Here is a 72,089-nt window from a genome sequence, read left to right as displayed (position 1 = left end):
CTATCAAATTCACCAGACGCCAAAATACCTACAAGTCACATTCGGGTAGCTTGCGGTTCGTTTCTGGACCACCTCAAGGCTATAGTCAAGGCAAAAGGTGGTCATATCGAGCAAAAGAAAATTGATTCTTAATTTTGTGTTATTTTCACACATTTTTTATTTTGAATTGAATAAAACTAATTTTCCAAACTAAATTTATAGCCGCTTCAATTTGTGACGCTTCAAGTGGCAGGTCCTGCAATCATCCAAATATAATTTTAAATAACTTTTTAAAAAATAAAAGAATGCAATATGAGTGGAATTCTTTCCTTTCTGTTTTTATTAGTAACATTTGCAAAAACTTTAACGTTCCAATAGGGTGTTTAATTTTGTGCGTTGTACCTCTTAGGATCTGAACCTACCAGGAACGCTTTCGAAGAAAAGCTGACGCGCCCTAATGTAAAGGGTGATTTTGAAGCTATTATCTTTTTAAGTAGTTGGTTTAAACAGCTGACGCACGTTTCGTGTTTTATTTCACTGTCAAACATCTTCAGTTTGGTCTATAATTTAACCATGAATCGTCTTACAAACGAACAACGCTTGCAAATCATTGAATTTTATTATAAAAATGCGTGTTCCGTTAAGAAAGTTTATCGCGCGCTTCTTCTATTTCATGACCAGTTTAATCGACCCACTGAAGCGGCTATTCGAGCTATTGTGACTAAATTTAGAACCAAATTTACATTATTGGACATCAAACCACCAACACGTTTCCGTAGAGTGCGAACTGAAGAAAATATCGCAGCTGTATCGGCCAGTGTTAATGATGACCATCAATTATCGATTCGTCGCCGTTCGCAGCAATTGGGACTCTGTTACTCAACAACGTGGAAAATTTCGCGAAAGTATTTAGGCTGGTGCAAGAATTGAAGGCGAACGACCTACCGCAACGCAGAATATTTGGTGAATGGGCTCTTGGAAAGTTAGCCGAAGATCCACTTTTTTATCGAAAAATTGTGTTCAGCGACGAAGCTCATTTTTGGATCAATGGGTACGTAAATAAGCAGAATTGTCGAGTTTGGAGTGACGATCACCCAGAAGAATTGGAAGAGCTGCCAATGTATCCAGGAAAGGTCACAGTTTGGTGCGGTTTATGGGCTGGAGGTATCATTGGACCGTACTTCTTCAAAGATGCTGCGAATCGTAACGTAACTGTGAGTGGTGAGCGCTACCGTGAAATGATATCCAACTTTTTTTTACCCAAAATGCAAGGGCTTGACTTGCATGACATGTGGTTTCAGGAAGACGGTGCCACATGCCACATAGCACGCGTAACAATAGACTTGTTGAGAGGGGAGTTCGGTGAACATTTTATTTCACGTTCGGGACCTGTCGATTGACCACCCAGATCGTGCGATATATCGCCTTTAGATTATTGTTTGTGGGGCTATGTTAAAGCTCATGTCTATTCAGACAAGCCTGCTTCAATTAACGCATTGGAAGACAACATTAAGGCATTTATATGTGAGATACCGGCCGAAACATTGGAAAGAGTATGCCAAAATTGGACTAAGCGGATGGACCATTTGAAGCGCAGTCGCGGTCAACATTTGCATGAAATAATCTTCATACATTAAATTATATGGACTGTACTAGCGATTTAAATAAAAATTTCATGCATTTTTCTGAATTTTTTCGAGTGTTTTTTTGAATAACTTTCCTATAGCTGTTAAAAATCACCCTTTATACATATGAATGCCTGTATTGAAGTAGATTAGTGTATGCTGTTACATTCAACCACAGTTGCACATTCGGTTCCATCCCAAAGTGATTGACACTAGTGACGACGACACAGCCTGTTAACAGCGACTCGCCTCTATTAATACGAAATAAGCATATTTTGAAAACAATTAAATAAATCGAAATTCTAATAAACATTTTTTTTTTTTTTGCAAAGGTACCTATAACTGCGCCAAAATTCAATATAGAACTACTTAGGAAAGTAACTTCTAAAGTATATTAGGGCATATTCTATATAGAAAAAGAACTTTGTTTTTCATTTTCTATCGATTAACCACTTAAGATAGACAATAAGAAATTTCAAGAATGCTCTTCTTCGGCCATTAAAGAAATATTGTTGATTAAAATATATTTATATGAATGTAAATGAATGAGTATAACTGATTTATATTGAATACACCTTGCAGGTAACCATTTAATCACACTGCAACCATTATCACTGTATTATTTTTGCAATAAATTTGAATTTTCTGAACTTTGTTAAAATTGAAGTATCATTGAACTTTCTAGTTTATGCAGGCAATTAAATTAAAGTACACTCACTTATATGCTTTAATCATTCTTATCCTTTAAGTTTAGATGTATCTGCGATTTATAAGAAATTGTTTAATATAAATAAATACTCAAAGGTATGTATGTATATATATATATATTAAATATATGTATTTGTGCATGTAAATCAAATTTCAGTGAGCTTACAAATCTACGCACAAAATATTTAATTTAAATTACGTCAGCAATTTCTGAAAATAAATGATGATGGTAATGGGCATATTTTGGTTTAGTTTGTGGAATTGCAATCACATAAATAAAATAAATAATAAACAGAATTGCAAAATTGCTGATACAGCTTAACAAGTTCGATTTGTTGCAATAAAACGTGAATACAACAATTTCTGGTAGAACTACATAGTTTTTCTCAGTATATTATTGAATGAAAATAATGAAATCAAGCGACCACTGCTGAATTTGTCTGCGAAGTATCGCCCATCAGTAGCAGTGTCTGTTTAAGCTTTTTTCTTATAAAGGCATGAAGATCTACGAAATTTTCAGTGATTGCTCTTAATAAAAGTCTTGCAAAAGTGACGCCTAGATGTCAAAAGTGAATAATTCCCAGACGGAACCTTTTTTATGACATTATTGAAATTTGCCGTAAAATTGTATTTTTAAAATGTAGATATCATCTCCAGGCATCGCATCATAATATTGGGTAGTCGAAAAAGTCTTTTCGTATTTCTAATCAAACTTCAACTAATTTTTTTATATTTATAATAAACTTTATTAAACCAAATATGTGCCATTTTGGTCGACCACCTTTTGCCATGTTTCTTCTAGAGACATTATTTCATCAGTGTAAAACATTTGTGGTTTCTCGGCGAAAAACTGCAACAAGTAATTTTCACAGGCTTCTCTTGAAGCCAACTTTACTCCATTCAAGGAGTTCTGCATTGACCGAAACAAATGGTAGTCCGATGGTGTAAGGTCAGGGCTATATGGTGGATGCTTCAAACCTTCCCAACCAAGCTCTCCCAGTTTTTGCCGAGTCATCAAAGATGTGTGTGGCCTAGCGTTGTCCTGATGGAAGACGACGCCCTTTCTGCTGATCAGTTCTGGCCGTTTTTTTTTCGATTGCTTGCTTCAATCTCATCAGTTGTCGACAGTAAAGTGTAGAATAAATCGTTCAAGCAAGCTTGAGGAGCTCATAGTGGATGATTCCTTTCCAATCCCACCAAACACACAGCGTAACCTTTCGAGGCGTCAATCCTGGCTTTGCGACCATTTCTTGAGCTTCACCACCCTTGCACCATGACCTTTTTCGCACATTATTGTCGTATTTGATCCACTTTTCGTCTCCTGTTACCAGAAATGGTTCGATTTCATTTCGTTTCAGCAAAGAATCGCAGATGTTAATCCGGTCCATTAAATTTTTAACACACAATTCATGTGGTACCCAAACATCGAGCTTCTTTTTGTAACCAGCCTTTTTTGAATGGTTCAAAACCATTTGATGATAAATGTTTAGTGCCTTGGCGATGTCATGGCAGCTTATGTGACGTTCCTGGTCAATCTTTTCCATAATTTCATCGACTTTTTCAACGATATCTCGACCGGAGCGAGGTGCATCTTTCACATCGAAATTTCCAGAACAGAAGCGAGCGAACCATTGTTGTGCTGCACGAACTGATATAGCATCGTCTCCGTAAACTTCACAAACTTCATTGGTGGCTTGCGTGGCATTCTTCCCTTTTTTATACAAAAGTTTCAAAATATAGCGAAATTCTTCATTATTTTCACTCATTATTGAACAGCTATAACTTTTTTCCAACTTCTCCGAATTCAATTTTTTTTGGTTAAATGAAGCTTAAAATGTCACCTTTCTAACACCATATGATAGGACACAATGTGATTGGTAGCACTGGAGATAGATGCCTTCAACGACATCTATTGACAAAATACGAAAAGAGTTTTCCAATAACAGCTGTTATTTTGAATAACCCGCTATTTCGGTAGATGTCAGTTTGAATCTGTCATTTCTTGATATTTGACAAGTAAAAACTACACCATTAATAAAAATGGAACGATACACGCTTAGACAACGCATTGAAATGATTAAAATTCACTATAAAAATCGTGAAAATTTGGCAGAGATGGTTCGTAAAACTCGAACATTTTAGGGTAATCGTGAAGCACCTTGTCAGACCGCAATACAGAAATTGGTGAAAAAATTCGAGCTGTTGGGACAAGTTAGTGATGTGAAGAATAAAACCCATGCACGTCGCCCTAGAACAGCCGAGAATATTGCTGTTGTAGCCGTAAGTGTTGAAGAAAATCCAGGTTTGTCCATTGCTGGTCGTTCTTTGGAATTAGGCATTCTACAAACGTCATTATTTTATTTATATTTTATTTTATCTTTATAATTTATAAAGATTTGAGTCTTAAGGATTATAAAGCCCAGTTAACGCAAGAACTCAAGTCAGCCGATCATCAAAAATGTCGTATCTTTGCTGATTGGGTCGTTGAAATGCGTGAAAATCATCCGGAATTCCATCGAAAAATTATCAGCAGTGATGAGGCCCATTTCCACCTCGGTGGCTTCGTCAACAAGCAAAATTATCGCATCTGGGGCTCAGAAAATCCAAGAGTTATGGTTGAAAAGTCTCTCTATCCTCAACGTGTGTCTGTTTGGTGAGGTTTATGGTCCGGCGGAGTCATTGGACCTTACTTTTTCGAAAATGAAGCTGGAGCAACAGTTACGGTGAATGGATTGCGCTATCGAGAGATGATTAACGATTTTTTATGGCCGGAATTGGATGGTATTGATCTGGATGACATTTATTTTCAACAAAACGGCGCTACGTGTCACACAAGCAACGAAACCATTGATTCTTTTGCGAAAATAACACCTCTTATTGGAAAACCCTTTACTATGTAGTATCAGTGCTTTTATTATTGACATGAGTTTAGCCTGAAAAGCACTCCAGTAGTCGAGAAGCCGAAAGCTGAGAGATGACCCCAGATTTTCGGAATATATACCTCCACCCACCCTGCCGTCGAGATTTGCGCCATGTGTGCCTATATATGATATATCATAGATGGACTCGCACTGTCTTACATTTTCGCGCTTCCACTCTTTCCTTGTATTCCAAATCCTAGGCCACCAGTTTAGGATCTCCATCCTTGGTTGACCACTTACTTATTGATACACTGCTACCTATTTTGCCTGAAGATCTACTGGAGGGAGGTTTGGCATATATGGCAATGGTTTCGAGCGCATGGTTGACGTTATACCGATTATGAGAACAGATGAGAGACTTTGGAGTTTGTCAGTATTTTAATGTTCAAACACTTCTTAAGGGCATTCGACCAAAATTAATATAGCATTGGCGCCAGCCCTAGCTGTATGGGTTAGTACGTGACTACCATTTGGAAGTAAATAGGTTCAAATTTCATCAATCATGAAATTCCAAAATGAAACATCTTTTTTTTGAATAACGGTCGCCCTCAGTAAACCTCAGAGTGCATCTCTGCCATGAAAAAACTCCGCATGAAAAACCCATTTGACATTCGAAAACTGTAGATTCCTAAATTTGTGGATCAACATCAAGACACACACCACAAATAGATGGAGGAGTTCGGCCAAACACCCAAAAAGGGTGTAAAGGACGTAGTTATATATAGTTATATATATTGGCTTAAAAGTCGCTGTAATATTCTTGGTTCCATCTCCATTTTTTTATCAATTGACCTTCTGCAGGAGTACAATGGCATCATTGCTTTGTGTAGTCTATCTGCAACTGTAAGTTCCCAATTTTGCTTCCTATCTAATACAAGGCATCGATATTCAGCCCTTTCTGTTACTCTAAGGGGTTTCCACCTAGGAGTATTTGTTGAAGAGCAAGTGTTTCATGTTTCCGGCTGAACAGTATTATTTCCGTGTTTTCAAGATTTACACCTAGTCTTCAACTGCTACACCAGAGCGACAATTTATTGAGGGATCTTCGTTGTAGATCACAACAAATTAGAAGGTGTTAATCCTCGTATTCAGTTATCTTTCCTCCAATATTTTCACGTTTCTGGAGATGACTATCGACAGCCAGGTTCCACTGAGGTGGGACGATTACGCCACCCTGAAGTGTACTGCTGAGGCAGACCTTCTCGCTATTTCAGAAACCGGCCGTTGACAGATGGAGTGGCACGGATACTTGCAAAATAACTATACAAACGTGGCCAAATTTCAACAAATCCCGAACTTACGAGTTGTTAAGAAAGCCACGAGCAAACATATTCAGAATTACATCAACAATAACCACTGTTCTTTGGGAGACTATGCCAGGAAGATGGGGTGGACGTACAACGATAAATGTAGAAGCTGCAATCAAAAAGAATGTAAAGAAACAGTCTTTCATTATTTGTGAGGGTGCCCAAATCAGGTTGCTCTACGTCATAGAATGTTGGGGGAATTCTCAACGGTGAACTTGAAAGAAATTTCAGAAAAGGAAATAGACGACATAGGCAGATTCTTAGTCAAATCAAAATGGTTCGACAAATAAAAAGCAAAGGTTCAACGAGTGGGGTAACAAAATGGCATTTTTGTGCTAATTGGGTCTGGGATGTGCCACCCAGATAACACCTTCACAATCACCGCCTCCCCTGGCCGCGAATTTCTTATCAGATGATTTTTCTAATTCTCAGCTTATCGTCCGCCCTATTGATTTTCGTTCCACAAACGAGACTAGCGCACTGTTTACTCTCATCTCCTAGATATGAGCGACATTGTAATTAATTTCGGATACATGCTATTGAAAGCACCCTCGACGTCAAAAAGGCAGCGACATAACGATGCTCATGATCCACCTTTGGGAGCAAACACCAATATGACCGAAGCCCACTTCTTATGAATATGATTAAGTGGATTACCGCTTCAGAAATAGACGCGAGTGTAGGTGCAGAGGTGAGTCTAGGTGGTAGAATAGCGGCGATAATTCCATCCGGCCCCGCCTATTTCAAGAATGAAAAGCTGTCAACGCCGAGTTTTATGTTGTCCTTCGTTAGAATATCTATTAGGTGATTTCCATTGTGAACTAAAAGCCGAGTTCTGCTGTCGCCGTTACAAATGCAACTCGAAAAGTATGTTTGCTTTAGTGAGTTTCATCGCTGTTAATTCTCCAAATGCCATCTTCTTTCATAAGATAGCTAAGGTTATAAGAGCTCATTGATAAAACTTTCCGGAACCCGCTGGTCTTGAAGTCTCTTCTTTCTTTTGACAAAAGTCTGTCCACTACGATGATTTTATTCCCCTTACATATTGTATATATAGGGTGCGTACACCATTTTTGGGTTTTTGGCCGAACTCCTCCTCCTATTTGTGGCGGGCATCTTGATGTTGTTCTACAAATTGAGTGACCTACAATTTTAAGCCGACTCCGAACGACAGATATTTTTTATGAGGAGCTTTTCCCTGGCAGAAATACACTCGGAGCTTTGCCATTGCCTGCCGAGAAGCAACCGCTATTAGAAAAAACTTTTTCTTAAGTTTGGTATCTCACCGAGATTCGAACCTACGCTCTCTCCCTGAATTTCGAATGGTAGTCATGCACCAATCCATTCAGCTGCGGTGGTTGCCCTTATGATTCACTTAAATGAACGTTTGCAGTCTTTATATCTTTCCCAAGAGCTGGACCTCCTCGCTACATTCATATCTATATATATGAATATTTATGCGAAATGGTAAATAAATAGCCAAAATAACAGAATTATATAAAATAATGGACAAGATTTCTACAATAAAAACTCCGAAAAGAAGAAATATTGCAGGAAGCTGTGAAAAAGTGTCACGGATGCGTAAAAGTTGTCACCACAAAAAAATCAACAGCCACGAGGAGAGCCACTTTCGCAACAAAAATTCGGCGGAAAATGGGAAAGGCCACGAATGAATTGCAGGAAAAACAATAAAAGTTATAGCTTTAAAGTACTGGAGTGCATCAGTAACGGCAGGAAAAACACTACTTCTCAAAATTGTATACAAGTAAATAAATATTTGTATACGAGTATATCCAAGTGCACGGGAATTGGAAAAAATAAAGAATGAATGGTATGTATGTATGTAATATATATACAAGTATGTATGTATATCAATACATATCTATAAAGAAATAAATGAGAAATGAAGGTATAAAGTGGTTTAACGCGCATATTTACGGAAGTAAGAAGTGGAAAGTTGTATGCCGTCAATACAACATTGGAAAAGCGAATTTAACAAACGAGAGAAAATAGTTCGATTTTTGAAAAATATTTTTGTACCCATTATTGTTCGTACATGTGCTGATTGAATTAACTACTATATTTATAAACATACTTATTTATACAAGGTACATACAATATAAGTATTACACACAACAGCGTAAGTATTCCGAAAGGGAACTCTTATGCGAAAGCAAAGAAGACCCAGACATAACGCTAACAGCTGATGCATCTTCTACAGATAAACCTTCATCATTGTAAAGAAGCCTGCCTTGCCCTCCTGGAGCGTCTGGCAGAGACCAGCCGGACGTAGTCCTCATCCAGGAACCCTGGGTACGGAATGGCGAAATCTGCGGTCTGAGGACATCAGGGTATAAAGTATACAAGACCAATTGTGAAGGTACTAAAAGAGCATGCATAATGGCAAAAGCACATCTTAATATATTTATGATTCAAAAGTTCAGTAACGCAGATACTACGACGGTTAGCTGGGAAGTGAGCGGAAGCAACATCTGGCTAACCTCGTTCTATTTTGCCGGAGACGACACAGGTCCACTGCCGTCGCCGCTAATAAGAAGCCTTGTGGAAGACTGCAAAGCACACAACCGCAAACTAGCCCTAGGAGGAGATGCCAATGCCCACCATACCGTATGGGGGAGCTCGGATACAAACGAACGAGGTGAGTCCCTCTTTAATTATATTATATGTAGCAAGCTTTTAGTGTGTAACAAAGGCAACGAACCTACATTTATTACGCGCAATAGACAAGAAGTTCTTGATATTACGCTAGTTTGTCAAACCCTCTACGGAAAGATGACGCAGTGGAGGGTTCTGAATGAACACTCTTACTCCGATCTTCGCTATATAGAAATAAAATTTGGGGGAAACAACTCACGGGCCCCGCCCGCCAGCAGGAACTTGAAAAAGACCAACTGGCATATATATAAACGGGAACTTAAGGAAAGACTTCCAAATTCCCAAAATATTACTATTGAAGACAAAGAATCATTGAACGAACACGTACAAATCCTTACGGAGGTCTGTAGAACTGCGCTAAACAAGGCTTGCCCCTTAATTAAGTATAAGGGGAAGAAAAAGCCGCCCTGGTGGTCAGAAGACCTGTCTACACTAAGAAACGACAGCAGAAGACAGCTTAATAGAGCGAAAGCGACACGAGAGAGTAAAGACTGGGACTGCTACTACACTAAGCTAAAAATTTACAAAAAAGAAGTTAGGAAAGCGAAAAGGTTTGGTTGGAGAACGTTCTGTGGAGAAATCGAAGGAACCAAAGAGGCCTCCAGACTGCGTAAAATCCTTTCAAAAAAACACTATACCACCGGATACCTCCAAAAACCGGACAGGAGTTGGACTACTTCGAGTGACGAAACTCTGAAGTTGCTAGTGGACACACACTTTCCCAGCAACGAATCATCTAACGTGTTAATCAACAATGGTACAGAAAGTCCAAACTCTGACATTGAAGAAATAATCACTGAAACTAGGATAACCTGGGCAGTGCACACGTTCAAACCATTTAAATCACCGGGCCCAGATGGATTATTCCCGGCCCAAATACAATATTCACTCAACTACATCATGAAGTGGCTGATGGCCATATTTAAGGCTGCTCTGAAACTGAAAAGTGTCCCATCAGTATGGAAAGAGGTAAAAGTGGTCTTTATCCCTAAAGCGGGAAAAAGTTCACACACAACACCTAAGGATCAGGCCAATTAGCCTATCCTCCTTTCTGCTAAAAACATTAGAAAGAATTTTAGAAGAGCATATTAAGGCTAACATCAGCCCTAATAAGCTCAGCATCTCACAACATGCGTACTGTAAAGGGAAATCAACAGAAACAGCACTTAACTCACTTGTTACAGAAATCGAGAAGTCAATGTATAATAAAGAATTCACACTGGTAGCCTTTCTAGATATCGAGGGCGCATTCAACAACATCCTACCGGATACCATAATAAAGGCACTGACGGATTTCGGGATCTCTGGCGCTCTGGTTGAGTTCATCAAAAACATGCTCTTGAGCAGATTTGTGATCGCAACCCTAGGGGCCTCAGAGATCAAGAAAAAAGTTAGCAGAGGAACACCTCAAGGCGGTGTGCTGTCCCCTCTCCTATGGGTGCTGGCACTAAACTCATTGCTAAAGAGCCTAGAGGAGAGAGGAGAACACGTCGTAGCATATGCGGACGATGTTGCAATGGTAGTAAGGGGGAAATTCCCCAATACACTAGAGAAGTCATGCAAGATTTACTAAACATGGTTGAAAACTGGTCAAAAGCAAATGGGCTAAGAGTCAACCCCAATAAAACTGAACTCATCCTATTTACCAGGAAGCATACAATTCCAAATATAGCTCCTCCGACCCTAGGTGGAACGGCACTGTCATTTAATGATGAGGCCCGCTACTTAGGTCTAATACTAGACCGAAAGCTAACTTGGAAGGTAAATGTCGAAGATAGAGTAAAAAGGGCGACAATAGCACTATACTCTTGTAAACAGCTAATAGGACTAAGTTGGGGTCTCTCCCCATCTATCGTATACTGGCTGTACACGGCAATTGTCAGACCTATCCTAACATACGGCATATTAGTATGGTGGCCAGCTTTAGATAAATTGTACATCAAAAGAACCATGGCACACGTACAAAGAATGGCCAGTCTGTGCATCTGCGGGGCCCTCAGAACCACACATGCTTAACATTTTACCAATAGAGCAATTCGGTAAGCAAACAGCTGCCAAAGCAACTCTCAGACTAAGAGAAATCGGCCTACTCAGAACGTACCAAAGAGGGCACTCCTCAATTTTAGAACAATTCCCCTGCATTCCCAGCACAACGGATTTCTGTAGGACCAAGGACATCAATTTCGATAAATCCTTTGTCACAGTATTTCCTTCCAAAGAGGAATGGGATAACGGGCTCATTGTCAAGATAAATGACTTAAACATCTACACAGATGGCTCAAAACTGGACAACCAAGTAGGTGGAGGGGTCTACTCCGACAAACTCGGAGTATGCCAATCATTTCGCTTACCTGATCATTGCAGTGTATTTCAGGCGGAAGTCACTGCCATAAAAGAGGGACTTAAAGAAATAAAAACGAGAGTATTATCTACAAATGAAGTCTTCATTTACTCGGACAGTCAAGCAGCAATAAAAGCGCTTGATCCAAAAATGCACTCGTCAAAAACAGTTCTAGAATGTTTTAAACTACTAGATGACGTATCTAAGTGCTACAAGGTGCACCTTATCTGGGTACCAGGCCACAGGAATATTGCAGGAAACTGTAAGGCGGATGAACTTGCACGAACCGGTACAACGCTCGATCTTGAACCGGATAAGGCGCTGATACCCATGCCCATAGCCACTTGTAAATTACTTAGATATAGACAGGGAAACCATCAAAAAGGTAAATACAATCTGGCAAAACCTCACAACATGCGAACTAAGCAGACAGACATGGCCGAACTGGAACAGCGGTCGATCGAAGATCTTGCTAAGATTCAACAGAGAATCTATAAGAAAAATGATAGGTGTTTTAACTGGTCATTGTTTAATAGGCAGCCACGCTAGAAGGTTAGGACTCCCTTACTTCGATTTCTGTAGAAGCTGTCTTAATACAGAAGAAGAGGAAACAGTCAGACACCTTTTATGTGAGTGTGAAAGCCTAGCTATGAGAAGGCTGCGCACTCTTGACATAGCATTTCTAATCGATGTAGCGGACATAGCCCATCTAAAACTAACGAAGCGCTGCTCGTTTATTAAAGCAACCGGATGGTTTGAAAAGGAACACGTAGAGTAAGGATAAGTTCCAATGGTATCACAATGGACCTGCCGAAGGTCTAAGTGTGTCTTAATCTAAAAGTTTCCAGAATGTATTTAGATAATTCAAAACACCAGTTTATTCCTCAAAAGTGATACTATCCCCCTCAAAGTACTTCCCTCACTTATGTCAGCGTTTGATCCATCCCTAGAAACATTTGAGGAACTACGTATTTATTATATTTTCAGTCTAAAGTAAAGTCTATGAAACAAACCATGCGACCATCTCAGCACTGAAAGAAAATATCGTTCGCGAGGTTAATGACATCCCGATAACGAGATGACAGATTTAAAGGAGGTATCCGACGTAACGTTAACATATTGAGGAAGAAGTTTCAATAAATTAAATCCGCATTTGTTTTCTTTGTAATAGATATGTAAGTATGTATATATGCATATAATCAAATATGTGGCTAATTCCATACGAACAAATTATTCCCGTAAATGGCAATAGAAGCCAAAAATAGAGTAAGGAAAAGTTTTCGGAAGGAATTTGATAAAACCACTTAGGCTAGGTTTATTTAGGGGCTCACTAGGCCAAAAATTAAAATCTGTCCACTGTGAGACCGTACAGGGTGAGGAGAAAGGAAAAGAAGAAGTGAAAGAACCAGACGGGTGGAAGAAAAAGCTTCTACAGAAAGGTTTGGAATCAATCTTTAGCCTCACCGCATGGACACCTAACGGACAATGTCTGGTAAGGATACTTACCAAATTCGATAGCCGCGGCTTTGTTTGTCTTAGAAGTTCTCTCGAGCGCCCCGATCTATCCGTGGCCAGACGGATCTCGCGACTTTGCATGCTTGCGCACTAGCCCAGCGCTCATTGAGTTAACACGAGGCCCATCTTTCCAATAGCAAAGCACAGGTTCTCAAGGGAATTCCAATCCTCTAATTTTGCTATGAATCCATCTCCAGGGTCCCCTGTCTACCCAACTCATCGGCCCCGCAGTTTCCCTTTATGCCGCTGTGACCGGGAACCCAAATGAGCTTAATATCGAAGTATTCCGATGAGATCGAGAGAGAAGTCAGGCATTCGCCGACTTATTTCGAACGCACAAGCAACGAACCCAAGGCATTAGTTGCAGCTTGGCTTTCGTAGTAGATTCTTACCTCTTTTACAGTAATTACAGAAGCGAGTAACCAGTCCACTGCTTCTTAATTGCGCCTACTTCCGCATGGAAAACACCACAGTGGTCCGGAAGCCTAAATTAGAGCTTCAAGGAGAGCTCTTCGCAAAATGCTCCAGCGCCCACTCTTCCCTTGGAGGAATAGGAATGGAATGAGTTCCGATCGGACCTAGCGTGGGTGTACAATAAAACCACTTAGGTCACCAATGGATTTATATCGCTGGGTGGATTTGGTAATAGCTTGTTATATCCTCCTTCAATTTATATCCACACTAGTATCCCACAGTTCGGGCTCTGAGGCTAACTTCTTTCGCTCGGAGCCCGTTCTGCCACTCCGTTCTGCAGCCATCAAATCCACGGTTAGCAAACGGGTTACTCTAACCCACAAGCGAGCTCGGCAGGCTGAGAGAAGCTGCAGATAGACTAAACTGATGTTACCTGTCATGTCCGACCGACTGTCGCAGTTCCTCCTGTCACTAAGCGGAGGGGACTGTAGGAGGCTGGTTGGACGGATGACGGGCCACTTTCTATGGGCAGAGAAATCCGCCCAGCTTGTGGAGAGGAGCATGACACGGCGGACCAATTTCTGTGCGTCTGCCCCGCCTTCGCTCGAATCAGGCTTGAGGTCTTGGCTTCTTGGCATCACAAGATCTACTCAGATTTCTTCGGAGGTCGAGTAGACTTAAAGAAGTTTAAAAAGGGAATCCGAGTGCAGTACAATGGATTTAATTGTGTCTGAGTGGTGCACTTGCTAGTCTGTCCCGATAAAAACAAAAAAAAAAAAAAAGTATCACACAGTGAGTACAATGACTCAATCGGAAGATTTATAGTTTTTACAAATGTTGTTGTACGTCTGTCATAGTTGACACTTGTGACTAAACAGCTGAAGTACACAAACAGACAAGAAATGGAATCCCTAACGGTCAAAATAAAGTTTTCCATCGCCCAAAATATTTTTTTTTATTTATTACAACTGGATTTATTTATACAACTTTATATTTAGCTTTGTGTCTCCTTGTATATAAAACAAAATTTTTGAAAATTTAAATTTGAAATTTCTTTAAAAAAATGTATATGGTGAGAAAATGGAAAAAGTAAGTAAGCAACATACAAGTTTTAGACCAATCAGTTTGACATCGTTCGTGTTGAAAAGTCTGGAACGAGTGGTGGAGAAACATATTCGAGTGGGGGTATTGCCGAGAAGTCCACTTAGTACAAATCAACACGCTTATCAGAGTGGAAAATCATGTGAATCAGCCGTACCCGATCTTGTTAGCAAGATTGAAGCAGGGTTGTAAGCTGACGAGTACACAATGGTCGTGTTCGTGGACATTGAGGGGTCTTTTGATAATGCCACTTCGGCTCGATATGTTATTCTGTCAAACGACACGGAGTTAATCAAACCATTGTAAAATGGATATATTCTATGCTCTCTGAGAGGCTGTTAACCGCTGGTGGGAGCGACGACGAACAAATCACAGTCAGGGCCAAGCAAGGATGTCCCCAAGGGGGTGTTCTTTCTCCGCTGCTGTGGTGCTTCGTCGTAGACTCCCTATTAGCGGAGATGCAGGAACTCGGCTTTCACGTCCAAGCATATGCGGACGACGTCTGTGCGCTAACATCGGATAAATCCCTAAGAAGGCTTTGCACGAAAGTGCAGAGGATTCTGGACAAACTCGATGACTGGTGCATGAGACAAGGTCTTTCCGTTAATCCGAACAAAACAACCATAGTCTTTTTTACGGAAAAACGGAAACTGGTTGGACTCAGTCTTCCAACACTGAAAGGTGTGACACATGGTCCTTCCGACGAAGTTAAATATCTAGGAGTAATCTTGGATAAGAAGCTGTCTTGGGAGACACACGTTTCACTGAAGGTGAATCGCGCATTGAGGATTTTTCAGCAATGCCGTAGAGCCTTTGGTAAAACCTGGGGAGTGAAACCTGCTGTGGTCCCATGGATATACACGGCACTTATCAGACCAATCATCACTTACGCTTCTGTGGTATGGTGGCGACGGAGCATGGTTAAGTTCACAATCCGGGAACTATACAGGCTGCAAAGAAGTGTATGCTTATGCATCACGGGTGCCATGAATACAACCTCTGGTGATGCCCTAAATGGATCTTGAGATACAACAGGAAGCAATAAAAGCAATGTGTAGACTCCATAAATATGGTTTCCGACACGAAGACGGAACTTCGGGACACAGAGAAATCTTTAAGTTGCTATCTGAGCTGTATCCACAGTTTTTGGCACCTAAAGACGACCACAGTTTCATTTGGAAGGAAATTTGATGTCAGATTTCTTTCGCACGAACAATGGTGTAATCCAAAATGCATGCAGGGGGCTTTGACGGATATTTTCTTTACCGATGGGTCCAAGAATGAAATAGGGTCTGGAGCCGGATGGTACTTAAACGATAGTAATAAGTATCACTATGCTATGGGGGGAATGGCAATTGTTTTCCGAACGGAAGTTTTTGCCACCCTGAAAGTAGCCGAATGGATAGTCGAGAGGAGATGGAGCGGGAAACAGATTGGAGTTTTCAGTGACAGTCAAGCTGCACTGAAGGCCCTGGAGAACACGAAGCTAACCTCAAAGATTGTTCAAGAATATAAGAAGAAGCTCAATTCTGTCGCAAGACAAAACAGGCTTGTACTTATATGGGTTCCGGTACACTCCGGTGTTCAAGGAAACAAAATTACCGACGAATTGGCCAACCCTGCGTCAGCGGTTCCCCCACAAGGACCAGAGCCAATAATCGGAATCAGTTCCGCAGGAATCATGAATTGCATCAGCGATTCTGTAGGCAATCTGCATAAAGATCAATGGTCCGGTCCAGAACGCTGCAGAACTGCAAAGTGTTTTGTGACAAGTCCGAACAGAAAACTGTCACACTTTCTACTAAAACTTAGAAGGAAAGACGTTCGGTTGAGGGTCGGTATCATTACAGGACACAACCCATGGGGTCAGCATATGACCACCATTGGAATTATTGAGGACCCAATGTGTCTGTCATGCTTGGAGGAGGCGGATAGCACTGAGCACTTTCTCTGTGAGTGTCCTGCGTTTGCTAGAGCACGGCAACGAGTTTTGGGTCCCGATGTCATGAGAATGAGTAATATTCGTTCTCTAAAACTGGAGGATATTTACAGATTTGCCAAAGAATCCGGAAAATTCTCACAGGACTAACTATCTCTATCTCTATCTCTGTCTCTATTCTTTCCTATCTCTTTCTCTGATACTTTTCTCCTTCCCTCCTTGACTATCTACCTCCTTTTGAGAGCTTTAAATACAATGGGCTTTTTAGTTTGAGTGTTTTAGGAGCTACCAAACCTCCTGGTGCTCCTTGGCTCGACCTTTTCAAATTTCAAGCAACATTATGATATAAAATCTATGGTTTCATGTGAATATAAATATAATTTTTTCTGGGTAATAAAAAAAAAATATATTTTTGTTGCACAGTGTAATAATATAAAATTTGAAATGAATATTTTTTGTGGATGCTCTTTAGGACAGGATACTTTGAAAACCGCCGTAAAAATCGATAGACCAGAAGCATTCCCCCCAAAAATGTGTACCCATCTCGTACTTTTAGTAACCAGAAATCGCTGAGTAACATACTAAATCATATATCTACATACATACACACGCATATAATAAATGCGTGTGTGTAAAATGGGAATACGAAGTGAATTTATTTGTACAGTATGCGCACAACAGAGCAACCAAATGACACATAGCTCCAGGCGAAGCAGTGAACGGAAAATGAAAATAGGTTGCGCGCTTCCCCACATAACGGCTTTACTTCCATACAAGCAAATGCATCCGGCCAAAGTACATATAGTGCTTTAATTGCTACTACGCCAACGGCAACAAAAATTTTTAACAATAATAATAAGAAAATATAATTTACACATTGGTGGCGTTGATCTGGAAATTTGATTACAATTCTTATATACACGTACACGCACGTACACACTCACATTTATAGACTTAATAGCAGCAATGCGACTCCTTATATGAAGAGCTTAAATTTTATTCCCGAAAATGTTACTTTTCCAATTAGCCAAAAGTTTTAGCCTGCACTCATTTGTTCAACTTTTTTGGATAACAATTTTTGCAATAAATTTTGTGGCCACACGTAGAAAATAGTGCATATAAATTCATGAATATGCAAGTGAGTGGTGGTTTGCATAACAAATACTAAGTAGATGTGAATAAACAAAAACGCAACAATTGCATGCAAAATTAATTTACAAAGTAACCGCAAAACTGCACGCAGCTACCTTTATATGTATATCCCTTATTCCCTACCTCTACACGGTGTTGGTACTGCGGGGAACACCTGCAGTCGCAGCCATCAACAGACGGCCATCAAAATTTTATATTTGTGGTTGCTCACTCATTTTCTTTCAACTCTCTTATTTCAACGCTATTGTACTTTATTTATTTATTTTGTCCTTTTCCCGTTGCTTTATTTATTTATGAAAGCCACCAGTAAGACATTACAGTCCATTCGCTCTCCACTAACTCTCCACTCATTCCATTATTTACCACCGACAAACCGGAAGTTATCCGGCTTCTCGGTAGTTTGGCCCTTTGCCAAGTTTATGATAATTAATTAAAGATGCAATTGTTGCAGCGCATCGAAGGGGAACATAGGTAGGCGGAGGGTGAGTGAGAATAAGAAATGTAAGAAAGTTTCCGTGCAAATAATAACTGGCATCCGTGCTTAACGCGGAGGCAGGGAGAGTGGGTAATACTTTGTGAGGAGCTTAATTTTCTTAATACGACAGTCGAATGCTCAGCTAATTTGAATTTGAATTGGTTCGGTGATAAGTGATAAGTTCGCAAAATAAAAAAAAGTGGCGTTGTATGGAAAGAGTTTATAATAGTAGTTTGAAGTTATAAAATTTATATGAAAGTAAGCGACTTTTCGATTGTTTTCAAATAGACTTGCGAAGTCTTATGTATGAATATTTAATCAATATACGATATTTTTTTTTGATATGGAAACAATGCCCAACACCGCCAGGAGAAAAAATTGTAAAAAATGAACACGTCTAACAACCATAATACTACAATTATTAAGAAAATTTTTCGAATTTTTTAAATTTTTTACAAAGTTTGGAAACATGTCAATTCCGAAAACGTTTTCCACCATTCATTGTTTTACTGAATTTTAGAGCATAATAAAGATAATAAAGAATGAAGAGAATCAAAATTGTATTCCATTGTTTCGCAAATATACGTTTAAATAAAATTTAAAACTTCTTCCACAAAAGAATACAGGGTCGGGCACTCGAAGTGTAACCAATTAAAAAGGCCATAAATTTAGTTTGGAAAATTACTTTTATTCACTTCAAAGTAAGAAATGTGTGAAAATAATACAAAATTAAAAATCAATTTACTTTTGCTCGATTTGACCGCCTTTTGCCTTGACTATGGTCTTGAAATGGTCCAGAAAACAGTCGAAAGCTGCCCGAATGTGACTTGTAGATATTTTGGCCAACTCAAGGACAATGGACTTTTTCAGCACCTCGAGTCTGGTGAATCATTTAGTTCGGTCCTTGTTCTCCAAAATGGCCCAAAGAGAATAATAAGTTGAATTTGACAGCCATTGTGTGGACGCTATGAAGTTCGGAACGTTGATTTTTAGCGATTCTTGATTCACTCGAGCTTTGTGAGACGATGGCGAATCCTGTTGAAACTTCTATTATCTGCATCTAAAATGCTTGTCTGCCAACGGCTTGAAAGCAACCTCCAGAATACTCTTCCGATAATATTTCGCATTCCCCTTGACGATGAAACAATTGCCTCGATGAAAACGCTTGGAGAGTGCCCATCTGTGGTTACAGTAGCCCAAACCATTACCTGTGGCGGGTGGCCAATCGATTACTCAAATTCTCGTATGAACGGTCGGTCAAATAAACCCTATCGTTTTGGGAGTTTACGAATTGGTCAATTTGAAAAATGTTGTCGTCAGAAAACAGAATGTTCGGAAATTGACTGCTTTCGGCCAATCGAAGCAACTCCTTCGGTCTCTCAAGTCTAACTTGTTGCTGCTTTGGTGTGAGATCAAGAGCTTTTTAGATCTTGTAAGGTTTGACTTTGAGATAAATTTTCAGTATGCAGCGGATGGTTGGCACTTTGCAGGGGATTTCGCTTAAGACGGTTCTTCACTTTTTGAACCATTTCACGTGACGTTGCAGTCTTTTGATGACCACCTCCATGACGTTTCGCGATGCTACCAGTATCATAGTAACGAGTAATGCTGCGATAAACAAAAATTGTATTTACTTTAAGGTGCTCTGGTGATGCCCTAAATGCCATGCTTGATTTGCTCCACCTGGATCCTAAAATTCAACAGAAAGCAATAAAAGCAATGTGTAGACTCTATAAATATGGTTTCTGATACGAAGACGGAACTTCGGGACACAGAGAAATCTTTAAGTTGCTATCTGAGCAGTATCCACTGTTTGTTGCACCTAAAGACGACCTGATACCCACAATTTCATTTGGAAGGAAATTTGATGTCCGATTCGCGTTGATTCTTAATTTTGTATTATTTTCACATATTTTCTACTTTGAGTTGAATAAAAGTAATTTTTCAAACTAAATTCATGGCCTTTTTAATTGGTTACACTTCGAGTACGGGACCGTGTACGAGGGGTGCCTTTTATACGTCGGGATTTGGCAACCCTGGTGTTGCAATCTGGTAACTGACAGCTGTATCGCAAAGTTTGACAATTTTTGGCTTTTACGTACTCAGCACGTTTTGATATACCAGCGCTATTTGTGTTGTTTACAGTAACTTAAAACAGTCAACGGTCAAAAATGGAATTAAATCGTGAACATTTTCGTGCGATTATTTTTACAACTTTCGACGTGGATCAACTCAGCAACATTGCATGGATGAACTTAATTAATTTTTTGGCGATGAAGTTCCATCAAGGACCAGTGTTTATCGATGGTATGGAGAATTCAATCGTGGTGTAGTTCACTCCAAGACGAATTTCGTGAAGGTCATCCAATATCAGTTGTTGTTCCGAAAACCATTGATGCTGTGCGCGAACTGATATTGCAAGATCGTCATGTGACCTATCGTGAGACTGAGACCATCTTAGGGATTAGTGGGACCAGCATACATTCAATATTGCATAAACATTTGACTGTCAAAAAAATTTGTTCGCGTTGGATCCCACACAATTTGTCAATCGCTCAAAAAAGGCTCGTGTCGATTGGTCGAAGGAAATGCTCAAAAATTACGATCGCGGGGCTTCGAAACACGTCTATGACATCGTGACAGGTGATGGATGAATCATGGATTTACGCGTATGAGCCCGAAAGTAAACAGCAGTCGACTGTATGGGTGTTTCAAGATGAGCCAAATCCAACAAAAGGTGTTCGCGCACGAAGCACTTCCAAGCAAATGGTCGCCTGTTTTTTCGGAAAAACTGGACATGTCGCAACCGTACCACTAGAACAACGCAGAACAGTAAATTCTGAGTGGTACACAACCATTTGTTTGCCAGTTGTCTTCCAAGAAATTAGGAAAACCAATCGCCAAAGACGGATCACTCTTCACCAGGACAATGCGAGCTCTCACACATCGGCTCAAACAACTGCATTTTTGAGCATCCAAAACATCGAATTAATGGGTCATCCGCCGTATAGTCCTGACTTGGCACCGAATGACTTCTTTTTATTCCCGTACGTAAAAAACAAACTGAGAGGTCAACGTTTTTCGACACCTGAAGAAGCGGTTGCGGCATTCAGAATGCATGTTTTGGAGGTATCTCATTCAGAGTGGCAAAAGTGCTTCGACAATTGGTTCAAACGCATGCAAAAGTGTATAGATCTTGTTCCCTAATCCCGACATATAAAAGGCATCCCTCGTAGTAAACGAATGTATTGATAGCGCTTCGCTTATTTGCTACACGTATTTGAATATAGCCTCAAAGGTTATGCGAGTTACTATGTTTGCAGAGATTACTGAGCATTGTCTCAGCTATTCATGAAAAAAATAAGGAATAGATCTGAATGGACGATATTTTTCATATATGACCCAACTTTTTTTTAATTACGAAAGAGAATTATTTAAAAATATTTAAAAATTATTTAAAAAAATATCTATATTATAAATTTTTTTTCTTATGTATATTTTATCCTGAAATTAAAAAAAAGACTTTTTATACTTTATACAAAAGAAATTATAAAAAGGTTTTAAAGAACCGAATTTATTTCACTTTGGAAAACTTTATACCAAAATTTTCAAGATTGAATAAATCTGAAAATAATAGGTCTATTTATAAGTTCGTGCGGTTTTACAACAGATGTCGTAACTTGATTATTATTCCATCGATCCACATTTCCAAACATTCATTGGAGAGCTACTGTCGTAAGGCACAAACGTCAGTATAAGTTTTTTATTTGAAGCGTAAACAACAATATTTTTACCACACTTGAAAATGTCGAATTTCGTGCCAAATAATGTGTTTTTGCGGGGAATTCTTCTTCATTATTTTAATATGAAGAAAAAAGCAGCCGAAAGTCATCGTATCTTGGTGGAAGTTTATGGTGAGCATGCTCTATCTGAGCGAACGTGCCAGAAGTGGTTTGCACGCTTTAAAAGTGGTGATTTTGGCTTGGAAGACGAAGAACGCGAGGGTGCGCCGCCAAAGTTCATGGATACCGAATTGGAGGAATTGCTCGATCAAGATCCGGCTCAAACGCAAGAAGAGGTTGCAAAAACTTTGGGAGTTGATCAATCAACCATTTCCAAACGTTTAAAAGCCATGGGAATGATCCGAAAGGTAGGCCATTGGGTGCCGTATGAATTGAAGCCAAGAGACGTTGAACGCCGTTTTATGGCATGCGAACAACTGCTTCAACGGCACAAAAGAAAGGGTTTTTTGCATCGAATTGTGACTGGCGATGAAAAGTGGGTCCATTACGACAATCCAAAACGTCGGGCAACGTATGGATACCCTGGCCATGCTTCAACATCGACGTCGGCGCAGAATATTCATGGCCTGAAGGTTATGCTGTGTATCTGGTGGGACCAGCTGGGTGTTGTGTATTATGAGCTACTGAAACCGAATGAAACGATTACGGGGGATGTCTACCGACGACAATTGATGCGTTTGAGCCGAGCACTGCGAGAAAAACGGCCGCAATACGCCGATAGACACGACAAAGTTATTTTGCAACATGACAATGCTCGGCCACATGTTGCACAAGTGGTCAAAACATACTTAGAAACGCTCAAATGGGATGTCCTACCCCACCCGCCGTATAGTCCAGACCTTGCGCCATCCGATTACTATCTCTTCCGATCGATGCAACATGGCCTGGCTGACCAGCACTTCCGTAATTACGATGAAGTCAAAAAATGGATCGATTCGTGGATTGCGGCAAAACCGACCGAATTTTTCACAAAGGGAATCCGTGAATTGCCAGAAAGATGGGAAAAAGTAGTAGTAAGCGATGGACAATATTTTGAATATTAAATTTGTAACCATTTTACGTCAATAAAGTTTGAAATTTCGAAAAAAAACCGCACGAACTTATTCATAGTCCTATTAATTAGATTTGTTTTCAAAAGTTTTGAGTTTGCTTTTTATTATTTTCAACTTTACAAATACCGCAATTTCTAAAAAGTTAGCGAGAATGTTCAAAGCACTTGAACCACCTGAGAGGATTACGTCATGCTTATTTTCCAAATAGCGCCTCCGAACTGCATATAGTTTTATTAGAAGTTTTGAGACTCGGTAGCTACTACAAAAACTTGTTTGCTATTCGTACTAACTTCAAGAGCAAGGCTACGAATAGCCATCATCAAGCTTACTGGCTTACTGCAGACTATTTGGAGCTTTGAGTAAATAAATATGTAACTTGTCTTTCCTTGTTGGACTACGTCAAGCCGCATTCTGAAATTGGAGCGGAATGCCGCCAAAAATTGATCAACTCGTCTACATTCCTCGATTGAAGGCAACTTACTTCATTAAAGTGATCCCATGCACGTGGAATCGAAAATTTGGCAAAATCTTTGGCATGCACGGCTGTGTTGCAAGAAGTGCATAATAGTTGCTGCCACTACAATTTCAAACGCCATGGAAGTCCAAAATGCTTTGTTTCTCCATAACTGCAAATGATTTTCGAAATGATATTCCTGTCGCAAATGCATTCTTTGTTATTTTTTAAAACACCAACAACAGAAAAAGTTGCACGCACAATGTGACATTATTGGTGGCACTGAATGCTGCATTTGTGGCTGTTTTGGCTGCTGTTGCACGATGCCGTAGAGTAAGTGTGCAAGAGTGTATGTGCGAGGTAAGGCAATGTGAACGTAACGCTTTCGACAATGGCAATGCAATCGACGAAGTTCGACACATGCGTTGCATGAGGCACATCCGTTTTGTCTGGGAGGACACAAACTAGCATGCGCTCATACACACATATCTACGTGCGTGCGTATATGTAAGTCAGGACAGAGCGCATCTAGGAAGCCGGAAGAAAGATGAATTGAATAGTTAACCGCAACGCACAAAACAATCCACGGTCATGGGCCAAAAGCAAAAGAATATATATGTACATGTGTACATATATGCTCGCATGTATTTATGAGAGGGAAATGGTAAAGATGAATGGGTGACAGGCATTCAAAGCATGCTGACACGGGCGAGCAAGTCCAGACCGCAGATGCAAATTCTTGCATTTACTCAATCGCCTTTGGAAACTGTATAGGGTTTGCATATGTATGTGTAAGTGTGTATTCTTTTGCCGTCACTTTCGCCATACTTCTTCATCCTTGTCGTTCTCCCAACTCCGTGCTGCAATTCCTGGATGAAAATGAAAATGAAGTTGTCAATTGTGGCAGTCGTGCAGTGACGATTTATGTGCTTCCTTCGATGAAATTGATGTTGATGCTCGCAAATGCGAATGGATATCGGTACCTACGACTATGTATGCACATATGCGTGTGTATGCTATGCATGCAAGTTGATGGATAAGTGATGCATGATTGTTCGTTCGTATGTGGGTGTAAATATCACATTGCTGTCCTTTGTGGTCCATTTATATTATGCCGTAGGCGTTGGTAAATCACTGTGTAATTTATGTATAGGTGCCTGCAGGCAGTACAAATCGAAATTGTCATTCATTTACTACCACATTTGGAGCGATCTTCGATAGAATGGTTGAACAGGGTATAGTAAATTTCAATAATAAACAAGCCACGTTCAAATATGAAATCCATAAATTATGGAAGCGGCTATGGAAGTGAGCTTGCACTTGAATACCAAACAGTAAGGCGAAGCCCAAAGTTTTGCGTCCCACTGTAATCGGAAACGTAAAAATTTATAATATACGGCGTTAAATAACGGTAGCACTAGGATATATGTATTAACAAGTTTTTGAAATTTACTTTTTTTTTATTTAATTTTAATTATTTTTCTTATGTGAAAATATCTCCTATGCAAGACATATAATTTCAACTTTCAAACTTTGTGTAATTTAAAAAAAAAAATTCAATAAACTTTTATCAAAATTGCGCGTATGCTGTTTTATAACCCACTAAGAAATTTTTTTTACATAAAAAAACACCTAACACCGTCAGCAAACAAATTGTAAAAAATTGTTGAGTGTTTTGAAACTCGCTTTTTAGGATAAGTTAGGTTGCCCAGAGAATGGGCCCACTTGGACGAAAGAAGTTTGGTTCATCCTTTGTGATACCATTGAAAGAGGGGAAAAAGTGGTGAAGGAAAAACGGACGAAAGGGAAAGAGATGGGAAAGGTTGAGTGTTTGTTGACTACGAACGGTGACTAGTCTGCGGTGTGTTAACCTCTTTATGCTGCTGATGAAGCTTATCAGATATTTGTTTTCAAGACCCGCTATATCAGCAGGCGCAGAAAAGAAGTGAGAACCAAGATGCTTGAATCTTAGTCCCGCGAGAGCTGGACAGCTGAGGAGCAGGTGCTGAGATGATTCCACCTCATCCTCCATACAGCTGACGCAAAAAGGACTCGCAGTAATTCCGAGTCTCACGGCATATATACCCCGCGGACAGTGCCCCCTGAGGATGCCCACGAAATTTGAGAGATGAGATTTTGTCATTCTCAGAATATCCTCGAAGGACTTCGCGGCCTTACACGTTCGTGTACTTGCCCAGCGCTCTCTGAGTTGGTGCACAGCCCATCCTTCCAGGAGTAGAGCGCAGGTTGTCAAGGGGATCCCGATCCCCTCCTTTCGCGGGCACGCTACCTCACAGGTTCCTTGTCTGGCCAGCTCGTCGGCTTCGCAGTTTCCAGTAATGTGACCAGGTACCCAAATTAACTCGCACTTTACTAAACCAGAATTCAATGGGCTCTAAGCTGCGTACTCGAATTTTGCTCGAGTTTGCTCATGAGCCTTTTGAGTTTTGGTAACAAGAAAAATTCGCAGGTTATGGTATTGTTTATGACCAAAAGAACAACGAATATCCAGTGACGCTTATTTCCGTTGCGAATTACCTATGGCGGATTATTTCACAATTCACATAAAAGCCGCATAACTTAGAAGATAATATTCTTTATTGATCCTATGATTTTCTGGCATGAATTATTTATACTCCACGCCACACAGTGGTGTTTTGGTGGCAAAGGTGAATTTCTCGATAATTGAATTCAAAAGCAAAACGAATGATGCGCAATCAGGTTAAAGTAGGTTGGCCTCTGGAAGCAATCTCTCAGGGGACATGGTAGCATTTTCAGGCAGTTAACACCGCATTTCTCCGAACTTCGAACAGACCTCTCTCTCTCTATCCGCAAACTAGAGTTTGAGGGTCGTGCTAGAGCAATCTTTCCAAAAAGGTAGGATTGGATCGAAGGAAACATTTGCGTCGAAGCTTGCATCTCTGTTTTCTCTGCCGGAATCGGGAGTCGGAGCAGGGATTTTCTCTAAATCAGCCAATTTATCTATTTCCTTAAAACTGCTGAATATTGCTAGTGTTTTTCAAGCAGAAGTCTTTGCGATCTTGTAGGCATGCAAAATACTTAGGGAACGCGGGAGATATTAACAGTTTCTCCGATGGTCAAGCCGCGATCAAGGCTCTAACGACGTCATGGTGCAGAACGAAATTAGTAAACTACTGTAAGGAGGAGATCAAATGTCTTGGGTGTGCAGGTAGCATTTCTCTGATCGGTGTTCCAGGACATAGGAACATAGAGCATACCAGGAAGGGGACTGAATTGGCCTCAGAGACCTCCTACCTGGTCATCGGCATCCCCCTGACAGTTGTTAAAGGGGAACTTCACAAATTATTTCTCATAAAAGCACAGAAAAGATGGAGCTCCATTTATTCATGTGATATTTTGAAAACCCTTTGGTCCCAATACGATATACGAAGGACTCAGAAAGTCATTTGGACTCCTCGCCATTCAATTTTCACACTCGTAGCTGTGTTTACCGGTCACTGGACGATCGGCACACACGCGGAAAAGCTAGGGTTACCATTTAACCCCCATTGCAGAAGCTGTGGGGATCTTTCAGAGAAGGAGGCTGTGGAGGACTTTCTCTGTAAATGTCCGGGTTTGGCAGCTAGACGATTAAGGTCACTCCTAAGGTGCTCCTTTCTTCGACAGCCTGGGGCAGGGCTATTCTATACTATACTAAATCCTATCAACCTTCTCTATTATATCAACAGCTCTGGCTGGCTATAGATATCTGCCTGTTGGAGGTCTCAGCCAGACTGGCACTTCAACCATTTCACCTACCTACCTTTATCAAAATATACTACGTATTTCGAGGCTTAAAATTTGTTTTTGAGGATGATATGATAACAATTTATCAGCAATTTATCAATTTTACGCGACGAAAGAAGACGACAATGACTAGACTTCTTCAAATGTTTTGCTGCAGATACATACATAATAAATGGCATAATTTTGAAAACTAAACATGAACACATATTTTAATATTTAAATAAAAATGTGATTTCAAGCACCGAGAATATAATTCATCTAGTTCGGATTGGAGTTTTATCATATCGGACTGAATAAATCTTAAGATCAATGGCATATAAGAGAAATTTGGGGAACAAAAAGCAAGAACCAATAACATTTATAAGCAGAATAAACAGCAATGGGCCCAGACTGCTCCTTTGGGCTACGCCAGAAAGGTTCAGATAAATATCATCAAGTGTGACAACTCACCGCCTTCGATTTAAACAGGGTTTAAGCCATTGCAGAAAAGCAAAAAAGAAAACCCAAGTAAGCGAACCTGTCGATCAAAATCGGGAAACTTTGACAAAGGCTTCAGAATGGACGGTGTAAATGGAATCAACTTGGCAGCCAGACGATAATGTTGAGATTCAATTCTCTCTAAAGACAACCAAATTTGTAAATGTAGAACGACCCGATACAAATCAGTGTTGTTTCGGGCAAACTGAACTCTTAACTGAGAAATTTATTTTATCTTTTATGACGCTTCCAAAGAGCTTAGATATGTTAGTGAGCTTCGAGATAGGTCTATAATGACCTACATCACTCTTATTATATATATATAATTGGCGCGTATACCCTTTTTGGGTGTTTGGCCAAGCTCCTCCTCCTATTTGTAGCGTGCGTCTTGATGTTGTTCCAGAAATACACCTTAAGTTTCAAGCAGATATTTTTATGAGGAAGTTTTTCATGGGAGAAATACACTCGGAGCTTTGCCATTGCCCGCCGAGGGGCGACCGATATTAGAAAAAAAAATTTCTTAGTTTTGGTGTTTCACAGAGATTCGAACCTACGTTCTCTCTGTGAATTCCGAATGGTAGTCACGCACCAACCCATTCGACTACGGCGGTCGCCAATATTATTGCCGTGTTTGAATAATCATCAGGGAATTTTCCAACAGCTGAAAAATCATTTTCAATGAAACCACCGGAATGGGGCAACTTTTGAATAAAATAGCCGAGCATGCATCAAAGTCAGTTCAGGAGGAGTTTTTGAGTATTGAGATCCCAGTAATTATAATTTCAGTTAAAAGAGAAAGTGATTCAACACTGATTGATGTATCATGATAAAATGAAAAAATAGGTAAATAAGTTAGCTGCGTTAATAACTGGTGTTATTTGTAGAACACGCAGATTTTTCGTTGAAGAAGACTGATTATGGAACTTTGCTGTGAAAAACAGATGGCAGAGGCAGATCTTAATGTGCCTGCAATGACAGCCAAGCTGTGCTCATGGCCTTACACAGCAACCCCCCCCCACCCCCCCAACCACATCAGGGGTAGTCGAGTCCTGTAAATCCAGACTGTACTATGTCGGTATACATAATAGCCTGATGCTAACATGAGTCCCGGGACACGTGAGCATATTGGGTAACGAGACCTCTCACTCCTTAACTAGGAGCCCGTTTGGCCACTCCCTTCTGCAGCCATCAAATCCACGGTTAGCAAATGGGTTACTACAACCCACAAGCGAGCTTGGCACACTGAGAGAGGCTGCAGATGGACTAAACTGATGTTACCTGTCATGTCCGATGGACTGTCGCAAATCCTTCTGTCATTAAGCAGAAGGGACTGCAGATAGCTGGTTGGACTGATGACGGGCCACTTTCTGTGGGCGAAGCACATGAAAAAGGTAGGCATCCCAGGCTTAAATTTATCTACACTGTCCATCTTTGTTTATACATTTTGAAATTTTAAAGACCAAAAGCAAAAACATAAAACATTGCTCTTCTTTTTTTCTCTATTGCTACTACCTGTTCAAGTTATTTCGACTAGGGGTGTATTAAAAAAAAAAAAATTAATAAAAAAACCAATAATAATTCAAAAATGGAACATCACATGTACGTAGCCAGCAAAATTTGAAAAGTCACCTTTTATTAACACACCTCTTTTGTTAATCGAACTCCCAAAATCCAAAAATCTTAAATCAGACGATAACGTGATTTTTAGTTCCACAAAGCAACTTTCAATGCACGTTTTCCATTTTTTTTTTTTAGACTCATTCGCCGGTACTCTCCAGGTAATATAACTTTGTGTATACAAGTATAACGGTTTTTCAGTATCACTTTCTGGCATACACTTAAATTAAGTCTCCATATTTTTATCAAACTTTCGTATGTTATATTTTTGTTAATGTGATAATACGTGTTACATCCATTCGATAATGAGACTTAAAAACAAAACATAAGAACAAAATACAAAAAAAAAACGAAAACTTAAAAATGGGTAAGAACTTTTAACAACATTATTTCGTAATGTAACTTTTGTTCACTCGCTTAATTTACAATTTGAATTTGATGGCACGAAGGATGGGATATTTGTCGCCTGTACAAGCACCACGGAAATCATCGAATGACAAATCTATCAAAGCCACGCCGCCTAAACCTCTGGACTTCACAAAGGCCGCCTTATTGGCAGCAGTGTCGGGATCATCATAACCCACCCAAATGCCATTTTCGCCATTGTCATCGGCCGAGCGGTAGGCATAGCTGCCGAAACGCTTAGTTGGATCGCCCACCTTGCGCAATGGACCGTCGGCGCCCTTCAAATGCTGATTGGCTGGGTTTGGCAATTTGCCGCATACCTCAGGCCAGCTAAGCAAGCCGGGTTTCTGAGTCTGTGTGCCTGCTGGTGCAACGCCATCGGTTTCAACCACTGGTGGCAAACCAGTGAGGCCAGAGTCTTTAGTCATTTTCCAGGCACGACCATAGGCGGCAATACCGACATTAATTTTAGTGGCAGGGCAATGATTATTTAACCAATATTGAACTTGGAAATTTACATTCGCTTCAGGATTACGCTCATTCAGTTCATAGATGGGTGCAGGGAAGTCAGCTATTTCAGGATCACGTTCTGGTGTTTTGAAGTCATAGGCATGTAAATTGACGTAATCCAAATTGTTCACAATGGCTGGCACATCGTAGAAAACTGTAACAGAATTGAGTTGAATAAGTTAACTAATTAGGCTAAATGGCAAACAAACGCAAAATCAAAACTTACGCGAAGAGTTTACATTGGGCAAGACAGACAGACCCAACAAAAAGCCATCTGGACGGAAAGCATTTTTCAGCTCACGCACAAGTGCTGTAAATTCCTCTTTATGCTCCTCAGCTTTCTCGTCAACCACAAAGTCTCCAGTGAAAATTTTCTTGAAACCCTTCCAAAATTTGCCAATACCGCTATGAACCTTCTTAGGCTTGTTCTTGGGGAACTGCCAGGCCAAGTCGAGACCATCGAAACCATAAGTCTTCACCAACGAGTGAGCGCTATTTATGAATGGTATGCGTGCGTTGGAACTCTCCAGGAGTGTCAAATACTTGTTGTTATCAGGATCTACTTCGTCCTTGTCGCCGCCAATGCTCAACAAAACCTTTAAATGGGGAAACTTCTTCTTGAAACCAGTTACGGTGCGATACAGGCCCGAGCCGATGTCCAGATCAAGTTTCTCATTACTGCTGACAAGTTTGTTTGACGTCGGACTGATGCTGGCATAACCGTAGACGAGGTGAGAACAAAATTGCAGTGCCGGTTCTAAATCATTGGTAGTGAGCTTGGAGAGACCTGCGATGAAATGAAATAAAATCAAAAGGGTGGTGAATTGAGTTTTGAAAGAGACTAAGCGTAGAACAGGTTTTGACGTAACTTGAAAGTTGCTAAAATGTATAATTTTGCAATACTCTACGAATTTATAAATAAGTTATGACTAAGTGTAGCTCGTTTATTAAGTTCAGAAGTAATGTAAATGGCAAGTACTCGTAAAGTGACTTAAAAGTGTGCACGGACGATGTAAATTGGTGTTATTATAACTGTTGCAGCAAAAACCCTAAAAAAAAAGAAATCATAAAAAATGTGCGAAATCTGAAAAAAGTTACTCGCGGTTGCAAAACTTTGTAAACAAAGAAAAAAACAGAAAATGTTGTATTTGCTTTTCCCTGCCAACTTTGCTTTTTTTATTTTTTGTTTTTTGCTTAAACAATTAACATCTGCTTATATGCTTACTGAATACGAATTAGGGGCACTCAAGCTTTATGTCTCAAATGACAACAAAGAGGTATTTTTCGTTTGAAACGAGTAATCAAACGTGATGCGGTTTGGCATGCGGCTTTGGGGATTTTAGCACTTGATTTGCAATTTTATCGGGTATTATCAATGCCGGGTTTGTCTACCTCAAAAGGTGGCGAGGCTGCGAACTGTAAGCGCATACGTGTGTGTGTTTATTAATTTTTGGCTGTTAATATTCATAATATCAATTTGTTGCAGGAACATGTAAAATGAACAAATGAATGCCTGACTGTGGCTTAGACATAAAAATTTGATTACAATATATGTAAGTATGCCAATTGCATATATACTCGTACGTGTACATGAAGAGGTGTGGCATATCACATGCCTATTGGGTGTGGGAAGGCATTAAGATATTTGCCTTTAAACAACAAATAAAATAAAAATTATTTTAATACTTTTTAAGAAGATTGAAATGTTCAGCAACAAAATTGATTAGCTTAATTTTTAGTGAAAAAAATACGACTTAAGCTCTATAAAAATTTTTTGTTTTTGATACAAAATATGGAAATTAATATGTTAAGCAAAAAAATTGTTCTTTTGAAAAATCTTAATTTTGTGTGAAAAAAATATGACTGAAGCTTTATAAAAATGCTTTTACAATTTTTAATAAAAATGTAAATTTTTAACTAAGTGAAAGAAAAAAAATTGTTGTATAAAAATTGTCATTATAAGCAAAATTATTATTTTTCCATTATTTTCTTAAAATAAACACTGTATCTTTCACATTTTGTGAAACTAATATATTAGAGGTGTATCAGCTCACATACCTACAGAACACATACCTATATTAGGGTTGCCTTTAAGCAATAAGCAAAATAAAATTAAGATTTTTAGCAAAATATTAATTTTTTATAGAACCAAATATTTATGAAAAGCCAGCAACAATTCAAGAGCTAAAGGATGAGATAATTCGGCACATTAACGGCATAGAACCTCAATTATGCCTCAGCGTCATCGGAAATTTGGACCATCGGATGGAGGTGTGCAGCCGAGGCTGCGGCGGTCGTTTGGCCGATATTTTGTTTCATGCATAATTGAACCATATCAGTATTATCATAATAAAGAGAAATGACAATAGTTTTCTAAAAAAATTGTATTTTATTCAAAATCAATACCGGCCCTTGAAACTTAACCACCCTTATATTGTATATAGAGGTGTTTGCGCTTGCCTACTGGGTGTGGTGATGGTATTAGGATCATTGGCTTCAAACAACAAGTACAAAGAAAATTGGAATAAAATTAAATAAAGATTAAAATTTTTGGCACATATTTTTGATTTTAAATTTTGAGCAAAATATAAAAATATTGCCTTATAATTTTTCTTTATATAAACAGAATGAAAAAATATTTTTAAATAAAAATTTACATATTCTGCCAAATATTTTTTTCTTATTTTCTTTAACTTTTTTTTCTTTTTTTGAAATGAAAAAATATTTGTAAGTAAAAATTTACATTCAGCAAAGTATTTTTTTCTTATTTTCTAAAATTTTTTTTTTCTTTTTTTCTGAAACTCATTTATTAGAGGTTTGGTAGATCATATGTCTATTGAGTGTGGCGAGTGCAGTAGGCCCATTGCCTTTAAACAACAAATAAAAATAAAAAAATGTTATTGTAAAACATTTTTTATATAAAATTTTATGCAAAAATATTTTTGTTTTGTAAAAATTTTAATTTTTAGCAAATTAAAAAATATTGTTTTATATAAATGAAAATTTTTATGAAAATTAATGGTTTTTTATAAAAATAGAAATTTTTACCAAAATGTAAAATTATTTTTAAATAAAAATGTAAATTTACATTTCTAGCAAATTAAAAAAAATTTTAAAAATTTTCAATTTTTATTTTTCTTATTTTCCCCAAACAATTTGACTTTTTATTTTTCTCATTCTCAAATCAAAAATTATGAAATCAACTCAAATTTATTTCGCTCATTGCTCCAAAGTCGCAATAAATCATTCTCCAATTGGCTGGCTGGATTTGACATGCAGCGTCATCTCATCTACCATACGGCAATTTTTGTTATTTGTATTGTGGGGGATTGCCAGCAATGCCGACAATAACAGATTGACTTGTTTACGCCGCCCTTGTAATATGAAAACAAGTTGGAATTTTTCTCGGAAACAATTCAATTGCAGGTAATTGATCTTGTGCTGAATGCCACCACTTATAAAATAAATTGAAACAAAAATTTAATTCAATTAGAAGAATCTAATAACACTATAAAAAAATAAATAATAAAAAAGATTACGTAAACAAACTTGTGCGTTGAACTGAATGTAAATCAACTAGCATTTGTTAAATAAATATCAATTAGTTTTTATTGAAAGATGATAACAAACAAAGAAGCAAGCAATTGGAGAAAGTAACTTAGTCAGTTAACTAACTTAGTCATAAATGCTTACACATACATACTTACATACACACGAGTGCATATGTATGTAAAAGAAGCTTACTAGAATTTTCTTGTTTTTTGAAACTAATTCATTAGAGGTATGGCGAAGCACATGTCCGTTAGGTGTGGCGCATACATTAAGATCATTGCTGCCTTCAAATAATAAGCAATGCTTAACCCTTTTTATTGTAAAATGTTTTTTTTATACAAATTTTATTCTTTAGCAAAATAAAAAATTAGTTTTTATAAAAATTGTTTAATATAAATTTTTTCGCAAAATAAAATTTATTTTTATAAAAATTTTAATCTTTGGGAAAACAAATTATTTTCTTTATTAAAATAGAATTCTTACGACTTTATTTTATAACAAATTTTTATATAAAAATTTTAATTTTTCGCAAAACAACAAATAATTTTTATAAAAATTTAAAATTTTAGTTTAAAATTTTCGCAAAAAAAAAAATTATTTTTTATAAAAACTTTAATTTTTAGGAACACAAATTATTTTCTTTATTGAAATAGAATTTTTTATGATTTTTTCATAAAAATTTGGAGTTTTTAGCAAAATAAAAAGATATTTTTTTATAAAAATTAAAAAAAAATTTAGTTATTGTTTTAAATTTTTCGCAAAATAAAAAAAATATTTTTTATAAAAATTTTTATTGTTTATAAAAATTTTAATTTTTGGGAAAGTAATTTTTTTTATTAAAATAATTTTTTATTATAAAAAACTAACATTTTGAGCAAAAAAAGAATTCTGTTACTTTAGTATTGGCTAAAAGTAAATTTAAGGCAAAACTCACAGGTTATTAAACCTTTTTCGATGAAGGCAGAGTGGTTTTTAATTTTTGTATAATACGAAACTATTCCAATGGTGTGGATGCCTCTGTAACACATTTTTTAAAAATACTAAAGATCATCAACAACATGGTTGTAAACTTTTGCGCAATTGCAATAATACAGTATTATTGGAGATAAACAATTTTGCATAAAGATGACTAATTTTCGCATGATTATTTTTAATTTTCGCTATTGACGTCAATTTCTCACTCCAGTTTTCAAAAACATGAGTGAAAATTTGTTTAAATATCACTGATTAGTGTGAAAAATTGAAGGCCAATTGTATTTAACAGAAATTCAAGCAATGATATCTTACAATGAACTACTTATTAATTTGCTCTTCATCCAAATTCACAAATAATTAAACCAGACTTTAATTTCTCTGCGACTGTGTTTGTATGTGTAAAACATTTCTTGATGCTTCGCTTGCCAACGCACGTCTACCCTGCAGGGAAAAGCCAAAGTACATAGCATGGAAATATTTTGGTTCAGATACTGCTTTTTTATTAAAAAGAGAAATTATGTGAGTTCCTCATTGACTAGATTGGTGCCAGTAGTAAAATGATCAATTTGTCTGCAAACTAGTTGATTTAAGGTACGAAAATTTAAGTTTAGAGAAAAAAGTATACACTGATAAAAAACTAAGTATATCAATTAAAGGTAACACTTTAATAATATCAGCATGGAATTCCTTCACTTTATTCTCGTAGGTAGCCTCGCACCACAAAGTTAGTAAGATTAGAGAAGCGGATTTATAATGAAGTCACATGAATTCAGATTAAGAAAGACAAAATTGTTTCACCCGATTTGTGTATGAACTCTTTATATAGACCTATATAACAATGTAATATTTACAACTTTGCCACTACTAAAGTTTTTCTCGCCAGCCATCGATGGAGTTTTATTCCCTACTCATTCGCAGAAAAATGCTCGTAGCAACCGGGCACTGCAATATGAATCCGAATTTTAACATAACTAGCATTAATTTGATTAATGTTAATAAAGGACATACCTTAAATTGTATTTATCTTTTTGGCTAAGGAATTTGTTTTAATTTTTTAGAATTACTTTTAATGTAAGTTTGAAACAATTTGTGATTACTTCAGAGAAATTTCATTTATTTGCAAGAAAAACACAGTACGCATCACTTTAATATGAAATATAATACTTATTTTAATACGTTGGAACTGATGGTTATTCTGCATTTTAACTGGTATTAAACTGACTATTTTAGAAACTTATGGGACCTGATTTTTTTGTCTAGTATGAATTGGTATTTTAACTGGTACATATTTTGCTAATGCATGGCCGCACAATTGACATTTCGTAGAACTTTGCCGCATTAAAAAACCACTCGCTAATATGGAAAAAGGACAGAACACGAACTGTTTGAACTGAAAAGTGAACTGGTAGTATTCTAGTTCACAACTGGTATTTTTTCCTTCAGGGTAAATACACATACCGATACAAGTACAAAAGTATGCAACTTATTAAACATTTTCTAAACAACTTGTCACTCATAATTAGTCTACTTTTCATCTTTATCGTTTGCTTAATAAGCACATGAACGTTGGCAAGAATTAAAGAGTAAGTATACGTGTACATAATTTCAAATCTCGAAATTTTATATGTACACATTTTTCTATATCAAACTGGTCACACCAAAGGTTATCGCTCTGTATTTGTGACACATTTTATACTTAAGTAACAATTAAAGTGTTTTCTAAGTATGCAAAGATGACATAAATAGGAATATCTCTACAGTTACTTGAAGGTTTGTATGTGCTTGGTTTAATTGCTGTCTACTTCTTAATCAGCTTTGAGATGGATTTTAGCATTAGCAAACTCAACCACTTCATTGGCAAGTCTGCGTTTAGTTTTTTCAAATGGAAGATGTTTGTCAACCCTTTGTCTAAAAAAAAAATAACTTTTTATAAATAAATAGATATAAATTATGGATTCCTAAAGAACATCAATAGTTGTGTTAGATAAGACAAACATTTTTAGCAGTTATTACTAATTTTTGCAAGTAGGCGTGCAATAAAGCCACATAAAAATTGAGAGAGCAAAGTGTCAATAGGATCCTGGAGGGACGTTTATTTTGTGCTGGAGAATTTAGCCATTAAAAACATGTGATCTGAGAGCATATGACTGAACTTTTAGTAAGCAAACAAATTTATTTTTTGTTTAATATGATATTTTGTTACTTTTGCCCTTGCGCTGGTTTGAGGCTTTCAGTTTAAAGTCAGATATGATGAAATGGAAAATTCAACACAAAAATTTATAAAAAAAAAAACAATCAGCTGATATATCTTCTTCTACTGGTTTTTGGAAGAGATGGCAAATTTTGCGATCGTTAACTTTTTCTACTCTTTGGCAATTTTGTTTTTCAGCGCAAACTCGATTTTTTTAATTATACAAGAAAAATTTTTTTTTAAATGCTCATAACTTAGTCAAAAATGAACCGATTTTAATAATTTTGTGTTCAAAATGATCGTCATTACTTACACGAGCGATTTCATGTAGAACCAGTTGCAAAAAAGTAGTTGAAAATTTTTTATTGCCGATAACTCTTGAAAAAAAAATTTTCGGGCAAACAAAAAAATACGTGTCTCATTATTTTGACCAGAGAGCAACATATTTCAGTTACATCGAAATCGAAGAACATGACCCGAATAGCCCGGTTGAATTGAAATGGAAAGCATCAGATACAGTCGCATCTGTATATAGAGAACACTTCGATTTAGTGAACGTTGAACGTCGTACGTGGAATACTAAAAATGAATAATCGAAAACTTTAAAATACTGAACAAAATTTAAATAAAAAACAACTCCAAGCAAAAAGCAAAAACAAAAAATTCCAAAAAGAGTCAGAGATTAAAACAGTTATTCCTTTCAATTGTACTTCGGCAGTTGATTGCTGAAAAGCAGCTATTATTTGAACCTATCGCTTGATGTTCGTTTTTATTGAGTGAAAGTGTGCTGTTGTTTATCTATTCAAAAGTCTCTGAAAGCTAATAAATTGATAGTACCCGAATGTCTTCGAGAAAATTTGATTCATTAAAGAAAAAACCTGAAATTATTAGCAACATCAGAACAGACGTTAGTGTTTCATCTTTGGTAAAAATATGTATAGTAGATAAATCAAGAATAAACAAATAAAGAGGAATAAAAATTACTATTATCTCCCACCAAACAATTTTAGCATTTAAGAGGAAGATTCTTAGAAAAGCAGTGTATTCATTCTAATGGTCTTACGCAAATAAAGTAAGCTTTTGAATAAAAAATATTAACCTGGTTATTATGAGCAGGCCTTGCAATAATCAGTTCATCTAATCCAGACACGACTGTAGCTTTTTTTCTTTTCCAACGAAGAAAGAAAGTATCGACTAAAGCATAGATCTCTACTAAATATAAAACAGCTGGAATATGCTTAGTATGAAGAAACTCATAGCTAAGAGTTAAGTCTGAATGATAAAAAATACCAGGTTATATCAAGTACCTTGGAACATTTTTAACAATAGGAGAAACATACTAATAAATCGATGAAGCCGGAAATGCCCATGGTTTGGCAGGAAGAAAAGAAAGTGTATCGATGTGCTTTATTTCTCTTTAACCAGTGTTGTGGTCCTTTGTACAGGCTTTATGCTTCACGGGGAGATCAGGAAAGCAGTAAGTAGGTAAGTAAGTAATGTTGTGGATACCAACAAAACCGATTGCCCGAAATGGCATTATTCTAAGGCTTCGTCGACTGGAAGATCCATTCCAAATTCAGAAGTTATAACGGTGTCCGAAATTCAGGAATATATAAAGTATATATATATATATACATATATCAACATTCTCAGCGCCGGTAATAAAATGTGGGGATGAGGTCAGACTCTCAGAAGAAGCATAGATGTCATATTATGGCGAAAAGTCAGCAAGTCCCTAAACCTGACTCATAATGTTAGCTTTAAGGCTAAAAAAATACCGCGATGTGAAAATTCCAACGCATTGAGCTAGAATATTCAACTCTTTGCCTATTTTCATTCACAAAAATTTAGGATATTGCAATAATGCAAACAGATTACTAAAATTCATAAGTTTGGAAATCTAACAGGAAGACGGCTGGTGTCTATTGATTAAGAGTAACAAATGAAGTATGAAATCTTCTGGAAAAGGTTAGTAACTATGCTTAGTTGCTCAATATTTCAGCTCTTTCAGGAGTAAATTTATCATTCATATTACTTCACAGCCTTGTCATTCATTTCCTTCATAGTCTGGGAGACTTAAACGAAGATGAGAGAGAAACACAAAAAAAGTGGAAAATGGTAGCCACGAGAGGTGTTATGCTCATATGATGGCAGAATTTTGCTGGGGTTTGGGCCAGTCGAAAAAACAAGGGAACGTCACCGAAAAACAGCTATCTATAGACGCCAACAATAATGTTGGCTTTACTTAAAAGTAGTTTTTGCACCTATATCCAGATTAAGAGCTTAAGAAACCAAAAAAAAAAAAAAAAAAAAAAAATAACTTTGAGATCCTAATATTCAACCATATTCAAAATAAGAAATGCATTTTGACCAGGTTCGACTACGCTTCTTTTGTGTTTTTAGTTTTTATAAATTTTTTCAAAAATATAGTTCATTTTATATAAAGGGTTTCAAGGGACGATGTTGAATGTGAACCACACCTAAGCGTCAAGTTTTTTTCTGCATTTCATTTGAAATTTTTCAGTTTCAAACTAACTCAATTTGAACCATGGAAAGATACACAATCGAGCAGCGCGTTAAAGTTATTCAGGCTTATTATGACAACGGGCGTTCAAATCAAAATGCATATCGCGCACTTCGTCTTCAGTGATGAGGCACACAGTGGCTGTTTGGTATTTTTTCCAAAATGAGGTCGGTCAGGCAGTTACTGTGAATAGTGTTCGCTATTGTGAGATGATAACGAGCTTTTTATGGCCCGAATTGGAAGATATGGATGTAGACGATATGTGATTTCAACAGGACGGTGACACTTGTCACACAGCGAACAAAACAATGGCTATTTTGCGCGAAAAATTTGATGGCCGAATAATCTCACGTCGCGTTGATTTCAATTGGCCGCCAAGAGCATGTGATTTGACCCCGTTGAACTTCTTTCTTTGGGATTATTTGAAAGAAAAGGTGTACGTCGACAAGCCAGCAACAATACAAGAGCTATAGGATGAAATAATTCGGCATATTAACGAGGCCGCGGCAACCATTTGGCCGATATTTTGTTCCATACGTAATTGAGCCCTACCAGTATTATCATAATAAAGAGAAATGACAATAAGTTTCTAAGAAAATTGAATTTTATTCAAAATCAACACCGGTCCTTGAAACTTAACCACCCTTTGTTAGTCTAAAAAAGTTCCTTTCAAAGTATATATGTATATAAAATAATTAAAAAAAATTCTCTGTACTACAAAAGGACGAAAAATATTATAAAAAAGAAGGAAATAAAATTACGCTTTTTTTTAATTTTTTAAAACGTTTGAAATTTTGAAAAAATATGTTGACTATTTTGTCGCCTATTTCGACTACCTGTTTGTCGTGCTCTGTAATATACTTAAAATCTGCGATGTTGCATACAAATACATGCATCACCAGAAAAAATATTCCATATTACCGCAATATATACTCTCCAATCATTTTTTTTTTCCTTTTTCTTTAAATGTATAACATGGAAAGAAAATGAAAAATCAATGTTTCATAAACCTTGGGGTTGAAAAACTGATTTTAACAATTTTTAAAATTGGTTATGAGTACCAGTTTTATAAATTTTAAAACTGTTTATTTCCTTTTATGAAGTCATAAATCCACTCGCAGTCCTATAAATAAGAAGTAAATTCAATTAACAAAATTTTACTACTTTTATTTCCCAGGATTTTGAAAGTTTTTGAAAACCGTTTGACCTGTTAACATTTCTTTATGTTACTACAGATTTGGAAATTTCTAATAAAAACTTGAGCACTTCATGCCAACTTTGATAGAATTGAAAATTGTTGATTCTTTGTTAAATGCATAATTCTTTCGTGCATTTAAAGCATGAATTTATTTATATCTTTACTGATAGCGTTAAAAAAAATCTGTGAATACCCTTAAAAAGTGATATTTTGAAGGAAAAAATAAAAAATATATATTGAACTCAAACCGGCAACTGCATAATTTGATAAAATTATAATAAAAAGCACACAATGTAGTAGATCCTCCGATCTCTAATTGAGAGCCATAAGGCAAGTTCATAAAATTTACGCCTAACTGTTAATAATATCAGCTGGCATACTTCACTAATTTTATAAATGAAGCTGACTAGGAGCACCGGTTATCACTTCTATTTCGAATACCAGTACGAGATAATAAACAAAACTTGCCCTGAAACGGCGTTTGATAACCTTTGGCTCAAGCTATGTGTGATTTACACGTACATATGTTTGTTTGTAGGTATGCATATAAGTATACATACGAGTATAAGTAAATATATGCATATGTGAGTCTAAGATTCTTTATGTGGGAATGAGAACAGAAAAAAATGTTTGTAGCGATCCATATATGGTTTTTTTTTCTTCTCTAATCGTTCATAGGAAATGACTAAAATTTTTTCCAGAATATTCAAGTTAAGCGAAATTTGAAGGTGATACACTTTCGCTTTCAGTTATAACACGCTTGAGAACGTGTGTATATATTTACAAGTAACTGTAGATTGCAAAAATACTCGTTACGTGCTTGAGTGCATTTACGAATCGTTCGTGGTTTTGGTATAAAATTTCAATAATTACTAAATTTTTATTGTTTTCTTCACAGCTTTTAAATCCTTCACTGTATTCGGTGTTGTTATTGTTTGGTTGCTTACCTTCACGCACATAACTATTGCCATCGTAGTAGCAAACAAGATGTGTGTTGCTCGCATGCTGAGCGTTGGCCAACGCGGCTAGCGACAAAGCCAACAAAATGACAAATTTCATTTTCTCAGAAAAGACGAAACACTCGAACTGCTTAAATTTTGTACAAACAAATATTGTGTTTTTTTATTTATTTTTTTTTGCGTAAGTCACTGCTCAGTTGATATGAACTAATCGCCTCCGAAGTAAAACTGAAACTGCCAACTGATCTCGAAAGGTGTTTTAAGTTAATGCCGGGGCGCCGTCGCGAATAGCCGGTCGATGGTGGTTCGGTTGATTGGCTGTTAAGTCGGGTACGCTGATCGAGCAAAAGCATCAAAGCAAACAAAGGCAGACGTAATACAAAAAACAAAAAAAATACAACCGGATGAGTAGAGAGAGCCGAGAGGGGTGGTTATGTGAATGATCAGAGAAATCGAAATGAAAAGGAAATTGATAATTGAACCACAATGAATATTTACACTATGTATGAGTATTTAGTTAGATTGTTGGTTATAAATCCAGTGCAATATACACACTTAAGTATGCATGAAAGCTTTATTTTATGTTAGCTAGGAATTTTTTTTGTAATTTTTTTTATTATTTTTAATTTAAGGGACATCACGTGTGTTTACTGTAGAATAGGTAGGTAAAATAATTTTCCAATATTCGCATTCTTTGGATACTTACAGCTTACAGAATTGCATTTTATTAAAGAAACATAATTTTTTAATTTAGTTGCTATCATAACTCGAAAATAATTCAACGGCTTCCTCTCAAACATATTGCACATACCTTGTACTCAACTACGCATGCAGCCATTAGATGGGCATGGGATGGGATCGTGCAATCGTTTCAGAGGAGTCAAGTATTGGGCGTCCAAAAAGTGCAACAGCATCAAAAATCATTGAGAATGTCTAGTTATTGCCTGTGGATATCTAAGGTTGACTAAACGTGGAATTGGTGATACCTTAGTCATCTTAGATCAACGAGTGCTTCTTTACATAATAGTAACAAATGGAATAGCTGCTTGGAAAGTGAGTGCCGCATTCATTAAGAATTCAACAAATAGCTGTGGAAAAATATTTAAAAAATAAAAATTTATAAAATTTGTAGACCTTCCATAAAATCAGTATAAACAAAATCAGTAAAAACAATATAAGGCATGGTGTTATCGAGAAGGAGTATGATTTGATCATTTCGAGCAGGTCTTTTCACTCGAATAGCCTCATTCACGCAGTGTAGCTGGATAATGTAGAACTCGTTCTTGACCGTTGCATTCTTTTCAAGCATTTCGCAGCGCACCATATAATCTTTGGATGAAGATCCATCTTGACTCTCGACTTTGGCATATCTCCTGGAGCCATCAACTCCTTTTTTTTATTCATATTGACGTATGTATAGACACTATTTCTCCTCTCCTCTAAGCGTTGTTTATGATTGCGTTTTGCTCGATGGCGGGCGAGATGCTGAGAAACAATTTGAAGGCGACTTTGTTTGTTTATTTCATTGAGCTCGTGAGGCTCCCATGCTCCCAATTTTTCGGTAAATTCCATTGAATGAAGGTGATTGACAATAGTTTTATTATTGCTGTTCAATTTTTACGCCAATTCATGGCTGGTTTGGCGACCGTTCTCCTTTAAAAGTGATTGGAGACGTTTTTCATCGATTTCAGAAGGCCTTCCGCTGCGGGACGTATCATCGACGTCAAAGACGCCATTTTTGAACTATGCAAACCATTTCCGTGGTGTAAACTCGCCAATAACACCTTCTCCGTACAAGTCGGAATTGTCCCGAGCTGCTTCGGTAAGTTTTTGTCCTCGATGAAAAGCAAAAAAGAGTAGGTGTCGAAAATGTTGATTTTTGCCTCCTGGGTATTCCGTTTCTAAGCCTAAAAACTAAAAAAAAAAATAATTAACTTAAAAATATAATTAACATAGTTTTGTAGGGCAGTCACACTTCTACCTCTTGCCAAACAGTAAACAAATCGTTGTAAAAAAAAATAAAAATAAAAACGCTGTGAAATTATTCCCCACCCCAAAATATTCAAGGTGGCGTGAAATTAGTCATCCAATTTTGTTTTTGAATAATTTTTTTACTAAATAAAAAACAGTTATTATTTTTATTTTGACAATTATTCTTCTGCGGACGTTTAGATTATATCCAAATTCATCATTATCAGCCACAGACAACCGAAAGATATGTTGGAAGGAAGGGATAAAATTTAAATGAAATAGTAAAGATCCATCTTTACTTTGGAGTAAATAGGAGATCGGTATTTTCTAGCGCTCATTGTGGCGAGAGTTTACACCAACGCCAATGAAAAGTAGCTTAAAAAGTAAGCTTAACCCTCCGTTGGGCACCGTTTTTTAAATCTACGGTTAGGCACCCGGGTCTGGCCTTTTTTCGTCCTGTTCCAGAAACCCTTTTAAAAGGTTGCATCCATAAATCGATAGAAAATTAAATTTTAGGAAGCTACCTGGAAGCTCAAATCGTTAGCTATAATAGAAATATGTTGAATTCACGCCAAAAATCGAGAAGGTCTCGTCAGAAAAGTCTGGCTGGACCCGAGTGTCCAAAGGAAGAATAAACAAAAGTTGGGAATTGTTTGAAAAATTCAACAAATACTAGTGTAATTATTTTTAAAATGTATGTATGCAAGCATTTTAGATTCTGTAGTATTACCGATACTAGAAAAAGCCAATAAAGTGGTATTTATTAGTAGTAATACATATACATATATTTATTTTTCAGAAATTCAAAAAATTCAATTCATTTTGGTTATAATATATTGTAAAAATAGACATATGTTCATACTTCATGACAATTTGTCATCTGTGATTTTCCTTATATAAATATGAAAAAAAGCCAAATTTTTCTAAATTTACATTGTTTTCTCCGTTTAATGCGCCTATAACTTCCTTTTCTGTTAATCTTGATTTTTCTATATTAAATAAATATTTCAAAATTCAGCGAGTGCAGGACACCTTCCAATAGAAGCTTCACATTTTCTGCTTTCTTTATATTCATATAAAGTTTTAAAAATATACAGTATTTCAAGTGAAGGTCCAATGTAAAGGGTGGTTAAGTTCCAAAAGCCGGTGTTGATTTGGAATAAAATACAATTTTTTTTAGGAAATTATTGTCATGTCTCTTTATTTTGATAATATTAGCATGGCTCAATTACGTATAGAACAAAATATTGGCCAAACGGCCGCCACGGCCTCGACGGCATACCTCCATCTGATGGTCCAAATTTTCGATGACGCGGAGGCATAATTGAGGTTCTATGCCGTTAATGTGCCGAATTATCTCATCCTTTAGCTCTTGAATTGTTGCTGGCTTATCAACGTGCACCTTTTCTGTCAAGTAACCCCAAAGAAAGAAGTCCAACGGTGTCGTTGACGTTTAGATGTGGTTCACATTGAACATCGGCCCTTGAAATTTAAGCACCCTTTATAAAAATGGCTTTCTTCAGCTGCGGTTTTAGCAAAATTACATAGTTTTGCGTGAAGTCTGGTATCCTTAGGATCAGTTTTATGAAATATCTTTGCAGTTGGTCGACCTCATTCGAAAAAGTGTAGCCCCACACTTGGACAGCATAAGATTGCATGGATCTACAGACAACTTGAAAAAGTTTCCATTTATTTTTTAACGATATTGACGATTTAGCAAGAAATTCCTTCCAGGTGCAATTAATACCTTCCTTCGCTGCATTGTTTCTGGCTTCCAAATCGCTTCGGAACCTTAGGGCTAAGATCAAAGTGTAGCCAATAAATTCTGCTCTTTTAAAAGACATCTTTAGATGTTGTTTTAAAATAAAACATGTAAAAATGTAGACTCTTTAGGTTTCACTATTTTTATTCAAAATAAAATTATATAGGAAGAATACCATCATTTGAACGTCCACCATAACGCACAGGTAAATTCCGCCAAACAGTCGATTCATGAATGCCTAATTGCTGAGAACGTCAAGATATCGATGTTGAAGGTTGTTGAGTTTTCGGTCTGCCAGCTCTTTTTCTATATTTTTTCTATTCCCGACAGAGCCAGTATCTTGACATTTTTTCACCAACCTTTGAATAGTCGATTCATTGGGACGATTACTTTCACCAAACCAAAAAACGAGTTTTGCGATAAGTTGTTATGTTGTTCTTAATTTCAATAATTTGTTATTGTTGTTCTATCGTGTAAAATTGTACAGATACCCTTATATCTCGTATATTCAGAATAAAAACGAATAAATTAATTAATTCTTAATTAATAATTAATTCATTAAGTTTGCCAGAGTAATAGGGCGTTAAACACAAATAAACGGCCAAAGAATTTTTCGAAGAAGCAGCTTCAAATCTTAACTGGATCCTCTCTCATTTCTAATTTCAAAATGAATAGCTTAACCCAACGCCTTAAAAAATGTTTCCAGGTGTCTACTCCGCTTTTAACATAACCTCGCTTCTGCGTTCATTGTAAAACCACACAAAACACAAAAACAAAACATAAAAAAACACCAGAAAGCAAAAATACGTAAAACTGCTTTATGAATATTAAATATTGTTTTAGTTTCTTTTTCGTTGCCTTTGTTTTGATTTTGTCTACCGCTTCGTACCGGGCGAGCTCACACAGGTAACTACTCGTACATTGAGTTGTTGTTGCTGCTGTTGTTGTTTGTTGTGCTGCTGCTGGTAATTATGTGACAGTGCCAGTTAATGAAGTTGTTGTTTTGTGGTTGATGTCTCATTGCTGATGTCATCACTGCGCGTACTGATTTTTAAGTACGTGAGGTGATATTATTTTTTCCTTCGCCTTCATTTTTTCCGGTAAACACTTATTTCTGAACGAGTAATTTTTTATAAATATTTATACTGTACAAATATGTGTACATACATACATACATTTGTATTTATTTTTGTGCCTAATGCATGAATGGGTTGGGCTACTAACGTCTTGGCCAAATGTAACGGTATTTTTTCACAGTCAAAAATAATTGATGAGGGCGACGAGATGTTTCAAAACTCGTATATGTGACTGTGTACAATAAGTATGTCTTTGCATGCCATATAAACGTAGGTTCAGAAATTGCTGCGTACATCTAAACAGGAAATCATTTATAAAATAAACCGAGATATAGACTACACTTTTCCAAAAAAATTTTAGGTACTGAATGCAAATCTGAACTCTGAATAGCCCAAGCACACCATGTTTTCGAGATATTTGAGGTTCAACGTGCAACAATTAAATTTTTTTTGCCATATCCGATTATTGATGGTTTAATTTGTTCACTCTGTAGAGCACTTGGCTTAACATTGCACCAAAATAGATTTTTTTAAGAGATCGAGTCAGAGAGAAAACAATTTCTCCCTTTTTCGAAGTTAGCCTCTGAAGTCAAGATATGGGACTTGAAAGATATAACAGATCTTCGAAAAATTAAAAAGATTGTTTGTAAAGGGTGATCAATTTAGAGGTATCGGATTTTAAATTTAAAGAAAACAACGAAAATTCAAATTGATCTTTATTATTTTTGTGTAGAACTATTCATAAAATTTATTTATTGAATATAATCCCTTTCATATATTGGCCACAACTGCGCCGTAATTCGGACATCCAACACCAATTTTGAATGACTAGCTGGAGAACTTCGGTCGGTATCTCGTGAATAACTTTAGTAATGTTGGCTTCCAATGTCTCAATCGAAACTGGTTTATTCACAAAGTTTTTATTTTTACGCACCTCCACAAATAAGAGTCCAAAGGTGTGATATCACACGATCTTGGTGGCCAATCCACTGATCTTAGAGGACGCAGTAAATCCATTGTTCAACGGGCTGTATGGCAAGTAGCACCGTCTTGTTGGAACCAAATGTTATGGAGATCACGGCCTTCAATTTCTGCCATCAAAAAGTCGTTTATCATGGCGTTGCATGATACATTGGAGCCAATCGTTAACACCAATTTGAATGACTCGCTGGAGAACTTCGGTCGGTATCTCGTGAATAAATTTAGTAATGTTGGCTTCGAATGCCGCAATAGAAGCTGGTTTATCCACACAATCTTCTTGCGGAATCCACTGGTCCGAGACGACTGATAAATTACGCACCGAAATGGCAACGCAGTGAATCGTTTCACGGGCTGTATGGCAAATAGCGTAGCGTAGCGCCCGGTGTTACATATCAAAAAAACGACCCAACCCGGTAGACTAACAAGGAATTAAATTAGATTAAGATTCAAAAACTATCTGTAAGGTTTAATTTTACTTCTAAGCGAATCAGTAAATAAAATCATGGTGTCAAAAATATGTTTAAGAAATCGGGGCGCAACCAAACCCATCTCAAATTTAGGTACGTATTTCAAATTTAGTTCCAGTAAAATAAGCCTAAATATAGTAGCGGCTCGTTTATATTGTCGCTGTATTTTATAAACTTCCAATAGAGGATGCAAAAGAAAATCTTTGACTGCTTTATTTTAACCCAATTTTTTATTGTTCAGTAAATCTTTCATATTTCTAAAAATACAATAGTAAATGTAAAATAAAGGTTTCAACAAAAATGTTGTTTAGTAGTTATCAGATGAGGTAAGACTGAACACTTTAAATAAGTGGTCAAACTGTAGTTACGGTCACGGAATAGTTCTGACTGATATTTCGAAGCCCTTCAAAATGATGGCCTATGTACTCCCGCCTACAAGTGCTATCACAACGTTTACGACTTTCTTACCCTCAAAGGAAGAGTGGAAACAGAACTTTGTAACTTGGCGAGCTCATCCATTTGTACACAGAATGCTCAAAGGACAAAGTGGGAGGTGTGTATTCCAGCATCTGACGATCTAGAAATAAGGATCTGATAAATTAGCAACGTGATACTGGTATATTAGGGTGCGCTGCCTGAAGATGGTATTTTCCTTTTTACTGATCAACGATAAAATCCCTCACCAAACAGTCGACAACATCCAAGGTAGCAATGAAATGAATCATTTTGCCCAAATGTAATATGAGTTCTTGGTCACTGTGACATTGAGGGGAATTGTAGGGCCAACTCCGCAACAAATTGACTAAGGAGTATACAGATAATTATATAGATATCCCTTTACATGTACGCCACTTATCTTTGAGAAATTTTTTAAAAACATCTAAAGAAATATAGATTTTCAAATCCACCTGCAGAATCGCTCAATAATTGTGGACCACTCTCTCTCTTGCACAAAATGTCTAAATGAGGAAAAGAAAGAGACAAACTAGCAGTTTTTGTGCCATTTTCCTGCTCTATCGAGAGTAAGATTCACCACTTTAGGTCGACAATTTTGTAATCAGTTAGAAGATCTCTGTACTGTGGAATTCAGGTTTCTAAATGGTTCACATTAGTTTTAGAAAAGATCGGCACAAGTTCCCCATGCAGAATCGGAAGAGACTATGAGCCTACATCGTCGAAAATATTGAATACAAGCACACATATGCACTGGGTATAATTAAATCGTTTGCACCCAAATTTGAATTTCTCTATTTATATTTTACGATCAGCTGACAATGAGCTGGCGTTCGCTATGTCGATTCAGCCACCTTTCCATTTACTTTGGCATGAAGCTAAAGAAAATCTAGAATGAGAAAAAAAATTCCGCTCTCCGCCTGATTTTCTGTTTCTCATATCTATGTGTGAATGAATAATAAAATCGCTTGTATTTTCAGTCGTTCACTTTATAAGAGACTAAGCTGAATACTTTAAATATTTTATTAACTTTTATTTGTTTACCGCTGGAGGTCAGTAAATATTCACTTAGTGATCCATAGAACAAATGTTTTCCTTCTTATCATCTCTTCTTCTTCCCTGCCTCTTACATTTGCTTGGAAGTAAGTATGCGTGTAAGTAATTTAACTGGGCTATTCATTTGCTTTGGTTGGTCATTTACTTGAAGGAAACGGCAGCAATTTTCTTGTACTTGTTTTTTTTTTAAATTAAAGTGTTTACGTATTTAGTCTCTTCAATCAGGCGTAAGTGAGTCACTATTTTATAAATATTGGTTGCATATAATTGCTTAGTCGCACCGGGGGTACTTCGCTTTCAAATCCATCTCGCAGTAAGGCATATAACTACAGTATATCATTACCTTCAAATGCTTGAAAAATGAGAAATCCCGCCAGTAGACCGGAGTTCCATCTGCTTAATAAGGGTAGACACCTAGACCCTCTTACACAGGGGCACCATGAGTTTAGCGCACAATGCAGTCCCTCGAAACCGCTCAATATACTTGGTGAATCATTCATTTATTTTCAGGTGGGGGATTTTTATCGCCGAAGAAGGAAGTAATGTCACTGTTTGTGAGCCGTATAGTCTGATGAGGAGCTGCTAAACTGAATTATGTAAGTCACTGATTGATGCTGTGATTAAGCTGGAGCTCAGTCCATACAGTGTAGTGGTTTCTTTTAAACCTTTAGATGATCTTCAAGGTGTCTCTATATGTAACGACCCAATGTGAGGAATAGTTTCAGAAAGCGGTTGTCCAACACTGTATAACTTTGTTCGGAAATAGCACTTTGGCTACGAGTGTTACTGAATGGGCTTTTCGTGCTGATACGTTAAATTTGTTGTATCGGGAAGTGAATTTTTTCTAAGTTTTCTCATCCATAATAATTATAATTAGCGCTTACTCCCTTTGTTGGGTCTCTGGCTGACCTTCTCTTCCCATTTTTGCAGTCCATGTTTCCTACAAGCGACTTATAACCTATCTATAGTCGTCTCCGAACGGTAGAAGGTTTTTCATGAGGAGGTTTTTCATGGCAAAAATGCTTTAGGAAATTTGACATTGCTTGCCGAGGGGCGATCGTTACTAGAAAAAAATGTTTGTATCATTTGGAGATTCGATCCCGAGTCTACTGGCAAAAGTAAGGCAGAGTTTCTTGTACATTTTCTTTGCTGCTTTGATAGCAACAAAGCCTCGATTGAAAGACCATTCTGATGACCGATTCTAATGTTGAGCCAAGCCAACTGAGAATCCAATCACTTGATATGGTTGAGCTTAAATTGGAAATTACAGTGAACATGATATTTGAAAATTAAAATACAACGATTACTACGAACTGCGGGCAACATTTTGATTTCCAAGGTTGTTCGGTAAGTTTTACACTTCGATAAGAAAAACATACTTTTATGGTTCGACAAACACTTTTTTATTCAGTATAGTCTCCCTGAACATCAATACACTTGTTCCAGCGAGATTCCAATTATAAGTATTCTATCCCTGAAGTGAAAATCTTGAAGGGCTGCAAAATACGCTTCCACAGTTAGTATGAATCCATCATCTGATAAGAAATGTTTCCCACGAATGCATTTGTTTACGTCTGGAAACAGATGGAAGTCGCTAGGGGTCAATACGGGGGATACTCCAACAAGTCGAACTTTAATTCATGCTTTTTAGCCATTGTCCTGATGATTTTTTTTTTCTTTTGCAAGCAGGGTATTTTTTCATGAATTTTTCCCTTCAGCTGGTCTAACAGGTTACACAAATTTTCAGATTTTCTTACTTTACCAGTTTGCAAGTCTTCTGCTTAATTGGCGCGATAACCGCTTACGCGATTTTTGCCAGTTTGCAAATATGATAATATACAAATAAAATTCCTTTCGCATCCGAAAAAACTAATGCTAACACCTTCTTGGCCGATTTCTGGACACGAACTCGTTTCGGAACCAAAGAACCAGATTCACACAACTCTTCAGCATCTTATTTTGATTTAGGCTCATGCTGATAGAACCAAGTCACATCCATTGTGATGAATCGACGCACCAAATCCACTTTATGCTTAAAATGTTGCTGAGAAAGTCGCATTCGATTGTGTTTTTGTTCCATTTTTAACGAATGTGGTACCCATTGTGCACACAGATTTCTGAAACCCAACACTTCAGTCAAAATATTGTTTACACTGCCCAATGAAATGCCTAAGTCTTCTACTAAATCTCTTTCAGTCACTCGAGTATTTTCCAATACGACATCTTGTATTTTTTCTACGACTTCTGATGTTGTTGCTGTTTGAATTTCTTTCACGTAGATCGTAATGCCTTCTCTTATCGAACAAGCTAGTATGCAGAGAAAATGCGTTGCACTGTCAGGAAAAAAATTATAAAAATCAACAGAAGTTTTTAGCAATTTTAAACTTGTACTACTACATATAATTTAATAAGCTACAAAACTGTGTACTCACAAGTGCTACTTTAGACTATGTAGGCCAGTTCCTCTCCCGGCGAACAAAACTAACACTCTACAAGGCTTACATTATGCCTGTCCTAATGTATGGCGCAGAAGCTTGTGCGATGACAATATCCGATGAGGCGACGTTTGGAGTGTTTAGAGAAAGATTCTGCGGAAGGTTTTTGGACCCTTGCACGTTGGTGACGGCAAATGTCGCAGGTGATGGAACAATGAACTGTGTTAGTTTTACGACGACATAGACATAGTGCAGCGAATAAAGATCCACGGGGTACGTTAGCTGGGTCATGTCGTCCGAATGGATACAAACGCTCCGGCTCTGAAAGTATTCGATGCGGTACCAGCTGGTGCTAGTAGAGGAAGAGGAAGGCCTCGTCTGCGTTAGAAACATCATGTCGAGAAGAACTTGGATTCACTTGGTGTATCTAACTGGTGCCGGTTAGCACGAGAAAGAGACAAGTGACACGCTTTGTTAGACTCGGTCAAATTCGCGTAAGCGGTTATCGCGCAATTACATTGCCTTGTGTGCATTTTTACTTCAAAGTACTCACAAACAGTTTAGTTTTTACCTAAAAGTCCACATACCTATATTAAATTTCTCAAAACAAAAACGAGACAAAATGTGCCTACAAACAACTTTATTGTTCCACTAAATGTCTGAAAGCTATTAGCGACTAAATCTTTGGCAAATAGTTATTTAATGAATTAGCAAGAATTTTGTGTTGAAAATAAATAATACAGTTGGATTTTCACTTTGGTTAGCTTACTGACATTTTTAAAATTGTGGTTTTCAATAAAGCAACACACTACCAATGCTTCATTTACTTTGCACAAATGCATGAGCATATATACTCGTACATATGCATTTAAATATATGTGTTTATTAGGGCGGCCTACTTTGTTTCGCTGACTGAAGTGTTTTACTAGGAATTTTGCGCAGAAAGTTCCATAAAAGCATGGGTCTAAAATGGACCTTGAGCCTACTTATTTTTAATTTTAGTGAATAACCCCAATCAGTACGGTTTGTTTTTTATTTTGCTTAATTTTTTGGAAAAAAATATATTTGCGATTGGGCATTGTCGGCGTTTATTTTGCTCAAAACACCCTGCTAGAGAAGACACTTCAATAAATGTAATGGTAAGTACACTGTGCAACAATAAAAGATATAAGATTCTGGTACAGGCGGAAAAAGTATCGAACGCATATCGGCGATTTCAAAGTTCGCATCTGAATTTTATTTCATGTGAACCACATTCATACATTTCAGATTTCATACATGATGGTTTCGCTGTTCTGTTAAAAATAACGCAAAAGATTTTTGAGAAACATATTTACTCTCTAACTACTGAATAGATGCACTATTTTTGTTGCTAACGAAATTATTCAGTAAACGCATTTTCCGTTTTGACTTATTTTTGGCGTTTGAGTTGAATTTTATTCTTTGGTGTACAGGTAACCCCGTATAACATGGCACTTCTATAGCACGGATTCACCCAAACAGGTAAATACCCGTACAACAGCTTTTTGTACTAAAAAACCACTTATACACTTTTTTTCAAGAAAATTTTAACAAAATTAAAGCTAAAATTAAGGAGGAGCCGGCTTTAGAGGCTTCAAAAATCGATATTTTCGTGGCTTTTGGGAAGGAAAGAAATATTCGATTTAAACGAAACTTTCAGGTTTTATTGTTATATATTTCAATAGTCTCCTCAAATTTTTTCATTAAAATATATGCCATGTTATACCTGGTACAAGCATTTTGCCGAGGCGCCTCGAGTGTGCATGTGTCGTGCGGCGGGAAAGATGCAGGTCGCAATTTTCATCTGAAACCAAAACCCAAAAAAAATTTGTATTTAAGTATTGTATAGCTTCTAGTTAAACCAAGAAAATTAAACAAAAAGTGAGAAATTCAACAATTTTTCGCTAATTAAAAAAAAATTAATTTGTTTGGAGAAACAAATTCACTTTAGATTGTTTAAAAAGTGGGTTAATCATAACTATCTTAAGTTTTTTTAGATTCAACTAGAAGAGAATTTAATTACGAATACAATCAATGTTATCTCGTTTCGATAGGACGTTTAACTTTTTGCCTATCTTTTCCGCCAATTAGGAAAAATCGTAAAAAAAATAAAAAACCGAGAAATCGCACTTCGAGCGATCCGGCCGCTCGTATACCTGCTCGACGCTTGCTCACAATTTCTTCTGTAACTCCGAAAATATTTCGAATTTGCTTTTGAAATTTTGAGGACACATTCTTGGATAGTTTGGGAAGACATGTATGCAAAAAAGATTTTTTGAAGCCTCTAAAGCAGGCTCCCCCCTTAAGGAAACTCGAAACCCAATATATTTTGTTGAATTGTTAGTATAAGACTTCAGTGACTGAAACAAAGTTAGTTATATTTTGGAAGAACAAATAGAGCCGTCCTAATGCACATACATAGATATATAAGGGAAATCACGTTTATTTCTCGTCAAAATAAATTCAACACAAAAAAATTTCAACAATTTATTTCGTACAATTCACATGAAATAAATCTAGATAGTCCATGGTTAACCTAAAAATATCAAATCAAAGAAAACAACAACAACAACAATAATAATAGTAGTTTTAACAACAAAAAATATTAATTTATAAATACTTTTTGGATGAATTAAAATAACCACAAATTATAAGTATACATAAATCCTTGTATTGGTATTATTATTGGCTTTACGATTGAACTTAAATTTATTTTAATATAATTATGGCGCGCAGACAGCTTATGGCTGTAAATTGATTATCTGTTTAAAATCATTAAAATTAATTAAATATGGAAAATCGTTTAACGAAATAAATCATGACTAATAGTAAGGCATTAAGCACACTATCTGTATGTATAGATACACCCCCAAATATACATGAACGATATACGAATACGTGTCGAAGTTATATAGTAGTGTGAATTTTTCGTAACGTAATTAGCAAAATATGGCAAATTTTATAGCAAAAAATATTACTATTATAATTGAGTCGGAAATAAATCAGCAATGCAATGCTCAAAGCGCTACTGGTGGTTTGAAAATAGAGATTTGTAAAAATGTTTATTCGCTGCAATTAAAACATTGCTTAAAGATTTGATGTCGGAGTGAAAGTAGAATATTTATTTAGCAATATTTTTATAAATAAAGGAAACGGCAGCATTGAGTCAACAATTTGATTCACTTTTCCACCGTTCATCAGTAAGTGGTATGCTGGCCAACAAAGCATCTATAAGTGGCGCTTTGTGTCCCTATTTTATTTCGACAAAAGCTTCGTATAGAGTAAAAATTATGTAAAATATTGGATTCCACTTGCTTACATTCTGTTGCCAAATTATATTATAAAAACAAAACAGTTTTTACCATTTTTTTTTTAATTTGAATTATTTTTTTAAATTTATCATAAGGTAAGGTAAGGCAAGGTTGCCCCCTGTCGCCCCTTCTCTTCGCCATTGTTCCTGATGACGTCATGAGCCGACTGACCCTGCACAAAAAAACCATCGTATGCAGTGTCAGCAGACATCTTGAGGATCTGGACTTCGCCGATGACATCTGCCTCTTCTCTCACAAACTCTCCGACATGCAAGCGAAGGCGGACAAACTAGTCTCGCTGGCACGCACTGTCGGACTGGAGGTTAACATCGCTAAGACCAAGGCCATGAGAGCTAACCACAATAACGCAAGGCAGATATTGGTTGACGGACGCCCGGTGGAATTCGTTGAAAACTTCTGCTACCTCGGCTGCATCATCACGGCAGATGGTGGTGCAGATGAAGATGTCAACTGCAAGATAAACAAAGTAAGGGCGGCATTCGGGCGAATGCATACGGTGTGGGCGCAAATCTCCAGGCGCACTAAGCTACAAATATTCGGCTCATGTGTAAAGGCAGTATTGTTGTACAGAAGTAAAACATGGCTGGTCTCTAACACCATCACACAGAGGCTACAATCCTTCATCAACAAATGCCTCCGCATCATCTGTAGAATATTCTGGCCAAACACCATCAGTAACGACTTAACGAAAGAGGAACCCATTCTTAGGCAAATCAATCACAAAAAGTGGCGATGGATAGGTCACACACTGAGAACACCACTGAGATAGCAACATGAGGACTGGAACCCGCGAGGGAGCAGAGGTCGCCGTCGACCAAAAAACACTTGGAGAAGGTCGATGCCGATATCTCATGGGACGTTGCAAAAACAACAGCACAGAACCGTGTACGATGGAAGAGTCTTGTCGAAGCCCTATGCTCCCGAGAGGAGTGAACAAGGAAAAAAAATAATATAAAATAATACAATATAACTATATGTGCAGATATTTGGTTTATTTTTTTTTTTTTTTTAATTTCTCAACATGGCACGACAGTTATAATTTATAGGTTGTAAAGGACTTAGTTTATTTAGAAACCAGCATTAACACCGATAACAATTTCAGCCTCGACATCCAACGTAGAATCTCTCTTGCCAACAAGTGCTATTTTGGACTAAGTAGGCAACTGAGCAGTAAAGTCCTCTCTCGACGAACAAAACTAACACTCTACAAGACTCTCATCATGCCCGTCCTAACGTATGGCGCAGTAGCTTGGACGATGACAACATCCGATGAAGCGACGCTTGGATTGTTTGAGAGAAAGATTCTGGCCAAGATTTTTGGGCCTTTGCACGTTGACAACGGCGAATATCGCAGACGATGGAACGATGAGCTGTGTGAGCTTTACAACGACATAGACATAGCGCAGCGAATAAAGATCCAGCGGCTTCGTTGGCTGGGTCATGTCGTCCGAATGGATATAAACGCTCCGACTCTGAAAGTATTCAATGCGGTACCAGCTGGTGGTAGCAGAGGAAGAGGACGGCCTCCTCTGCGTTGGAAAGATCAGGTGGAGAAGGACTTGGCTTCACTTGGTGTGACCAATTGGCGCCGGTTAGCACGAGAAAGGAACGACTGGCGCGCTTTGTTAAACTCGGCCAAAATCGCGTAAGCGGTTATAGCGCCAATTAAGAAGAAGAAGAAGTAAGAACCGGACGTATCAAAGTGATAAAACCTTTGATCTGAACAATTTTTTATAATAAAGTGCGAATTTTAAATAGTGCAAAATTCGCATTAATTTTTTGACAACTTTTTTTTCTGCTTTTCTTCCGTATGAAAAAAAATGTCTAGCATTCGTTATGTCTTGTCATAGTTATTTAACGAACTGTATATCGACCCCGGCACCAACTAGTTGGCCATTTTGAACAAAGGTTTGTTTGTCTTTGGAATGCCAATTCCGCCAATTGTAAAAAAGAGAATGGAACAGATTTGCTTACCATTAATTGTGCTCGTCATATGAAATATTTCTGTTCGGCACATCATTCATACTGTGTAAATAAAGTTGGACTCAAGATACCATATAAATTCACAAAAAACATCAAATCAGCTGCTCTACTACTACTGGTCCCTATTCAATATGCCTAGGACATAATTGAAAATTATATTTCTTGACTTTTACGGCAAGTGCGGTAATACACCCAAGGGACTTATCAGAATTTTTTTTTTACAGAAAAATGAGCTCACATGCCTTTAATTGGCTGCTAGCAATTGTTCGTCATCCTCACTATTTGGTCAGCAGAATATTTTTGTTGATCGCGGTGAAGTCTCCAATCACTGGCATCATATGAGTTATAAATATAAGGTGTACTTGAGGATATGAATACAAAACTAGCTATGAGTTTCATTCAAAAGGCAGGTACATAATTTATCGAAAGGAATTTATATTTGGAGCAGATGTCCAAAGTAAAAAATTTAAAATACATTTAAAATTAATTGTTTAGCAATATTTTGTACCGGAACTGATCCCCCCTTTTATACTTAAACTTCACCGTACGCCAGTATTTTGATACATATGTGTGTATCTATGTGCCATAGGTTAATTTAGGTTAAAGTGGTTATCCACTGGACACACTCAGGCTATGAGCCAATTGTGATGCCGCATGGCGAACTTGCCCTTACCTCTCTTAAAACCAGTGTGTATTTTTCAAAAATTTTATAAGATCCCTAATTCCGACAGAGCTGAGGTCTTCCAATTCATTAAACGATTATCTACCCAAAATGGCGAGCCTATGTCTGGGTAGAGCAGGACAGTGACACAGAAGGTGCGAGATCATATCTTCCTCGTCTAGACAACTTCTGGAGAAGTTATGCGTTTGCACACCCATCCTCTGGCCATTCGATTAGGCAAGGCCCCGATGTAACTGAAATCAGTGTGTTGGCCGCAGCTGTCGGGCGATTTTGCAAGTGACTTCATTACGCCATCTTTCATTCATACTCTTACAATTTCTTCAAAGATAAGTAGTTTACATGTTTTCAAGGGTATACATATATCATTGTCTATCGGCTCTGTAATTCCCCTCAATGTCACAATGGCTAGGAACCCATGTTATCACTAGGTGAAATGGCACAGTAATCTCGTTAAGAGATGTGCAGCATTTCATGGCTACCTTGGAGGTTATCGACTGCTTTGTGAGGAATTCTATTACCGCCTGACTATCAGTCAAAATGTAGATATCATCTCCAGGAATCGCATCACACTGTACCATTGTCACGGCTTTCATTATTGCAATCAGTTTAGTCTGAAAGACACTACAGTAGTCGGGAGGTCTAAAACTGAAAGAGACCCCAAATGTTCGCAGTATACACCTCCGTCCACCCTGCCTTCGAGCTTTGAGCCATCTGTGTATATATGGATTGACTCGCCCTGTCTTGCCTTGTCCTTTTCCCACTCTTTCCTCGCGGCCGGGAATGTATTCAGGAAGTTGCTTTGAAGGCGCGACAGAGAAACATTTCGGTGGCAGACCATGGACGTTTCAACAGTACTGGGCACCGTGTCACAAGGCTCGAGTGAACCAAGAATGTCTAAAAACCACGTTCCGAACTTCATAACGTCCACACAATGGCTACCAAATTCACCAGTCTCGAAGCGCTGAAGAAAACCATTGCCTACGAGTGCGCCAAAAAACCTGCAAGTCACATTCGGAGAGCTTGCAATTCGTTTCTGGACTGTCTCAAGGCCAAAGTCAAAGCAAAATGCAGTCATATCGAGCAAAAGTAAATTGATTTTTAATTTTGTATTATTTTCACACCTTTTTACTTTCAATTAAATAAAAGTAGTTTTCCAAACAAAATGTATGGCCTTTTTAATTGATTACACTTCGAGTGCCGGACCCTGTAAAATATTTATTATACCTTGAAATTCATATTTTATATAAAATATATAAAATTGTGTACATTGAGAATGGACAATTTTTAAAGTTAATACTGAGATTTAAAAGCTTTTAACTCTGTTTTAGTTTGTTGATGAAAATATTCACTTCCTTTAAAATACAGTAGGTTCTGTTTTTATGCGGCTTTTTTTTATGCGGTTTTGAAATAATGCTGTTTTTTTTTAAATTACAAAATGCATGTCGACCTATCGGGAATTGTACATATAAACAAGATTCTAAACCAGCTAAGCAAAAACTCATCACAGATTACATCAGAAATGCTAACCCTACAAGTATGGAACCGCCTGCATATTTATCTAGATCAGACGTGTACATTTCCTCAAGTGACGAAAGTGATTTTACGCCAAATCCTAAACGAACGCGCAACAAGTGGGTATTGTGTGATTCTATTTCTGACTTAAATTTATTTTTTGATTCTGACGTTTCTTAAATAAAGATATAATTTTCAAAAATACAATATTTTGTTTATGCGATTTTATTTAATTAATTCAGATTCATGCGGTCTATGGAACGTATCTATAGTTATAATGTGGGACTAGTGCCCTTTTTTATTCGATTTTATTACATTATTTCAGATTTGTGCGGTTTTAGCATTTGAAAAGTATCTATAGTTTTACTATAGAATTAGTAGCTTTTTTTATGCTGTTTTTTTTTATGCTGTTTCTTGTGGAACGTATCTACCGCATAAAAACAGAACCTACTGTACATGAATAAGTAAGTAAATCTAAGAGTAGCATTGAAAGTGTTCACTGGGTGTTTAAGCTAAGATTTGCTTTAAAGTGTTTTGCATAATTTTAGGCTGAAACTTGGTATGTAGTACCAAGAAAGCTTATGATGAGTGTGCATACTACACATTTTGTACTTTTCTAGTCATATTCAATTTAGAGGCGTCTCTATACCAGTCAAATTTTCTTAACAAAAACTTAAAATAATGAAAACAAATAAAGAAAATTTCGAGCTTCATTTATTTTTTGTAACACTTAACTTAATTTAATTTAAGTTGATAAATTGGATGCCAAAGGTGTTGGATAGATGGATTGCTAATGATGTTGGAATCAGTTTATTCTCCTTCTCTTTGCTTGTTTGAAACGTTGAAGCCTGACTTTAATACTTTTCACGCCAGACAGTACGTAGTGAGAAGTTAATAAAAATGTGTGCGCACGTAATTTAAAAATACTGTCACTTGAAAAGCCTCCTGCATAAAAGCAACAGTATTAAAAAGTTATTATTAGTAATAATTTCCACGAATAAGATTTGGTTTTGCTATGTTGCGATTGAATGCCACCTTTCTTCGTTTAACTCTGCTGTGACTTTATCTTCACAATTTCAAGCGGCTCAGTCATAGCACAGTTTAAAATTTTTAATTTCTTCGAAAAAACTGTGGCACACAGCAAGCTCTAAAAAAATACTTACATATGTGTACATTAGTTGGAACTTTGAAACCTTTAAAAATATATCAGAATTATTACCTACTCCACCTAAACAACATCTGCGGCTATCTGGTAATACAAAAGCAAAATAATAGCAGTTACGATAGCAAAAAAAAAAAAATACGGGAATATCCGCAGCAAAAATTTCGAAATCGCCGTCGCTATGCTGCTGTGCTATAACAAACTTCACAGCAAAGCGACATCACAGCTTTGGTTTTTCGGTATTACTTAGCTTTCGCTGTGGCAGCCTCAAATTTCGCAGCCAACGCGAATGAAATGAAAAGCTGAAAGAAATTTCAAACGCTGAAAAATATCTATATTATCTACACGTTCATGAAAAAGTTTTAAAATTTCGTATCTATGGAAATCAGCTGGAGTTAATCTGAAGCCTAAACTCAGTGACGCAATGTATAGAATCAGTGGCATAAGTTTGCATCTAGTTTGAGTTTTTCAAAGCATAATTCAAGATTGGCAGGATCGTAAGAGTATTTGGCTTAAGGGGACAGATACCTGTAAACGGCCATATTTTCCCTGATTTTCATTAAAATTATTTAAAATGAAGAAATCAAGATATTTTTTTCAAAATTGGCATACAGTTTATTTATACATTAAAATAATCTTTTTTTTTATTTTAATCATTTAAAATGGCGGATGTACACTCAATTCTTCCAGGAAGGTCGCAGCGGGGTTTCTCAATCGGCGGGCATTGTAGAATCTACGTCAGTGACCTGAATACAAAAAACCAAAATTTTTTTTTATTTATTAATGTCATAATTTCTATATGAATTGAACAAAAATAGGGGCAAAAAATTCGCGGAATAAAATGCTTAAAAAAATGAATTTTGAGGCGAATTTTCCTACTATTTTTGCTTGGAAAAAATTATTTTTTCGAAAAAATTTCGAAATCTTGTAAATTCACATAGAAAGTAATTTCATGAAAAAGATGTGTGCAAAATTTCTTTTCGAGTTATCGTGTACGCCAATTTGAAAAATATAGTTTTGAGAAAAACGCGTCTAAAGTTTGAATACAACGTAACTATACAACTCCCAGTGCCCGAACGCAAAGAATAGAGTCGTCACGGTTGACGATCTATAATATAAAAAATGCTTAAATTTACGTTCTAAAATTTTTTTGACATATTCTTAAGGGGGTATTCTAGTCTAGAGGCCCGAATTTCGAGCATTTTTTGACGATGAATAAAAAAAAAGCTATTGATATTTTTACGATACATTTTTTTATCATTTATTTATTCATATATTAGGAGCACACAAAATAAATTTGAAAAAAAAAAATGAATTTTCATGGAGTTATGCGTCCTTGAAGTGGAAGGGGGAAAAAAAAGGCAGTGCCCCCGTCGTCACGATTTCTACCCTTGTGGTCATCTAAAAAAAAAAAAAATATAAATTCTTAATTAATATGAATGTCATTATCGTATGAACCAGAAAAAACGGGAAAAAAATTTTTTCCGTATCGAACGAAGTAGTTTCGAGAAACACGCGTTTGAATTTCGCCGTCCGCTCAAACCAGTCTAGCTGTCGCGTCACTAAAATAGTTGTAATTTCGAAAATAATTCGAATTTTGCAAAATCCTTTTAGGGAGATATTTTTGAATACCTAAACTATCGAATTTTAAAAAAAAAAATTTTCGATTTTTTCAAATTTCTAGACTAGAATACCCCCTTAAAGGTTTATATTAACCTTTTATGACAAAAAAAATTTTTTTTTTGAAATTTTACAAGTAAATGTCCCCTAAGGAAATTTTACTGCGATGGAAAAATGTCCTCAATTGCACGTCTTAAACCTTATTGAAAACCTTTTCTATTGCAACATCCATAGTATGATACAAAGTTGAACTGAGTACTAAACAGCTCTGGTTTTGCAAACAAATATTAATGAAAAAGTCTACAATTTTTTTTCCCCTTTTTTATTTATTTCTAGTTTTACTTTTTAGCGAAGTTTTCGTTTAAAATGCACGAGGGTCGCAGTCGCATTACCTGCGGATCAGCTTGGTTTTGCCGTCGGGTCAAGAAAGACAAGAGTTTGAAAACCATTAAGACCTAAGAGTTTCAGTTACAGAAAAAATCTTTAGTTGAATACAAATTTAGAGAAGAGAGATATTGAAAAAAAAATGGAATTCGTTGGAAAAATCTATATGACTGATTGCCGAGAGCATACCATATATACCATATATACATATGTATGTATGCTTTCGACATTCATTCATATAGATTTAAAGAAAAATAAATTTTTTTTTTTAAATATGTTTTTAACTGTTTAAAATACACATATGTGGCAGAAAGTCTGTTCCATTACAGTTGCTTCTTCAAGCGTTCACTTCATGCCTACATGTAGCACATTTCAAAATTTTCAAAATAATTTTCTCCAAATTTTATTTTTCAAAACTGCACGCAGCATAAGTCCAACAATTGCCAAACTTTTTATTTGAAAATTTAACCACAACTTTTAATCTTATGGACAGATTTCTATTAGTCAACTTAAAGAATATTTATTAACAAATGACTATTTTCTTTGTTTTTTGGGAAATTGTACAGGGCCTGACACTCGAAGTAGAACTTATTAAAAAGGCCAAAAATTTTCTTTCAAAAATTTATTGTATTCAATTCAATTTAAAAAATGTGTGAAAATAATACAAAATTAAGAATCAATTTACCTTTGCTCAATATAACCACCTTTTGCCTTGACTATGGCCTTGAGACGGTCTAAAAACAAATCGTAAGCTGCCCGAATGTGACTTGCAGATATGTTGGTCCACTCGCGGGCAATGGCTCTTTTCAGTGCCTCGATACTGGCGAATCTTTTAGTTCGGACCTGGTGAATTTGAGAGCCATTGTGTAGACGTTATGAAGTTCGGAAAGTTTTTTAGCCATTCTTGGTTCACTCGAGCCTTGTGAGACGTTGCCGAGTCTTGTTGAAACGTCTATGGTCTACCATCGAAATGTTTGTCTGCCCACGGCTTCAAAGTGACCTCCAGAATATTTTCCTGATAATATTTCGCATTCACATTGACGCCAGGTTCGATGAAAATGATTGGAGAATGCCCATCTGCGGCTACAGCGGCCCAAACCATTAACTGTGGCGGGTGCTGCCTCCTGGTGGCCAATCGATGACTCAAATTCTCGTATGAACGGTCGGTCAAATAAACCCCTTCGTTTTGGGAGTTTACGAATTGCTCAATTTGAAAAACTTTCTCTTCAGAAAATACAATGTTCGGAAACTGACCGCTTTCGGCTTCTCCGCATGGCCTCTCAAGTTTGACTTGTTGCTGCTTTGGTGAGAGATCATGCGCCTTTTGGATCTTGTAAGGCTTGACTTTGAAATCATTTTTCAGTATGCGATGGATGCTACTGTCAGATATTTTAAGTTCCTTCACCATTTCCTTGACACTTCGTCGAGAAAATCGCTTCTTCACTTTTTGAACCATTTCACGTGACTTTGCAGTCCTTTGAAGACCACCTCCATGGCGTTTCGCAATGCTACCAATATCATTGTAACGAGTAATGGTGCGATAAACAAAACTGGATTTGCTTTAAGATGCTTGAGCTCACGAATAATCGCTGGTTTGTGATTTTCAAGCCAAATATAACGCAATCACACTATTACGTTTGAAATCCATTAATGATTTTCGTCCTTTGCGTTTACTCTCAGCAAAATTTTCCACGTGGTTGTAAACAATGCTTTGGATTGTCATTTAGCCAACTAACAGACAGCTGCGCGAGCGGTCTGAAGTTGGTTACACTTCGAGTGCCGGACCCACATTTAAGTTGTGTCAGTTTCTGTATGCCACTATTGTGTAACATTTTCCCGCATAATTTTTTTGTAATATAGTTAAATATATACTCAATTATGCCACAATTATTACATCCCTTTTACCTTCCACCCAAAAAAATGTACCAAACAACGTTTTCGTTTAGACCGTTGCGGCGGTGTTACCCTTTAAAGGTCAAAAAGAAAGTTGTATGTATCAAAGTGACTGAAATGAGAATTACATATAACCTTGACATATGACCTGAAATGGCTTGCACAGTTCGTAATTTTCTGTATATTTTTTAAGAAAAGAGGCCTATATTGCCTTGAGGTAACATTTCGTTAGAAAAGAACACGCCAGAAATCGAGTCTGATTAATGTTTCTAAAAAAGTTGAATAATACTTCAGTTTAGCTATTAAATAAGTAAATTTTTTTTTCATTGACATCCATAAAGCAACCGAGGTAGTAAGCGCACTTGTAGCGCGCTGGGTATAAAAGCACCTGGGTTTACACCTTCACAAGAACGAATCAGTTGCGTTTGTGCCGCACATTCACCACATTTGTGCATACATTTATATATACACGCACACAAACAAGCTCCAATGCATGCCGCTTGAACATATTTCTTGAGTTATTTCATAGAAATATCGGGCAATTTCTCCACTATGACCTTTATTAAGTTGCGTGACCAGCTTTGCGAAAATATATACATACATAAGTTCATATATATATTTTTTCTGTTTTTTTTCAAATACATTTTTCCGGTCAGTTTGGCTTTTTTATTCTTCAATACATATTTTCTGCATTTTTGCTAAAGGTTTCCATGGCCTTGAGCGGAAAAAACCGATGCATAACAAAAATGCAAATTGCAAGCGCAATATTTTCCAAGAATCCTGGCTACTTCATGAACTAATAGATAACAGGTTTTTTGCAAAGGCGTGCATATATGCAGCAAACGCATAGTTTCTTATACAAGGTGTGGCTGTTATAAAGTTAAACTGACTCTGCTAGATTTAGAAATGCCAGTGACGCGTTAAATCAGTGTAAATATGAACCTTCCTTGGAATTAATTTTTTTATTTTTTCAATATTCAGTTAAATCCTAGGAAACTACATACCGATCAAATATCGCAATCTATGTACCCAATAAGTTTAAATTATGTATATAGAAAATCACCATTCCATTTGATCGCAAAAGTATTTACATGTTTTGCGTTGAACCTGTATCAATTTAGCCTCTCGGGGTGCCTTAAGCTGCATTTAAAAAGGCATGAGACTCTGTTCTATGAGTGTAACACATGGGCTGGAAAGTTCCGGACCTAACACATTAGTTTCATTGCCTTCATCTCTTTTTCAGTTAGGACTAACCCTAAAAACACAGCTTTTAAAATTTCATCATATTCTCTTCATTAGTACGTGAGTTATTGTGCTAAGACTGACGCTACTTTTGTTCTTTCCAGAACAATGGATCAAAAATAGTTTCCTCCTTTAATTTTACTTGTTTCTTGGTGGGAAAAAATCTGTTCAAGCGAAGTAATGGCTTGAAAAATGTTATCAGTACTCCGTTCCATCATAAACAACAATAATACGAGGGTTTGCTGGCTTAAAACGTGGTCGTAGAGACACCGATGATGCACAACGCAGTGGACGTGCAAATGTGGCGGTAACACCAGAAAATATCAAAAAAAATCCACAAAATCATATTGAATGATCGAAAAGTGCAGTTGCGCCGGTTTGCTGACATCGTAAAGGTATCCAAAGAACGTATTGGACTTATATTGCATGAACATTTGACAATGAAAATTATCTCTTCAAAGTGGGCGCCGCGTTGATCAAAAACAAGACGAACTGTGTCACAAGTGAATGAAAACCTTGGCAAAACTACATAATTTTACTCCGAGCGTTTGGCTGTTCGCAGACCTAAAAAAAATGCTCACCGGAAAGAAACTTCGCTCGAATAAAGAGGTTATCGCGAAGACTGAGGTCGAGTTTGTGGCAAGTGATAAATCGCTGAATGACTGCGCTGTTCTAGATGGAAATTACGTTGATGAATAAAGCTAATTTTGAAAAAAAAAACGTGTTTCCTTTGTTATGTAGTGACTTCCTAATAATATCGGAGAAAAGTGCGCTTGTGATTGCAGAGCTGTGTCGCTTGAAGGTATTGGCGTGAGAGATATTTTCTAAGTATCCGATTCAGGTTTTTTTTTGTGCTCCGCCAAAAAAATTTTAAGATAAGATCTTAAGCGGGATAAGATCATAAGTGGAATGATTTTGCATTTTCTATCGACAGCTTTTTAGCAATGTATATTACAACTTTCCAGTGTTAGATAGCGTGCATTTTATTTGTGGGATTTCACGCTTCTTCTATCTGCTTTGATGTAACCTGCGTAAAGAAAAAAAATTTCCCCTGAAGCTGGGAAGACTTTTAGCACTGTTAGAAACAATGAAAGATTCTATTGAATCGTTGTAGGGATCGAAGTTGGGTGCAAGTTGAAGGTGAAATATGATAACTACGGCACCTGAATAAATTGGTAAATTAAATTAAATGAATTAACTTCAAAATAATATATTTTGGGAAAACATTTTCTTATTTATTTTTTACCAGTTCATATTTTTGTAAAATAAAAGCAATAAGAAAATGAAAGGTACCTAAGTCCTTTTTTAAGAGCTTTAAAAAGAAAAATTATTAAATTATTCAATCAAAAAATATATTGTTGTAACTGTTGCTGTATATAAAAAACAATTCCCTAAATTTTTTAACAGGATCCCGTGTCTATTGTCACAGTAAACACTCTTGAGTATCGAAACTGTTCTTTCAAAGTTCACAGACGTAACAGGCTCATATTTGAAGATCCCAATGCAAGGGCTTGTGTATTTGAAATTTGGCATGAAGTGGTTTTTCCTGCCATCTGGTCAGCTTTTTATTTCAATGTAGATTTTGTTTGTCAACAACGTTCAGCAGAGCTTTTCTTCTACTTCCATACATGCAACTCTGTTAATAATTTAATTTATTTTTTTTTTTTCAATCTGCCATCAAATCCAAATAAGCTCTAAATGGAAGATCAATAGTTTCCAGCTTTTTTATGGAATCCACAAAAAAACCGAAATTAGGATCTATAAATATTATCCCTCCCTGAACAGCTACACCTACAAATAACATTTGTGCATTTTTAAGAAATTCAATATCATTTAAATCTAATAAACGGCAGTTTGTCTTGAATATTTTCAAAATATTAAATATAATAATTAATTACTTGCAACCATATTCTGCTCTATAAAACTATGTTAATTGCATTTAAGATGCATTTAATTTTTTATTAGTTTTCAGGCTTAGAAATGGAATACCCAGGAGGAAAAAATCAACATTTTCGACTCCTACTTTTCTTTCCTTTCATCGAGGTCAAAAAGCTGCCGGAGGAGCCCGAGACATTTGCAACGCGTTTGGACGTGTATATCATAGGCGAGTTTACAGCACGGAAAAGGTTTGCAAAGTTCAAAAATGGTGACTTTGATATCAATGAATTCGTTGAAAAACGTCTCAAATCACTTTTAAAACAGAACGGTTGCCAAACCAGTCTTGAATTGGCGGAAAATTTAAACTGCAACCATAAAATGTTTCTCAATTAACTTCATTCAATGGGATCTACAGAGAAATTGTGCGCCTGTCTGCCTTACAAGCTCAACGAAAAAAACAAAGAAAGTCGTCTTCAACTTGCTCCTCAGTATCTCGCCCGCCATCGAGCAACATGCGGTCATAAACAGCGGTTTTTGTACCGAATCCTCACGGTAGATGAGAAATGGTGCCTATACATTAATATGAAGCAAAAAAAAGGGAGTGGATGGCTCCAGGAGATACGCCAAAGCCGAGAGTCAAACTGGATCTTCAGCCAAAAAAGATCTTGCTATGTGTTTGGTGGGACTGGGATGGCATGGTTCACTGGAAAATGCTCAAAAGTTATGACACGGTTAACAAGTAGCTCTACATTGTACAGGTACACCGCGTGAATGAGGTTGTTTGAATGAAAGGCCCTGATCGAAATGGTCAAACCATACTCCTTCAGGCTAACGCCAGGCCTCATGTTGCACAAGTCGTTAAAACCGCGCTCCTACAACTCGAAAGGGAGGTTCTTCAGCATCCGCCGTATTCGCGGGACTTTACATCAACCGTTTACTATCTTTTCCGCTCCCTGTGAAATCACATGAAAGACGTTACCTTCGATAACAACGAGGTACTTAAAAAAGGGGTTCAACAACTTCGCCAAACTATGCGATTTTTGGCGGAACGTCATCAACAAATTGGTCGAGGGTCCACCTCTTTGAGGTTGTAAACAGCAACGGCGAATAGATAATTTATTGGTCTCTATAATTATTGGTTTTTGTTTAAATAAAAGTCTTCGATAAAAACGCCACGAACTTTTTCCCGAACCTAATATATGTATATTTATATTACTCAAAAAATTCTTAAAATGATTGCTCCATTGCGCTTTGCACAAATGCATGGTGAGCAATCCGGTAATCGAACCGGAATAAAAGTTGAGAAGTGATTGATAAATCGGCAAACCAATAACAATGAGAAGGAATATTTTTGCTGAATTTCTCAGTTATTATTGAAAACGACATATAGTAAATTGGCATTTTTGATTACTTACTTATTAGGCCTGATCACGGAACACAACCCGTTACCGGATTGAGCTGACTGGCATTTATTATGAATTTGGCAAATTGTTGGGTTTAATAAATATAGCTTAAAAAGTTTAAAATTTTATAAACGCTTTCTCAACGTGAGGGCAGCTGCTATAGCCGAATAGTTGGTTCGTGACTACCATTCGGGAGTGCGAATCTCTTTGTATGAAACAGCAAAAGGGTAGAAAACGTTTTCTTCTAATAGCGGTCGCACCTCGGCAGTCAATGGGAAATCTCCGAGTATATTTCTGCCATGAAAAAGCTCCTCATAAAAAATATCTGTCGTTCGGAGTCGGCTTGAAACTGTATGTCCCTCCATTTGTGAAACCACATCAAGACGCGTGCGACAAATAGGAGCAGGAGCTCAACCAAACACCTAACAGAAGTGTACGCGCGAATTATTTACTTATTGCTTTTTTACCTCAGCGTAAGTATTGTACCAAAGCTGCAATAATAAAATCTTGTTTAGCTATTTGTTCGTTGCGCTTATAATAACTAAAGTCTAGTTCTAACTTCGGAGCTTTGAAATGTTGCTGCCAACCGTGGATGTCAAATTAGAAGAAACGCCTCGGGAAGCAATTGACAAAATTTGGTAAGAAAAGTGTTTTTAAACAAATTGTTTACCAATAATTATATTGACAAAAAAATTTAAGAATACCTACTTACACTCAGGCACTTCACTCGCAAACGAATTCTCAGTTTTGGCTCAATTTTAAATGACATCAGCATTTTAAAAAGGTGTGAAAAGATGTAATTGCTGGAACTTTTATGGATTTTTACAGCCATATTAAGTGAAACGCGAACTTAGTATGCACTATGCTTAAATATATAAAAAATCAAAATAGAGTGTTTTACAACATTAGTCGCATTAACTCAAAGCTATCCCTCGTATGTATGTCTATATAACAGGTGGCGCTAAAGTAATCCTCCTATCAGAAAATGCTGTAAATTTTGCGATTGGCCCCTAATGTCAGTTCTGTTTTGACATTTGTGTAGTAAACACATGCGAAATACACGTTAATAAACAATGTTACGCTACACTGCTTCAAAACGCGGAATATTGCTGACTATTTATTTGACCAATAATCGGTCGGTGACTTTGGCACAACGTGAATTTCGTCGCAGATTTCCTCGCCGTCCAACGCCTACTGGTGAAACACTGCGACGTTTGGCCGCTCGCCTCGAAGAGACTGGCACAACACGAGATGCTGCCAGGCGTGGCAGACCCCGGAGTAGCCGTTCTGCAGAGAATATTGCTGCTGTAGCCGAGGATGTCATGGAAGCGCCGTCGACATCGACCAGACGACGTGCCACGCAAATGGGTATCAGTCGACGGTCTTTACAGCGAATTTTGGTACAAGATTTGAAGATGTTTCCGTAATAAGTCCAGACGGTGCATTAGCTGTTAGTTGCTGACCGCCAATCGCGTCTAACATACGCTCAAGCCATCCTTAATCCCCACCAAGAGGAAGATGATTTTTCATCAAAAATAATCATGAGTGATGAGGCCCATTTCCATCTTAGCGGGTACGTAAATAAGCAAAATTTACTCTTCTGGGGCACTGAAAATCCGCGTGTAACCCACGAAGAGCCATTACACCTAGTCAAAGTCACTGTATGGTGTGCTGTTTTCGCTGGAGGAGTCATCGGACCTATTTTCTTCAAAGACGTCGCGGGCCAAACGGTTACTGTGAATGGTGAGCGCTACAGAGCAATGATCAACGAGTTCTTTTTGCCGCAACTTGATGAATTGGGATTGGAAAACATGTGGAGGTGCAACGGCAAACACTGCACGTGCCACAACCGATATGCTGAAGGATGCATTTCCCGGGCGCCTAATCTCCCGTTTTGGCGATTTACACTGGCCAGCAAGATCGCAAGATGATTTGACCGCTCCAGACTTCTTTTTGTGGGGCTTTTTGAAGTCGTGGGCTTATGTCAACAAGCCTCAGACTCTTGCAGCTCTTAAAGACGATATCCGTTAAGAATGTAAAGACCTTTCGCCGGAAATTTTGGCCAAAGTGATGGAAAATGCCATAAAAAGAGCTCAGATGGCAATCAACTGTGGCGGCGGCCATTTACATGACATCATATTCTCGACTTGATGTAAAAAAAAATTAAAAAACCAAATAAAAATAATCCACAAGAAGAATCAAAGTTTTTCATTTTTTTTTTTTAAATTACAGCCAAAAAACATCGCAAGGTTACTTTTGCGCCACCTTGTATTTTAGCTAGAAAATGTAGTTGTAGATAGATATGCCTTTCCTGGTATTTGCCTCGACCACAAGACTGAAATCCTTTTGATATAAAATTACTGCATGATAGAGCACATAAAACCGTGAATTCTTTATTATTGAGTTGGTATCCTTGCACTGCACGAATTCCTATTTTTTCAATATTTTATTTTATTAACTGCCTAGCATAGCAATACTTTTAATTCTTCTTTTTTCACTAGCGCGAGCCATATCGGAATCAAAACGCATTGGAGCATTTAACCAGACGCCCTCGATATTGCGTGCGGCAGTGCAAATATGCGTGAACTTTATTTGCATGTGGCATGTCACAGTACACGAGCATACACGTACATACCTGCAAGTAATATGGGCTTTTTAGTAGTCTCATACTTGTATTTTACATGGTATCTATATGTGTATGTGGCATTGGAACCTGCCCAGAACTAACATGCAATATGACAGGCAACATACTGCACAAAAAAAAAAAAAAGAAATGCGAGAAGGCAGAGGTTGATGCGAAGCATGAATTGTGTATTTTTCTCTATAGTCATTTGGCTTACTGATTGCCATAGTATCCTTGCGTTTTCACGAATAGACATGCATGAGTGTGTGCGTGTGCGTTTGAATGAGTTTTTAGTTACCTCAAATTGCTGCGTTGAAAGTTGAATTGGCTGGTTATAGCGCCAAAGTCGCATTGGATTTGTGCGCGGATTTTGTTAGTTGCTGCGCAAACATATCTATCTGTATCCTTGTGTGCTGTTGTTTGCATGAAGTTCAGCGAATTGTTTGTGTTAGTTGTATGCGCGCGTTTAATTGCTTCAAATTATGTGTAAATAGTTTAATTACAATGCATCACCC

The 72,089-nt window shown here is 37.1% G+C and overlaps 1 protein-coding gene across 1 annotated transcript; it reads right to left on the bottom strand.

Annotated features, from left to right (window-relative positions):
* Positions 1-29,561: 29,561 nt before the first annotated feature.
* LOC128858194 (chitinase-like protein Idgf4) lies at positions 29,562-41,869 on the bottom strand. Its single transcript, XM_054094251.1, has 3 exons — positions 41,627-41,869; positions 30,466-31,026; positions 29,562-30,393 (listed from the first exon to the last, which is right to left on the bottom strand). The coding sequence occupies exons 1-3, from the start codon at positions 41,736-41,738 to the stop codon at positions 29,747-29,749; spliced, it is 1,320 nt and encodes a 439-aa protein (XP_053950226.1). The 5' UTR covers positions 41,739-41,869; the 3' UTR covers positions 29,562-29,746.
* Between the last annotated feature and the right edge of the window lie 30,220 nt (positions 41,870-72,089).

This window comes from Anastrepha ludens, chromosome 3, assembly GCF_028408465.1.
Source record: "Anastrepha ludens isolate Willacy chromosome 3, idAnaLude1.1, whole genome shotgun sequence".
Taxonomy (NCBI): domain Eukaryota; kingdom Metazoa; phylum Arthropoda; class Insecta; order Diptera; family Tephritidae; genus Anastrepha; species Anastrepha ludens.
Note: the sequence above shows the minus strand (reverse complement) of the source record. Positions and strands in the feature narration are given on the sequence as shown.

What these genes read in the sequence shown, in the direction of transcription:
- LOC128858194 (XM_054094251.1), bottom strand. Translation starts at nt 41,738, where the DNA reads ATGAAATTTGTCATTTTGTTGGCTTTGTCGCTAGCCGCGTTGGCCAAC. An exon ending in CAATAGTTATGTGCGTGAAG is followed by an intron (nt 31,027 to 41,626) that starts GTAAGCAACCAA and finishes ATTTCATCGCAG; the next exon opens with GTCTCTCCAAGCTCACTACC. An exon ending in GCCCAATGTAAACTCTTCGC is followed by an intron (nt 30,394 to 30,465) that starts GTAAGTTTTGAT and finishes ATTCTGTTACAG; the next exon opens with TTTTCTACGATGTGCCAGCC.